The 72,089-nt window shown below is 35.4% G+C and overlaps 1 protein-coding gene across 1 annotated transcript; it reads right to left on the minus strand.

Annotated features, from left to right (window-relative positions):
- Positions 1-25,431: 25,431 nt before the first annotated feature.
- Positions 25,432-37,541, minus strand: LOC129241945 (uncharacterized). Its single transcript, XM_054878495.1, has 3 exons — positions 37,418-37,541; positions 33,183-33,721; positions 25,432-25,626 (listed from the first exon to the last, which is right to left on the minus strand). Exons 1-3 carry the CDS (start codon positions 37,503-37,505, stop codon positions 25,432-25,434), a joined length of 822 nt encoding a protein of 273 aa, XP_054734470.1. The 5' UTR covers positions 37,506-37,541.
- Positions 37,542-72,089: the final 34,548 nt, after the last annotated feature.

A 72,089-nucleotide genomic window follows, 5' to 3' on the forward strand; every position in this document is an offset into this window, starting at 1 on the left:
CAAAGGAGAAACAGTTTCAAGATATAATTGTTTGAATTCATCGGGGCCAGTAATATTTTTTTGATGATGCATTAAATTATTTATGGCTAAGTAGCTTGGTACGATCCATTCTGGATGAGACGGTTTTTCGACGAGAATTGGTGATATGAGTATGTTCAGTTCTTTGGCTTGATTTAAAATTTCTGAGATCGTTGATTTTCGGCCATTTTTACTTGTATTGTGTTGACATGAAGAAACGCATTCAAACAAAAGCTTGTTTCTGCAATATAGAACTCGAGGGATACACATCAGCGTGTTATTTGATACCCTTTCCACAAGGGTAGGTAGACCAGCTTCCGCTAATATGGCATAAATGGGAGAAGTAGGAAAGGCTCTAATGCTCCTTCTAGCTGCTGCGTGATAAGGCGCTTCTAGGCGTTTCAGATGGGTGTATGCGCAATGTCCGTAAATAGCTAATCCGAAGTCTATCTTAGATAACATCAAAGCTCTAGTTATATTTACCAACGTTTGTGTATGAACTAGACAGTGTTTTGAAAACAAGTATTTAATTACATTTAGTCTTGATAATAAGCTTATTCTAATATGTTCACAATGATGCTTATAAGTTAATTTTTTATCAAATATAATTCCGAGTATTTTTAGTGTGTTAGTGTGAGGAAGAGTGACGTTAGAAAAGGATATTGAGGGGAAAGTACACTTATGTTTACGACAAATGTGAAAAGTGGAGCTTTTGTTAATAGACATAGTTGCTCCTGATGATTTCGACCAAAGCTCGAGTTTAGAGAGGATGTCAGTGAATGAGTTTTTGACCGTTGTTAAATCGGAAGTTTTGGAGAAAATCAGCACGTCGTCTGCATAAGCAAAGTGTTCGATATTTGAGTTTAAGGATATGATAGAGCTGACTTCTTTGAACGCTATTATGAACAAGATTACAGAAAGAGGAGACCCTTGGGGTATTCCGTTGAAAAGTGGGAGAATGTTAGAATCATTGTTGTTTACACGCACGAAGAATTTGCGATTGCATAGGTATGATCTTATGACTTTGTATATTTTTTCTCCGACTTTCCAGCGACTAAGCTCTTCCAAGACAACGTGCGAGCCAATTCTATCATACGCCTTTTCAAAGTCTATACTAAGTACTGAAACATGGTTTCTGTTTGCTAAGGCTGTTGAGGCAAAGTTTTCAAAGATAAGCAGTGGATCTATAACGCCTAAGTTTTTCTGGAATGCAAACTGATTTGGACTTAGGAGGTTATTTTGCTGGGCAAACCATGCAAGACGTCGAGCAATGATCTTCTCCAAAACTTTTGAGATGCAAGGCAACAGGGATATAGGCCTGAAATTGGAAATGAGGGAGTTTGGTTTGGGAATCGGGATAATTGCAGCAATTTTCCATGATTGTGGAAATGTTCCTTGTTCTAATATCGAATTGTACAAATTAACAACGCGCGATTTTAAGGCGAATGGCAAATTTTTTAAGATATTGTACGTTATTCTATCAGAACCTGGTGTTTTGCCTGACAACGAAGAAAGAGTTAAGTTAAATTCTTCTAATGTTATGCGAGAATCTAAACAGAGAGCTTCGTAAGAGGGTGAGGAATTGTGATAACATTTTGGTACTATATTTGACTTTTTACAGCTAAAATCTGGATGAAAGTTTGAACTATGTGAATAGTTTGACCAAGTTATTGCAAATTTGTCGGCGATTTCCTTGGGGGAATATATTGGGCCTTCTGGCGAGTGTATAAAAGAGATGTGGTTACGCTGATAGGAAGAAGTAAGATATTTTATATCTGACCAGATCTTTTTTGGGCTAGAGGAGGGTGTTATGCTGGCGGTAAGAGTTTCTAGAGCTTGCCTTTTCGACGCTTTTAATTACAAGATTCTCGTTAGACCTAGTTCGCTTGTACTCCGCCCAAGAAGATTGTTTAGTTCTCCTCAGAATGGAGAGCAAGTTTGACCAATGTGGAAGTTTCGCAGAGAACTTTTTGGTGCAAGTCTGTGGGATAGAAATATTCGCCGCTGAACGTATGAGGGACTTGATAGTAAAAGCTTCTTTGTTTACATTATGTGATTCAGGTTTTTTACTTGATAGGTGTATTATGTTAGTACAGAAAGTTTCCCAATCAGCTCTTTCTGTTATAAATTTAGGTTTAGGCTTAACTCTGTAAAATTGTGGCATGGAGAGAGATGTAACAATAGGGTAGTGATCACTATTGTGAAGATCACTCAACGTTTTAGATTCTAGTTTTGGGGCTATAGAGGAAGAGGAAATAGAAATATCTGGATGTGAAAAGCTCCTATGTGTCGAAAAATGTGTAGGGAAACCATCGTTAAGAACAACTAAATTTTTTGCAAGGATGACATCCTCGATTATTTTGCCTCTGTTATTTGTTGTAGGTGACCCCCAAAGAGGACTCCACCCATTAAAGTCACCTAGAAGGATGATAGGATCCAAAAAGGGATTTATTAAATTTAGGATTTCTGTACTACTAAATGGTTGCTCAGGTGGAATGTAACATGTAATAATTGTAATTTTAAAACCTATATCTACTTCTACAGCAACAGACTGAATATTAGAAGCTATTGGGATAAATTTATGGCTGAGGGATTTTTTTACAAACATAGCCACACCTTGTTTGCATGTTTTGTTGTTGGGGTTATTGCTAAAGTAACTAAGGTATTTGTTTGGAGCGTGAGCTGTTTTACTATGTGGAATGTGTGTTTCTTGTAGGCAAACTATTTCAGGCGAGTACTCATGTAAAATTAAATCAAGGTCAACATAGTTGTTGAGAAGACCATTAATATTCCATTGTACTATCTTCATGATTTAATTCTCCTTAAGAGTGTTTGTTTCTGAGGTAGTAGCTTGAGAGTCAGGATTAAGAGCGAAATTTGAAGAGTCAGGATTAAGAGAGAGATTTGAAGAGTTTGTTGGAAGAGAAGAAAGAGAAGAGGTGATTTCGTGTGGAATAGAAATCATTTGGGCGAGAAAGTTATCGATTAGCATTCTTTGTTGTGTTTGATTATCATCTGAGTTCATTTCAAGTGAGTTGTTGCCTGAAGCGATAGTGCTTGGGCTATTTGTTGATATTTTGTTGTTTGTTGTGGGAGTATTAGAATTATTTGTTGGATTTTCGTTATTGTTATTGTTAATTTGATTTGGTTTTGAGAAATTAGTTTGGTTTGAAATAATGTTTTGTTGTTGGTTGGGTGCGGATTGTTTTATTATATTGGAGAAAGGAGTTGAGTTATCATTTAATTGGGGTGGAATTTGTTGTTTGTGTAGAGCTATGGCTTCGCGCATAGTGCATTTTTTATCAGTTTTAATTGAGATGATTTGCTTCATTTGGATGAATTTTGGGCAATCTCTGCTTGAGGATGAGTGATCACCCGAGCAGTTAGCACAAAAGGTGCGGGAGCATGACAAATCGCCGTGAGGGGGAAGTGAGCAATTTGCACATACAGGCGTTTTTTTGCATCGTTTGAGTGTGTGGCCAAGTAGTTGACAACTCTTGCACCGCATGGGATTAGGATAGAACTGTTTTACTTTTGTTGTATACCATGACACTTCAATTTTCTCAGGCAAGTGGTAGAGATCAAAGGTCAATAGAATGACTCCAGAAGGTGCGGATTTGCCGTCAACGAATTTTAGGAACTTGTATACAGAAGTAACTCCTTGATCCTTTAGATTGTCAACTATTTCATTTTCAGAGACGTTATTTAAACACGGTGCAAATATAGTGCCTTTAGTAGAGTTAAGGTTGTTATGAAGTTCAAACTTAACTGGGCAGATGCCAAGAAGGGCTTTAGTTTGCAGAAATTTGTTAGCTATATTCATATTTTTAACAAACAGAAGTAAATTTCCGTCTCTTAGCTCTGAAATATTTAAAATGTCGGTACTTACATTTTTAAGTGCCTTGTGAACAGCAAAGCAAGAGTATTTGCTAAGGGGTTTGGATGTATCAAGTGCACTTGCAATTAAGTATTTGGGATTCTCTTTTAACACTGCCGGCAGTGCTGGGAACAACTCCTTAGTAATTGTTTGTGCTTTCTTTCTTTTGCGTTGAGGGCTTGCCGAAAGCAAGGCAAACCGGTTATCCCCGAGAGGGGGAGGCATTATTTCTTACCGAAGTCCGCAAGGTGAGAAGCAATATAAGGTCGTAAACAAATAAACAAACCGGTGCACGAAAAAAGATGAATAATTAGAGAATAGAAGAAATAAAAACACTGCGATGAACTCAGATTGTAATCACTAGACTGCGAGAAGAGGAAACACAACCGAACGCCAAGAGTGCTAGTCGATGACTGTGCACTAAAAAATTAATTTGCGATAAGTACGTATTTCTTAAATTTACGCGTATGAGTTGGCAAAGAAGCAATGTATGGTAACCTTTTAGGTTAGTTAATAAACCGCCAATATAATGATGGGAAATTAGGAAAAATCAGCAGCTACATGATCACTGAATCATTACCGAATGAAACGTTATGGCCAACCAGATTCGAACCCAACACAAATTTATGGATACAAAGCGAAACTAACAATATGAATGCAATTTACCTCTGAAATTTCACTTTAAAAGGTAATCTTTATGTATATAACTATAATAGGCGCCTACATCATTTTAGGGTGTTTGACCGAGCTCCTTCTGCTATATGCGGTGTGCCTCTTCATATTGTTCCACAAATGGAGGGACTTACAGTTCTAATCCGACTCCGAATGGCAGATTTTTATCATTAGGTTTTACATTGCCTGACAAAGCGCGACTACTACTAGCACTACTAATGGTAGCCATGCACCAACACATCCAGCTACACCGGCCGCCAAGGGAATCTTTGCTGAGTTCATTATTCTACATTTGTCAATTCTATTTCGTATATAGATACATATTATCTCAGATCTTTATTTATTTTTAAATATAAATTACACGTAAAACACTACTATCCTCAACCATGCCAATGAGGTTGCCCACATTTTGTATTGCGGTCTATTGCCTAATTTTGTGTAGCCATGAAAATTGTTTCCCGAAAATAATTCGTCACTTTGGCTAAGAATGGACGGAAACTTATTCCCATACCAATACTAAGTCTTCTTTCTATTTTTCCTTGGCTAATCTTCTAAGTCTTCTTTCTCTTTATGGTTCTCAACAGCCCTCGATCACAATTCATTTTTGTAGAGATTCATTATTCGTTGCGCGACATTTTTAGAACCCGTCGATATGTCCACAATTGAAGAGTTCCAAGCTGGATGATGTCTGCCATTTTTTTGAATTTTGCGCCAGTTAAAATCTTCAGTTCGGTGGGTAAAATTTAATTTAATATAAAAGTGCGGAGCCAATTTTTTTTCTCATCAAAAAATGTTAATGAAAATTTTTGGAATTTGTATACATATGTATGTATATCTTGCAAGCATTTTGAAACTTTAAATAATATGGCCTTCTTTATAAAGTATATTGGTAATTAAAGTAAAAAGAAAGAAAAATAAATCAAATTGAATTGCTTTGGTTGAAGATTTGCGGCGTTTATATTGTACATAAGTAATTTTAAGACAAAATTATTTGCATTTCCACACCACTGCTTCTCAAATTGTACTCAATAAGTGCCTTATTATTTTTCAATTGGGCAGAGCTTACATCTTACATTCCCTTTGATGCTTTTATACTACGTCAATGTGGCGGCAGAAATTTTTTGCTGACTAAATGTGGCTGGTATTTTAAACGAACTCTGTATGAAAGTGTAGCCAAATTTACAACAAGGTTCAATATACTTAATAATTATAGCACAGGGACTTATTGACATATTTTCGTATAAAATTTTAATAATTTTTTATGAAAACATTCAACTACAAATGAGGGAATAAAAATATTCAAGAAATTTACATCAAAAGTTTAATTAACATAAAAAAATCGACTACGCAGTTTTACAGCTCTTTGAGTTTTGGGTAAATATGTATTACAAAATTCACTTTAATAATGCGTTCATTTTTGCTTTTTTTCTATTGCTGCTAGTCTCGTATGGAAAAAACAGCCAACACCGTCAGCAAACGGAGATAAAATTATTAAAAATCAAAGCAATTTTTGGCCACTCGAAATTTGCGATTTATTGAACTAAAGTTTAATAGTATATACTCCTGTAGAGTTGAAACTTTAAAAAAAAAGTTCCATTTCTTTCTGAAATCGGCTTTCTGAGTCGGCTTAAAACTCTAGGCCCCTCTATTTGTGGAACAACATAAAGACACAAATAGGAGGAGAAGCTCTCGGTCAAATGCCAAACAAAAGTGTAGGTGTCAATTATTTATTTTATTCATCTATATCAGATTTCGTAATTTGCAGATGATTTTTATACTCCATTTTTATAAATTCACCGTTCAATGCTCGTATTTGTGCTTTAGCCAATATTTGCAGTCTGCTAATTTTCTGACAAGTCGGACCGATTTCCAGTTAATTCTACTACTTTTGATGCATCGGGCCCACATTTTACGATCAGGAAGTCAATACTATCCTCTATCAATAAATTGTGTTATAAAATAACGAAACAATCTTTGATCTCACTCTAAATTTATGTACTTTTCCACTTACATTTTAAGCTGACTGAATTTCGAAATATTTTTGTTCATATTTTTTTAGCACTGCGAGACTATTAGCTTTAGTTTCAGCTGCATTTTCTCATAAAAGGATGCATATTACATGCACAAAAGATGCCTAACTTACCAAAAGATGCTGATCGCTAACTGAGCTTGATCTTAAAGGCAAGTTTTGAAATCTGATAAGCAAATACTTAGCATCCACTTAAGTAATTTTTATGCATGCCAACCACATATTTGACTCATAGAGTTGAGCCTGAGCTACGATACACTTTCTAATTATATGACTCAGCGTACATTTCTGGTAGTCTAACGAATTTTCATCAAAGAGCACTAGCAAACTTTGGACAGTTCCACTTGATTTGCTCAATTATATCAATTAATCCCAAAAGGGCCCAGCCAACTAATTTTCCACCCTCTGTTCAATTAGATAGTGCGAGAGTGAATACTAAATTAATGCTATTATTTTAAAGGGTACCAACTCGCAATATTGCGGTTTGGCTATAAAAGCACATGTGCTCATACTTTTGTGGTGCGGCGAAAAGAAATTGATGGGTTGCTTTCCTCCCTGTTCGCATGACTACTTGCCTTACATAAATAGATATGCGTTTATGTATGAGTACTTGTTTGTGCCTATACACCATTTGTTTGTGCGCTTTAAAGATGTAATGCGTTGAAAATCACAGCTCTGAACAACAATAATAACCAATTTAGCTAGTACTGTAGAATCACGCATGCAACACTAATTGCAACTAATCGCTCCAAAGTTAACTAACTGCCAAAAAAAAGTGTGGATTTGGCTATAGGCTACTAGCACATGTACGCAAACGATCAACATTGAAAACATGCAAAAAAGCAGCAACATAAGCTGCTGCCATCATTTTTAACAATTTTTGCTGTAACTCGAAAAATAAATAGCAGAGCCGGCATTCACTAAAAACTATTCACTCAACCTTTAAATACAAATTTATTTTTTTTTTCGCGTATATCTTAGTACTTTCTGAAAAAGGCATTGGAAATGATACCGTTAAATTTTGGTCAAAGGATTCTCTGAATTTTTGGCTACCACTTTTTCCGTTTTTCCATTTTTTAACGCATTGAGGTCATTCACTATTGTCGGCTGTAAATGGGGCTTCGCCTTCAAAGCAATTAACATTTAATTACAGACTCGCCGACTGTGTTGGTTTCTTCTTATAACTGAAGCGTAATTATTGTGCGCATTTTACGCGTCATGTGAATGCTTTACACTGTGTTGAGCAGCAAGTAGAATTCGGCCGTCAAATTAGCTTAATTAATAACCAATTAAATGTTGAGTATACGCCAAGTTGAGCCGGTAGGTTGCAATGTCCATTATATCGCGCTTTACGCTTTGTAGTCATTAAATTGTAGAATATTGCTATTCGACTGTAGGTATATTCGTCGTTATCAAAGACATTCAAAAATTTATTACAGACAAGTTTAAATTTTTTACCAAATTTCGGTAGTTATGCAACCAGCAATGAAAAAAACGTTTGCATTTGTTATATGTAGAAAATACACAATACTTCAAAAGAAAAACGGACTTTAACTCTTTAGGCTCTGAAATGGAGCTCAATCTTGAGGTATTTTCACTATACTGCATCTCTGTCCGTAAGAGTAGTTGTCAAGTCGACACTATATGCACAGACTTTTTAAAAGCTTTTCAGACTGTTTCGCACAATATCCTATTGAGGATATTCAATGCTTAGGTTTCCATTCAACTTTGAGAAAAAAAATCGTTCCATAAGAAAATCGTTTGTACGAATTTAAAACACAAAATGCTACACTTTTGCAGCCTCTTAGAATGTCCCACAGGTGGCACCCTGTCTATTTTCCCCTTTTATTAATGACGAGCAGTCCTTGTTTTAACCACTGCAAGTTTTTACCATAATACTGATGATCTAAAACTGTTTAGTAAAGTAACTTTCATTAGTACAGCAAGATTTAAAACTTTGTCTCTTGAAGTGTCCAAAATAAGCTTTCACTTAATATAAAAAAATGTTTTCATGTTATATTTTCAAAAACTGTGAATGTTATTCATTCCTCTTATACTTTATCAAATGTTATTCTGTCTAAACTCAAAGAATTTTCCGATGTACGTGTGACATTTGATATCCAGATATTGTCGGCAGCTTATACTACAATAATTTAGCATTTCGAAGCCGCTATACTAAGAATTTTGATAACCTTTAATAAATATGCAAAAATGTTATATCACTCTTTAGTTCGTTCTAAGTTCAAATATGCGTCTTAAGTTTGGAATCCAGTTTATTTTTCTCAATCAAATAGAATTGGAAGGATACATCGAAATTGTATTCGATTCGCTCTGCAGCCTCTTCATTTCTCTCATCCATTACCACCCTAGAGAGTTCGGTGCGTGCTAATAATTCTAGGGTCCCATTTTTACAGATGTACTCAACAACGCTTGATGTTTGTTTTTGATGTTATTTGTGGTTATGTTAATTGTGTCGAAATTCTTGAACAGATTGGTTTCAATGTTTCTCACAAAACTTAACGATTTTACTATCCATTTAACGTCCAAACAGTCAAACCAAACTACTATAATTGTGTTCCTATTACGAGGGCTCTTATGGAGTTAAATAGTATCTACAGACTACTCGACCTAGATTTTATTATTTTTTTTAACAACACTTCTTACATATTCTTTAGAATAATCCTAATGAGAAACTATATAGCCAATATAAGAACCACCTAGTACGTGGTTCAGGTAAGACGTCTTGACCTAAATTTTCCGTTTTATTGTGTGGCAGTTCTCCCACGAGTATCTATTGTATCTAAAATACACTAGTACAGCTCGTGTGAAGAAACGGTTTGAGTTCATACTGTATACCAAAAGATATTTAACATTCCAATAGAAACTGATGAACAAAATGGAAAAAAGAAAGAAATAAAAAGTGAATTAGAAATGCATCAAAAATGTAAGTCCACATTGTTGCCACTTTATTGGTCTCAAAAACGTCAAAGGCGATAATTACAAAAACTGCTCTACCTTTTGACGTAACTTTTGGTCCCACACAAAATGAACTTTCAAGGTTTTTATTAATTTAAGTATTAAGCTCTGAGCACTTTTTTGCTTTATTTTGCTGTTGAAATTAACGGGGTTAGCAAAATCCGAATCAAATCAAATATATTACCTTTAATTAGATAACTTACTTCCATTTTGAAAGCAGTTTTAGTAAGTAAGTAAGACAGTTTGAGCTGTCTTTTCATTTTGGAATTAAATCAACTAATAGATGAAAAGAGTTATAGCTTGTAACCTCAGACGGACGCCACCAAGTTTCATTGAAATATATTTATATCTATTATTATTTTTTACAATTTAATTTTTTACAAATTTATGCCCATGCGCATGGCATCGTAATTGTAACTAGAAACAAACGAGCTCTCAAAAAACATTTACGCGCCTAGAATCATTTGCTAGAATGGTAGGACTTGCTGTCAACGACAAAAAAACCGAATATTTCGATAGAACCTCATGCAATGCAATGCGTATTTTACAAATTGGCAGCTATAGCTTTGAAAAAAAAACAATAAATTTAAGTACCTCGGAGATATGCTGAGTGCGCAGAAAAATACGTCAATTGCCTTACAAGGCAGGACAGAAGTTGCAAATAAGTCTAACTTCGCGCATACAAAACTGATGAGGTTGAGACTACTTTCCGGAAACCTGAAGCTTCGAAGCCGGCCGAGAAAGAGATATTGACATTGGAAAGAAAAACTGAAGATCGAGTGACGTGGAGGCGAATTGTAAAAGAAGCAATGGTTCACACCGAACTGTGATGCTATCATGATATTTATATCTATCGCTGTCGGACCTATGTGTGTGTTGTGTGGATTATAAAATTGTCTGTGCCGTTTATAATATGTAAACAAAATTATAATACTCTATTGCATAAGAACACGCAGGTATGAAAATCAGCGTCTGATGAAACCCTCGTCTTATTTAATATATAATAGATCTTGCCTATATCACTTTCACACACCTCTTTTGAAGCTAGTATTGTGCCATCAACTAAACTTTAAATAATGCTTACAAAGGTGTTACTCGTTTGCGGCCAGATCTGCTCTATGCGGTGAAGGTGACACAAAAACTCTTATTGAAGCTCCTGGAGAGGAATGAGAATGACTCGGGTATGTCTCGCCTAACCCACCTGCTGCTTTAAACTGGACAGTCGCTGACGGTTGATGTTAATGTTTAACCCGAATAGAGGATAGAGTACTTTCAATCACACCAACGATACAGCAAAATCATACAGAGAAATAGAAATCGTACAGGCATCTAACAGAAAAGGAAAATCTGCAAAACTTTTTACTTCACCTAATATTTTTAAAGTTTAATTGCAAAATAAGTGTTGAATTAAGTGTTAGTCTTGGGAAAAATTGAACAGTACAAATGAACAGTCATAATTTTAAATACCCTTTACTACACACATAACAATAATAAAAGCAAATTCCATGAGCGCACATGCCGACAGTTGAATGATTGATTATATCTACGATGGAAATGTGAACAGGCTTTGAAAACAGCAACAGCTTAAACATAATAAGCATTGTTGGACCGCCTAATGATGCGGATACTTACAGTTTGAATATTCGCAACAGAATATCAAATTAACACCTACTGAAGTCTTTAGAATCACGCGTAAGTTTGTATTAGATGCCTACTTTTAAATTTCAAAATTGGGAAAAGGCGCCACTCATAATTGAAGAAAGTTCTAAAAAGAAAAATCCGCCGCCGCTGGCAAAACATGTCAAAATAAGATATGGAAAAATGCCCCTTGGCTTTGCATTAAGATTTAATGGAAGCAACATATACCATAGCGTACATGCATAAATTCATTAAATGTTAATTTGCTTGCTGATACTTTAAATTACATAGAAAAGTACGTAAAAAGCTTGTATACTTCTGGCAAAAGTAAAAATGATTATGCAATACCAAAATTTCCAAACACACACTGTTCTCTGTTTATGCTTTGAATTTTTATGTGTTTAACTATGTACAGCTTTTCATTATTGCTTCGTTCCATCATGCGATGATTTTATGATTTTGTGACTGCATACCATTAAAATTTATTGCATAAGCTGATTTTGCATGCTGCTTAACGCAACAAAAAAATTATGAAAAACATATTAAATGATGAAGTGAAGAATTAATAAAAGCAAAAATTTTAATTGAGAATTCCTGTTGCTTACGTACATACATACATGCATAAAACAAATATTTGAGTGTTAAGAATACGCTTCTTTGATCTCCAGGAATCAGCCGGTAATGATGGAAAAATTGTGAATATCTGGGAAATATTGCCAAATCGCTACGAGGATGAAAAAGTTTATTCTGGAAACTAATAAATCTGTGTCAGGAAAGATTTTCACATATTCTTGAAATTTAATAAATTTGATGAATTCCTCTGGTGCTGAAACTTCAAACCAAGCACAAATATCACTAAAGTGAATATGCCTAAAAGGATGTCTAGAACTTGCTTTTGCATTTCTGTTACACAAAAAAAAAACGCGAACGATTTTTGCTTTGCTTTATTACCTACTATCATTCTCCAATCGTTTTATATGCACTTCAGACACTTAACACTCTACCTCACCCAGGTGGCAGTAAACTCGTTAGCTAACAAATTGAGAGTTCAGAATCATCTCTGCAAGGTACGAGCGTTGCTGGGTCATCTGCCTTACAATTTCCGTTTATGACACAATAACCTAGAACTTAAGGGATTTATTTTTTGCTTTTATTACCCATCTCACGAAGTTTAAAACATATATATCAGGTGGCGCAAAATGAATCACCCTTTTGGAACATTTATAAATAGCGTCCTACGTCAATCATATTTGACACTTTTGAACTAGGCAGCTGCAGTATACCAACAGTATAGCCATAAAGCGCACAAAGGTCAAAGTAAAGTTATCCATCATTCAAAAGTAGTTTTTTTTATTTGTTAAAAAAGTAATTCAAAAACAAAGTAATTAATTTTGCGCCCCTTGTAACTGCCCAGAAGATTCATAGTAACTGCGGTCTGAAAAACACTAGGGCCGTTGCCGAATGGGTAGGCTTAAGACTACCATTCGCAAGTGCATAGGTTCGAATCTCCGTGCATAAAAAATTATTTTTTCCAATAGTGGTCGTCCCTTGATAGGCAATGGCAAACCTCCGATTGTACCTATTTCTACTTCTGTCATCAAAAAACTCTTCATAAAAAATATCTCCCATTCGGAGTCGTCTTAAGCCTTTTGGTCTGTCCATTTGTGGAACACCATCACACCACAAATAGAAGGAGAAGCTCGGCCAAACAAACAAAGAGGGTGTAAGCCCTCATTTTATACAATTAAACCCTAATTGTATACATGAATGAAACAGAGTTAGATTGAATATAACACAAATATTTATTTTATTTCTCAAAAAATTTTATTCCCACAATCTCTGTCAGAAAAAAAAATATTTTAGTTTCATGCAACCTGTATCTTATTAATTGACATTATAGTTCTTAGCTTTTCACGATAAATATGAAAATATTTACAATATATTTTAATTCCAAGCTTTTAGCTGCATTTCACACATACGTTTTAGGTATTTACGCACACATACATATGTTTATAATCTGTTAGCAACTTTACATGAATAAATTCCTTGAATGCACAAATGCTTTTACGAAGGCAATTAAGTTAACAAAACTTGGCTTTGGACTAATTTAATGGGCTCCAAATATGTCTTTTTTTTGTAAGCTCAAGTCAAAAGTCAATTATTTACCATTGAATTCGAGAACTTTAATGATTAGTTGTAAAATAAAATCCACAATTTTTCCCCCATAAAGTAATATATTGTCCTACTTAATTTCGAGTAAAATTACCAAAAAATTGTAAAGCGAAAATTAAATTTGAGATATTTATATAACAAAAACTTTTACAGTATTTCTATTAAAATATAGCCTTTTCTTAACACTTTGAAGAAAAATTTATTGTTCATAAATTATGGTATTTGTATTTTCCTTGAAAAAAGAGCGTAAGCTTTTCTTGCGATTTTTGTTAGAAATTCACCATTTATCAGATATCACTGACATTCTCGGGCAGAGGACATGCAATTTTTAATGCAAATTTATACTAAAGTATGTTGCAAGCTTTTAGGCGTAGAATGTTTTTATTAAAGATGATATATGAACAATTTATTACCAATTGATTTAGACGAATGGACTGTGTAACGAAATCAGAACAAAAAATAATACAATATAAAAATATATAAACAAAAAAAACACAGTCAATTGAATTTATATTTAAATGGTGTAAAGCAGGCGCCTGAAAAAAATCTTTAACCACTAGTTGAGCGCATACAGCTTGCCAATCGTTGCTTGTCCTTTGTTATTTTTGATTTTTAAACAATATAAACTTTTTAAAAACAAAATTATAAAACCTATTGTTTTTGGTTACATTTTTGTGCAAACAACCCGAGCGCCAAGTGGTTAATTATTATATCATTGTCACCGCGCCAAGCCCCTTTTTAAAAACTTCAATACAGCCCTAAAACAACATCGGATGTTAACCCAAATATCACATTTTTCTTTCTTTCTTAGTTTTAATTGCAGAAAAGTACTTTTTTTGTGTTTTTTTATTAGTGTCGCTATGTTTAATGCCCTTTATAAAACACCTTTTTTTATCTTACTTTTTACGCTTAAATTAAAAAATGTGTTTAGCAATTTTTACTACATGTAGAGAAGTATCCCTGGGGAGTGATTGGTTTCAACTATTGGAATTTTTCTTAACTAACCTATTTTGTTGCACACAATATTTCATAATCATTGGAACTCTATTTTCATTTTTTGGCAAAAAATTTTCCACTGTGGGTGTATGCTGACCAAGCACATCCAAGAGTTTCTGAAGATGACTTCCTTTAAATGAGACAAATAATATCGGCAAAGAAATAAATCAAATAAATTGTAGCAATAATTTAATTTGTGATTTTATTGTTAAATCGACTTTAAACTCACAAAATAAAATTACGAAAATTTCATGATTTGTTCATAGACTCATTCGAGAACATATTTATATTGTGTACATGTACACATATAAGTAAATATTTGCATTTTAGTCCCCAACTGCATGTTTCAAAGGTTAATACTTTCTTATAGAAAAAAGTTTAAGCTCTTCTGGAAACTGAATTGATAAGAAAACTTGTCTAAAATTACACCTAATTCCCTTTAAACAAAATTATACAAGCACAGATTTTAAAATTTATTAAAATATATTTACTTAAAGAAATTTAAACCAATATTATTTTTCATTCAATTGTTACATATTACCTTCGTCAAAAAGTTCCAGGAACAACCGCCAGATGACGCTCTAAGTCAACTGATTTGAGTCCTTTTTTTCTTCTGTTAGGTTCCCACATCAGGGATTAACATTTCTATCGAATTTGTATGACCAATGCTTAACATTTGTTAAAATTACACCATTTTGAGTAAATCTACCTTTATACGTGTTATTTACAATCTTATAAAGTATTTGAATTTGTGTTAAATGTTGTAATAAAAGTGTATTAAAAATGTTGTACATATTACAACGAGTTTGTATTTAATTTTGCATTAAAAATGGATTCAATGATGCGCAAAACTTAGAAATGTTGCAAAACTATTTGGAAACGATACTCTAAAGCAGACTGCCGTTTACGAGTTGCTTGAATGCTTCGGAAGAGATCGTGAGTACAGCGAGGATGACCTAGCAGTCGACATCAAAGACTGAAGAAAACATCAACAAAATGAGAAATAAATTGATCACTAACCGCAAATTATTTAATTACCATCAGAGAGCTGGTAGAGGACATGAATATTGCTTATGGATACATTCAGAACATTGTAGTTACGATTTGGGTTTGCGCCGTGTTGTTACAAAATTGGTTCCAAAGGATCCGCATTTCAAGCAAAAAGAAGGCGCGGTGACATGGCCAAAGACAAAACTGCCAAGGCTGAATTCGACCTAACATTCATCCAACGCATCATTACTGGAAGCGATACATGGATTTATTAGTACGGCATGCAACGAGATATAAAGCGAATGAGTGGAGAGTTCCGCATGCCTTAAGACCAAAAAAACCACGTCGTTTTTAGTCAAAAAAAAAAAAAACGATGCTCACGGTTTTTATGGATTAACACGAAATTTTGACAGAAGATCAAACAGTTAATCAGTGCTATGGTTTGGACGTTATGAGACATTTATATTACTTTACACAATTGGCTAAAAAAAGAGGATTAGTGGGAAAATACAATAGCTTGTGGATTTTGTAAATGAATTCCTAAATTATCCGTACCACAGTGCTATCCGCGAATTTTTGACCAAGAATGAAACGAATACCATTCAATGATCGAGTCTAAAAACCACTACGGAGAGCACGTTTTAACAGCCGAAAGGAAATATTGGAAAAATCGAAGGCAATTCTGAACGCTACGCCGAGAATAGAGTTCCAAAAATGTTTCGAAAGCTGAATGAAACGCAGACATGAGTGCGTTGCAGTTTCTGGGTAATACTTTGAAAGCAATAATATCACTTTTGATGAGTAAACTTGCATCGGAAACCCTTTGATCACGGTGGTGTAGCAGTATAGCCTTCCCCCGTAGGGGAATGGGTTAGTGTCGCCTCTAGGCAAGTAATAGCAAATCGCCGACTGCCCTGCAAAAGATATTTATAAAAAGCCATGTGCCATTCGGTGACGGCACAGAAAACCATAAAAACTCGTACTACAAGTAGGAGGAGACGCTCGGCCAAAATACCCAACAAAAAGGTCGTAAGGATTAATTATATATATATATAACTATATAAGTATTAGAAAATATGTTAAAAACATTAGAAACAATACTTAATATATTCTAAAAACTGTATTACTTGTTTAATTGTAGGAAAATATTTGTATGAATTATTTTTTATGTAGGTCTCGCACTGCCACCGCTCGAGGCACTGATTACTTTAGCCAAACGTTTTTTGAGTTATTTATGTGACAATATGAGATAAATTAACAAAAGATATAAAACATTTGAAAAGTTGGAAAAGCTGTACTCTGTACCGCATAGAAATAAATAAAAGTTTTCCCATTTGACTTGCTTCACTCTTTCCTTTGACAAATGCCACTCCCATTACAAAAATGCACCAGGAGTTAAAAACAAAAACGCGAGACACACAAATACATTAACACCAAATAAAAGAGCTGAGTAGGAAGAAGAGTTCTTTGATGGATATGATAAACATTGACTGCCTGCCACAGCAATTGAGTGCAAAAGTCAAACAAGCAATTAGATGAATATCGCGAAACAACAAAATGTGACACGCACGCACGCGGTGTACTTAGTCGCATATACACACGGTACGCAAATAAACGCATAGAATTTCAAGTGTACAAAGATACGAAGGTACTTTCAAGCCGCGCGAAAGACTCCAACAGCGTGGCAGGGATTTGAAATGAAGTTGGGGAAACACTTGTTGGGCTCGGAAGTTCATTTGGGGATTATTTTGTTTTTGTTTACGCCTGATTGCGAGATGTAGCACGTTTTGTGGATAATCCTTTGTTTTTGTTTACCGGAGCCACACATAGTATACTTGCACTTATGTACAGGGTTGGCCATCTTAAACTGACCCATGTGATTATTAAAAAAATATGGAAAAAGAAACATTTTTTTGTGTTTCATTGTGAAAAACATTTAATTTAGTTCAAGGAGATTCGTTTACATCACTTTTTGAACATGATATCGCGCAAGTGGTCGCCCTTAGCACGTATTTGGATATGTACAGGGTTGGCCATCTTAAACTGACCCATGTGATTATTAAAAAAATATGGAAAAAGAAACATTTTTTTGTGTTTCATTGTGAAAAACATTTAATTTAGTTCAAGGAGATTCGTTTACATCACTTTTTGAATATGATATCGCGCAAGTGGTCGCCCTTAGCTCGTATAGCGTAATGTGCCCGTTTTTCGGCGTTTTCCATAGTTTTGGCCAGCGTCTCGGCCTATATGGCGGCTATTTCCCGTCGGATATTGGCCTTAAGTGCGCCTAGTGTCTTTGGCTTGTTGACGTAAACCTTAGATTTCAAATTACAGTAAAAAGTTATAGGGTTACTCAATGGGTCAGTTTAATATGGCCAACCCTGTATTTAATTTTGATACTCTTAAATTGTTTTCTACATATTACAAAAAAATTCTATGTTTCTATTTTGTAAACAAGAGCGCACGCTTGCAAAGGCTTGTGGTGAGTTACATCGTTGTACTAATTACAGTTAATTAAAAACAAAGTTCTTCATTGTTGCCTCATATTAATAATACTAACACTTCTCTAGTTACACGCACACTGCTTTAATTAACTAATGATGTATGTCAGCGGTGAAAAAATTGATTAATTAACTTGAAATGCATAAATTAGACGATGAGACCTGTCAGACAAATACGGTTTCATAATTAGAAAAAAAGTTTCTATTGAAAATAGCTTGACACGAAAATAAGATTTTCGATATTTTCAAAAGGGCATAAAGGCGTTTTAAAATTGTTAAACATTTTCATTCATTTCATTATTTTCCTTCTTTATTTTTTTTATATTATTTATTTATTACTAATTGCTTTTATTTATTTATTTGCGTGAGAAACAATTATAAACGACTTCATTACACAATTAAGGCACTGCTAGTTGCTATCGGCCTTCAAAAACACTTTCAATTTTCCTATTTTCAAGACTTGTTCGGATTTTACTTATATTAAACTTACATTTTTTCCAGATACCTAAAATGACTTGATTTTTACAACGGCAACATTAACTAAACATAAATTCATATTTATATTTAAAATTTTTTTTTAATTCTTCGACTTAGCAGTGCATTGATTTATTCCCTATGCGAGAGTTAATTTCTATTAGTTGCACAATCCAGTTGCTCCCATCTATATAACTAAAAATAGAAATATTTCCCAAACTAACTTTAAATTTTAAACTACTAAACATTTCCACGAATTACAGGTTGCTAGAAAAATATTCAAGGCCTGCAGCAAATCTGAAAAATTTTACAATTGCACTTTCTACTGATTCTCTTGCCTTGAGTTTTTCTTAAATTTTTCCTCTTTTCAATCTATATCTATCTACCATATCTTTTTTATTAGGAGGCTTATCGTTTAGCCGCTTTCGATGACGTGCTTGACATCGCACCGGTTGTAAGAACAGGTGCAAGTCTTTGAATCTTGTACATCTTAATATTTACACCCTTCTCAATGACGTCCCACCACACTGCAATCCCACAGGAGAGAATAGACCTAACTACCGTTGTATTGAACCAATGTATTATTCTAAGTTCCATGCCCCATTTTTGACCAATTCTACAAATCTTGCCTTCAGCAGGAGTGCAACGCCGTCATTGCTTTGGGTACTCTATCTGCAACTGTGAGTCACAGTTTAGCCTTGGAAAAATGGTATTGGCTTAAGAATAGGTATTTTATGTCTCCCACTAGAGGCTAGCGCACTGCTTACCCCAATCTCCGTAAGCGATGTTGTTGAGCTTGCGAGATCGTTCTAGACTTCCGAATAATATGCGACATCTTACTTAAGCATAAAAAAGCAGAGACACCAATTTTTTTATTGAAGGGAAAACTGCCTTCAGTTTGAACTTTAATTTTATTAAGAATGAAGTTTTTTTCCGCATTGTATATAGGAAAAAGGTAAACAAATATTTTACCTAGTTGAAATGTTTTTTTTTTAAGTAGTTACAAATTTTTTAAAGAGGTATTTGAAAAGCTATTAGCAAAATAGACATATTATATCAAAAAATTCTGGAATACTATTTGTAGAAAATATTTTAAGCCACTTTAAAAAAATTTCCTAATTAATTTTGTATATGGAAATTCTTTTTAAACAATTTTTTTAGACATATTTTGTTAAATTTTCTAGTCTGAAGTAAGTTAAAATATTTTTATTTTTTTAATTACTTGTACCTATAAGATTTATTATATTCTACTTAATAGATTTTCTAGTCCAGAAGCAAGCTAAATATGTAACTATGCTAATTTTGCTTTTATGCTAATAAAATTTGTTTTAATTTTTGTTTTATTTGTTTGTTAATTAGAAATGTAATTATGATTAATTATAATGAAGGGTGTTTAAATTTCAAGGGCCGATATTGAATGTGAACCACACCTAAACGTCTGCATTTCATTTGACAATTTCAGACTAACTCAATTTGAACCATGGACAGATACACAATTGAGCAACGCGTTAAAGTTATTCAGGCTTATTATGAAAACGGGCGTTCAAATCAAAATGCTTATCGCGCACTTCGTGATTTTTTCGGTCAATTTAATAGTCCAAATGTGCGTACAATCGGAAAAATTGTGCAAAAGTTTGAGCAAACCGGGTCTGTACGAGATGTGAAAACACCAGTGCACGCTCGTACAGCTCGTTCTGCAGAAAACATCGCTGCTGTTCGCGATAGTGCGGTTTGAAGAGCCGTCCACCTCAACTCGTCGTCGTGCCCAACAATTGCACCTCTCACGCTCGTCGTTGATGAACATTATGCATAAAGACTTGCAAGACACGCTTACAAGGTGCAATTGACTCAAGAACTAAAGCCTCTTGACCATTTCAAGCGTCGTCAATGGTCAGAGTGGTGGCAGGAAATGGCAACAGTGAATGACCAATTTTCGAGGAAAATCATCTTCAGTGATGACACACATTTTCACCTCAGTGCATTCGTCAATAAGCAGAATTGCCGCATTTGGGCGAATGATAATCCAAGAGCGATTGCCGGAAAACCAATGCACCCACAAAGAGTGACTGTTTGGTGCGGTTTATGGGCCGGCGGCATCATTGGGCCGTATTTTTTTCCAAAATGAGGCCGGTCAGGCAGTTACTGTGAATAGTGTTCGCTATCGTGAAATGATAATGAACTTTTTATGGCCCGAATTGGAAGATAAGAATGTGGACGATATGTGGTTTCAGTAGGACGGTGCCAGTTGTCACACAGCTAACGAAACAATGGCTCTTTTCAGCGAAAAATTTGATGGCCGAATAATCTCACGTCGCGGCGATGTCAATTGGCCGATAAGATCATGTGGCCGGGGCGGCCATTCGGCCGATATTTTATTCTATACGTAATTGAGTCATACCAATATTATCATAATAAGAAGAAATGACAATAATTTCTTAAAAAAATTATATTTTATTCAAAATCAATACCGGCCCTTGAAACTTAACCACCCTTTACATTACGAAAGGCTTTAGCTAGGACTAGGACTATCGAACTTTTTTTTAAATAATTTGTGTATATGAAAAAATACTTTTAAAAACTAGGGCTAGATTTTCTAGCCTAGAAATACAAAGAAATAATTGGCGCGTTATGTTAGGTATGTGGACGAGCTTCTCCTCAAAATCTTATTAGAAATATGAATTATATCAACAAATTCTGAGGTACTATTATATTTGTAAAAAATATTGTAAACTTTAAAAAATTTCCTATAAAGCATTTTAGTTTTTTAATTTCATATTTGGAAATTATTTTTAACCTCTTTTTAGACTTACTAGTCCAAAAGGGAAATAAAGGTATTTTGTTAATTTTTCTAGGGTTAGATTTTCCGACCTTTATGTATTATATGTTATGTATTTGGCCGAGCTACCCCTTCTATTTGTGGTGTGCGTCTAGAGGTTGTTCCTACAGTTTTAAACTGATTCCGAACAGCAAATGGTTTTTACAAGGACTTTTTCATGGTAGAAATACACTCGGAGGCTTGCCATTGTCTGCCGAAGCGCAGACGCTATTATAAAAAACTGTTTCTATCATTTTGGAACAAGCTGAATTAAATTTTGTTTAAATTATTTTGTTCTGTTGTTAATTCAAGTTATTATTATCGGAATAAAAAAAATTCTAGTAAAACTTATTTGGCGATTTTCTAGTATATGCTGAATCTTAAATTTTTTAAATGTATTTCCTAAAGGTTAATTTTATTTTATATTAAAAAAATTCTGGTGAAACGTATTTAGAAACCCCTTTTTAAATAAAATTAAATGCATCTAAAAATATTCTTAAACAATATTTTTTAAGTTTTCTAATTTAAACCTAAGCTAAATTAGAACTTTTCAAAACACTTTTTTTAGTTTAAAAACTATAGTCAAATAACACTGTGCGACAGTGAAATTATACTTTTATGGAGACCTACGGTGCAGTACACATCGGAACTGGTTCCAAACATGAAAAATACAATGGAAACGGCCCTTTGGAGTTTAGTATGATACGGTACATTTGTCATTCTCTTCATCAGTTTTGAATACTTCTCTGTAAGAAATTCGATCATCATCATTCATCTGAAGTCGTCGTCAACTAAATTCCATTGTTTAAATCGAGAAGCGAGCGTTTCAGATTGTCTACCCGATAAAGGTAAATCACGAGAAAGATCGGGAATATTTAAAACAAAATATAACAATTTTGAAATAAGCGGTCAGCACGCAGACGACATTCAGAGAGCATCGAAAAAATAGTCTACTAGGGGATGATAGTTTCAGTACGCAAAACAAAATGTCGATGCTGGGGGAATCTTTTGCAATTATGAGTACGATAAATTTCGTACCGAAAAAAATTTCTGCGGGATTGGCAGCATCCTGAAAGACTCTCTAATTCTTATCATATGGCATGCTTACTTGGAGCACACAATGCTGAGGCCTAATAACGGATGCAGCATTCCTTTCAACAGAGCGGAAGCTAAAATAATTCATTTTATTTAAAAAGTGTTTTGGATTTACAAAAGACTTTTATTAAAAAACGTTTCCACTCTAATGGCATCATTTATTCTAGCAGAAACTAAACAGCGGTTGCGCATGGGTTATATGCATATTTCATCGCGTGTTGTATTGGTAGACACTTTTTAAAAATACACTGTTTTATTATGATTGCATATTTCTAGGCGCATAATAGCATGCAAGCAAATTTTTGCAAAACACAAAATCCTTTTAATAAGCATTTCATAACTACCGGCTTTCCATTCACTTCACATCACTGCACTTCACTTCATTTTGTTTTGTTTTGTTATTACATCAAACCACTTCTTTGTTACATATTTTTTTGCTATATCTTTGTTTGTGTGGTTAATTAGCAACAAGCACGCCACACGCATGCCACGCTTTCGCTCAACACTTTCCTCCTATGCGCTACGTGTAGGTATGTGGGTACATACACACATTCACACTTATGTAGCGAACTGCTCGGCACTTGCGCTTGGTTTGTTGCTCATACACCTGCTCGCACATATTTGCATGCCATTACTTGGCGTGTGTGCAAATATTTGCGCGCGGACAATGTATACAATTTGTATAACCACTACATGCATATGCATAATGTTATGTACACACAAATTTACAAAATCCTGATCAGCAGTCCGGCGATCGCACGCAACATACGCGAGCTGGTTTTGGAGGATACAGACAGAGGATACAGCGAAATTTTCTACGACACCGATTTTTTATAATTTATTTATTTTTTCTGTTTTTGCTTTTTCAACCCCGTTACTTGATTATTTTTCACTTTATTTTGATTATGTTGTTATTTATAGGGAACGCCGTCGTGTTTGCATTAATGCTTGAAATGCGATTACTTACGATTAACACTCACATTTACTTGTATATGTATGTGTATGCGTTGTGTAGTATGCATCGTTGGCTGTTGTCTACTGCTCCAGCTGCTGCTATGGCTGCGGTTAGTGGAAGCGAAGTGGCACCTTTGCCACTTGAATGCATAATTTAACATGCATTTTTCATTTCGTACATATGGCACCGCTTTTTATTTATTATTGTTCGCTGTTGTGTTGTACTTTGTAGTTGCTTTTTTTGTTTGCCTTTTAATGCTTAATTAATTTTTGAGCAGAGTAGTGTATTATTTATAATTGCAAGTGAATTGAATTGCATTGGAAGTTTTTATAATTGCGGGTATTATTATTGCTATCTTTACATGCATATGTTTACGTATTTTTACACATGCGTTAGTGTGTAGATGCACATGGTGTGCGGGTATTTGATGCCGCTTGCAGCTATGCAATTTTTAACGGTAATTGCGCCAGTGATTACAGAAATATTTGACTTTTTTGACTCCTATGCAAGGCGTTCAGACCTTCGAGCAAGCGAGCAGGTTGCAGCCAATTTGTCTGCGCTTGTCGTTAATTTTCCAGCGCAATGATTTTTGAACTCATTTCGATTACTTACTTAATTGCACACGTTCGCGAGGTTTCATTTGCTTTTCTTGTGATTTATTTTTACAATTTCTTTTAGCATTTATTCTACCTGCTCTTTTTCACTTTTACTTCAGAAACCTAGAACTTTGAGTTCATTACAACCGCACTACCTGCCGTATACTTAAACGACAAGGTTTATCAAACGTTTGCGCTTAAATGCTGCAGCGTGTAACTTTTCGCGTAAATTTAAAACTTTTTCCGGCATATTTTTTCGACTTTTTTTTGGTGTGTGCAGGGCTGAGTAGTCGTTCGAGTGGGCTATAGAAGTTCAATATGCTACATTTATGGACGCATGTTTTTGTAGCTAATTATGCATGTGTGTTGGGTGAAGGAAGTCAATAAAAATCCACTTAAATACTGAAGCAATATGTGGATACCACAAATTCTTGGCAACAATAATAGGCTTAGTAGACACTTGCTTTCATCTTTCATTTATTTTTTTTTTCTCTTGTATTCAAGGTAATAATCATAATTATATTTTCTACATACACTTGTGTAGTGCTTTTCCAGCACTTCAACAGCATCTAAGTGCTTTCAATGCCCACATCGCCAAACATATATTTTCTAAGAAACGCGCACATCACCACACAAATACACCCACAACTGCTAATTCACCTTTGCCACTATATTTGTGCTCATATTTAGCATAAGTATTGCACACGCATGTACGTACGTGTGCGTTGAAAATACAAATCTGTAACATACGAGCCAATGAGTGGACCAATTTGAAGCGAAACTCGACACAACGAACGCAACACTTGACCGTTACATTAATTCGACGATATTCTCCCGTTTAGCACATCTGAACCGGCTACAGCACCTAACACGACTGAGGTAAACGCACTTAAGGAACATAACTTTTTAGAAAAAAGCACATGCACACACCCACGCACACATATTCGAAATCACATTCATAGCTCACTTCAGCAAATGACAATTGCACTCGTCGTACTCAGCGCAATAGCCAAGCCGAAATGATGCGAAACTGCGAGCAAGGTGCAAAGGTACACTTTATTGAATCTTGCCAACTTAAATCTGGCTCTTACACCATTCGCTCGTATGCCGAATGCGTTGCTCGCATGCGATTCGTGCCGAACTCCACGGAGAGGATACAAACAAATAGCAAGGAAAGTAAAAATTAGCTCAAAAGCAAATAGCCGCAGAAAGCCGTCTAAATGGCAGCGAGGACTACGAATAGTGCAAAGCGCTGAAAGTCGGCGTTGAGCGTGCAGTTTACGAATGCACGAGACAAGTTAGTAAATGATGCTCTGAAGTGCAGGAATTTTTGCTGCGCTCATTCAGCACACCAATTCAGCGAAGTGATTTGGACAACCCCTAAAAGAGTGTCTAAGGTCTGATTGAAGAGTGAAAGAGTGTAGATACCGAGTTCCACTCACACCTCAACAAAACAAACACTTTCATTTGAGTGTCCTATAGATAATTCACTCAAAACCTCTAATACTGCGCATAGTCCTTTTAACGCCATCTAGCGGCTGCAAACAATACGCTCGGAAATTGTGTGTTTGGTAAATATGCACGTATATATTTGTGGTTACATTGTAACATGTTTACAAGCTCACCCTTAGAAGCGTGGTGCACCACCCTCAGTGTCGCCCTCTCTTTCTACCCCACTCGCACTCAACGTGAAAACCAGTATTTTCTGGCATGTAACTTCGCATTGTATGGCTTTTGTCGGTGTACGTTTCTTTGGCGCTGCTGTTATTATGAGTAAATAGCTTTGTTCTTTCGTGCGGAAGCGCCAGTGGTGAAAAGCTAGCTAAGGAGATGGAAATCGCATACCATTTCTGTACGATTTTCGAAATCACATAAGTTTGGAATTTTTTTACAAAACCAAAACCATTAAAATGTTTTCTAAAGTCTTAAATGTTGAACTTTTTTAACTACTTATACATCACAAACTTGATATTATGGCTGGAATTTTTATTTTCTTTCATTATTGCACAAAACGTATGAAAACATAGATCCCTAACTTCGAAAATAACATAAGTGTAAAACGAAATCTTTACACAAGCCTAATCTTTGCAGTATTTGTGGGTAGTTTTAATTTAGTCTTACTACGGTTCAAAATAAACTATAGACTCGTCTCTAACTGCATTAAGCTTAATTCACTTAATAGTGAATTTGATGTCATCATTCGGGCTGTTGGGCGAAAATATGATGCATACCTTGATTTTCCATTTTATAAAGGCAATCAAAGCGAGTTTCAGTGTACACGAATGTACAAGTAACATAAAAATGTTTGGAATAAAATGTTTAAGTAACCCAGCATGCTTAGCTTCAGATTATTATTTGACCCAACATTATTGCTACTCTCACCCAAATTTGTAGGAAATATAGAATTGTATGCAACATCGAAAAGAAAGGAAATAACGAGTAATTTTTTATATATTCCCTTTTTAACCAGTTGGTTTAAACAGCTGGCACACGTTTCGTGTTTTGTTTCACTGTCAAACATCTTCAGTTTGGTCTATAATTTAACCATGAATCGTCTTACAACGGAACAACGCTTGCAAATCATTGAATTTTATTATAAAAATGCGTGTTCTGTTAAGAAAGTTTATCGCGCGCTTCTTCCATTTTATGGCCAGTTTAATCGACCCACTGAAGCGGCTATTCGAGCTATTGTGACTAAATTTAGAACCAAATTTACATTATTGGACATCAAACCACCAACACGCTTACGTAGAGTGCGAACTGAAGAAAATATCGCAGCTGTATCGGCCAGTGTTAATGATGACCATCAATTATCGATTCGTCGCAGTTCGCAGCAATTGGGCCTCTATTACTCAACAACGTGGAAAATTTTGCGAAAGGATTTAGGTGTGAAGTCTTTCAAAATACATCTGGTGCAAGAATTGAAGCCGAACGACCTACCGCAACGCAGAATTTTTGGTGAATGGGCTCTTGGAAAGTTGGCCGAAGGTCCACTTTTTTATCGAAAATTTGTGTTTAGCGACGAAGCTCATTTTTGGATCAATGGGTACGTAAATAAGAAGAATTGTCGATTTTGGAGTGAAAATGAGAAGAAGAATGGCAAGAGCTACCAATGTATCCAGAAAAGGTCACAGTTTGCTGCGGTTTATGGGCTGGAGGTATCATTGGACCGTACTTCTTCAAAGATGCTGCGAATCGTAACGTAACTGTGAATGGTGAGCGCTACCGTGAAATGATATCCAACTTTTTTTTGCCCAAAATGCAAGAGCTTGACTTGCATGATATGAGGTTTCAGCAAGACGGTGCCACATGCCACACAGCACGCGTAACAATGGACTTGTTGAGAGGCGAGATCGCTGAACATTTTATTTCACGTTCGGGACCTGTCAATTGGCCACCCAGATCGTGCGATATAACGCCTTTAGATTATTTTTTGTTGGGCTATGTTAAAGCTTATGTCTATTCAGACAAGCCTGCTTCAATTAACGCATTGGAAGAAAACATTAAAGTATTTATATGTGAGATACCGGCCCAAACAATGGAAAGAGTATGCCAAAATTGGACTAAGCGGATGGACCATTTGAAGAGCAGTCGCGGTGAACATTTACATGAAATAATCTTCATACATTAAATTATATGGACTGTACTATCGATTTAAATAAAAATGTCATGCATATTTCTGAATTTCACGTGTGTTTTTTGCAAAACTTTCCTTTAATTGAAGTTGAGCTAATGGAAAATAGGGTTTCTATAAAATTCTGCATGCACAAAAAGAAAAATCTGTGAACCTCGCTGAACTTTACTATAAAAGCAACATAGACGGCGTTAAGCAACTGTAGCACTAAGACTTGTTGACAAGTTTTTAAATTTGCTTGTGCATATAAATCCATGTTTCGTACTCTATGTAAATTTAAAAAAATTTAATAAATTCTTCTCAATATTTCACACTTTTTAACCAGAATTTTTAGAAACATGTCTTGTTTGCAGCGCTTTTTTTTCATATGACGAGTGCCTAACAAAGCAGCAAAATCATCAATTCGATTTTTTAACGCTTCAAACTCTCACTTTTTTACACTAAAATCTATAGAAAAATTGCGTAATTCAGTTTTTTGCACGTGCACATTGTAATACAATTTTTATTACGTTATTTCATTTAAATTTTATTAAAAATTATTTACTTTAAAAAATTACTTACGTTGCATGTGCTTTGAGGCTCATATTTTTTATAGTGATGATTAAGAAGGAGATTTTGAGGAATTTCAGGCGGAATTAAATCATTGGTAGAAAAAACAAAAATAATAATAAAATAATTTGCGGTACAAACTCCGAGGCAAGGCCGAAAAGTCACTGAAAGTACCGAAAACATACGCAGCTGAAGACATATAAGTTATTAAATATTCTAGCAACTCCTCCTATAACAACCTGCGAGAGTGAAGGAAAAGTTGTACGAGAATGAAAAACAATTTGAAAATAAAGTTTCATTTCTTCATGCAATTAAAGCGAATTGGTCCATGAATTTCTTAAACTAGCTTAAGGCCACAGTAGCCATAGCTTTTTTTTTTTTGTATTTTATAGTGAACTATAAATACAATTGTCAATAAAAAAAAAAATAAAAAAAATTCTTAAACTACGAAGCACTACTAAATCGCTTTCCTGAAGTAATAGAAATGAATGATTGTCATACACATCATTAAATAAAGCAAATAACAGCTTGCAATCCAAACGTCGCTTTGCCTTCAAATTGCCTGGCGAAGCAAATAGCTTTTGGCTTTCAACAATTAACGAGTGAAGACTATTTTTTAGAAAATCACTTTTCTTAGAATACAATTGAATTATTTAAAAAAAAAGTGGCAACTCTGATAAGAAATTTGACACAAAAAACTAATGGAAAATTTGTAAACATATTCAATGGAGAGGGAGTATATGTGAGAAATACTTTGTCACAAGAGAGGTTGGCATCACATTTGTACCATATATCTGCAGAAACTGACACTCCCACGGTGGTACGAATTTAAGACAAATTTGCTGAAAACAAGTGACGAATCGAAATTAAATTATAGTTTTTTTACATGCGACTAAATGAATTTATTTGTTCTATTGTGGTTTGGATTTAATTTGTTTTCATTGAAAAATGTTTTCTTTTTATTTTGTTATTATTTTATTAGAACATTGAAAAGACTTTGTGCAAAACACATACACATATAAAAACATAGACGAACTAAAAAAATTGGTAGTATCTCCCACTGTTAAGGCAGATGAAGCCATTAATACTTTACATATTAGAATAAAGTAGGCTGTACAAAATTCTGCACGATTTTATTCACAAATCGTTTCAAATGCACATTTCTATTAATTCTTCTACTGCTGCAACACATTAATAATTGCGACAACCGCAATTGCAAATGGTTTCCACAACTAAAGCTATTATATTTCATCAACTTTAACACAGAGTTTGAACACGTAATAATAGTGAAGTGACCACCACTAGAGCGGTTTCGAAATTCCAATAGCTGCAGAGTAAAAAGAGCGGCACATTGCTACTTGAATGCTTCATATCTCTACCCAACGAGCTCACGATTTACAAGCAAAAGAAATGTTTCTAAAATGTATCTATGACGACCAAGCTGGTAAGTATTTTACCGTATTCTTTGAATAATGCAATAAGTGATTTAAGAGCAAAGTCGGACAGAAGAAATTCTTGTAGCTACTATTTCACAAGGAAAATGCATAAATTGTTCTCCACTAAAGCTTTTTACGTAGTTCTGATGTCAAAGCAACACTTTTGTTTTATTATTATCACTAACCCTATGACGATGGGTCGTTTTTGTCTAGCAAATTCGTTGAGAAATCATGAACTTTTTATGAAACTGCACGATGCATGTTTCATACCATTTGTTTATGATAAAATATTCTAAAATAAAAAACAAATTAAAAGATCTCTTGGGATATGTTTAGTTAAAACTTAGAAGGTGCCTTATGCATTCTTTATAATTTGCTCTTGTAGTTATATTTATATGATAGTAGAAATAAGCGCCGGACGCGAAAGACCCATTGACATTGAATTTAGGTGCCAAATGGAGCGACATGGGGTTAGAGTTATTTACCAGCATTTAGGGGATGGGTCGTACAAAAATAATCCTCATACAGGCCAGCAACCGGATTGCAGCATTCGCTATCGCTAAAACTCTAAAAGTCTTAAACATTTTATACTAAATACTTAAAACTATCCGAACGTTGCATTAATCTTAAAATTGGTAAAATATTACAAATATGGTGATTGCAGTTCCGTGCTGGTCGTTTGTAAACACCCAACCTTCCAAAATTTCCTAACGACAACTTTTGTTTCTATTCAACTAACCCCACTTTACACATTTTGTTTCCATTTCATTCGCTCGCTTCATAGTCTCACAATATTCTTTTCGACCATAGCTAATGACAAAACCTGGTAAATCTATCATCCCTGGATAAAGTAACGCATGCCGGGTGTTCGCAAGTCAGTATATTTCTTTATAATAGACACGTACATCCATTTTTGGGCATTTGGCCGAGGTCGTTCTCCAATTTATGGTATGTGTCTGGGTTTTATTCTACAAATGGAGAGTCCTACAATGGTTCTATCATTTGGTATTTTATGTCGACAAAGAGTTTCAAATTCTAGCCCTACTAAATATTAGGCATATAGTACTATTTTAAAGATTTATAGAATTTTATTAACATTACTTTCCTACTCAATTTATTTCAGGCTGAAAATAAATAAAATAAAATTACCCTCAAGCGCCAGAGCAATTCTAACAAACATCATAGTACAATTGGTATATTAGGAAGAATATTTTTAAAATATAAAATATCTAATACAACTATATTTTCCAATAGCATGCGCCCCTCGGCAGGCAATGGCAAATCTCGGAGTGTATTTCTGCCATGAAAAAGCTCCTCATAAAAATGTCTGCCGTTCGGAGTCGGGTTGAAACTGTAGACCCCTACATTTGTGGAACAACATCACAAATAGGAGGAAGAGCTCGGCCAAACACAAAATTGAAGCGGATTTAAGCGTCAATTATACGAGTATATATCTAATAAAAGTATAATGATGCCGTATGCGTTGAATTTGAGATATGTTCAAAATATTGGGCGTTTTCACAAGCTTTTTTATTTTTGACTCTGTTTTGTCGCAAAAAAACATAGATTTCGAGTTTCTATGTTTTTTTCTTTTGGCACTAAAAGTTATATAAAAATTAAATAATTAAAAGTGTATGGTAAACAGTATATTGCGGTGTAACTACTACCAGAAAATTTTTCAAGCTCGCCAGCACGATGCTTTATTAACCCTTTTAAGCCCATTTTTTCTTTTTTTATTTTGCTTTGGCTTTAAGGTTTTTCAAATTTAAGTATTATATATAAGGTAGCGCAAAATTAATCATCGAATTTTTTTTATAACTTATTTACTAAATAAAAAATTGAGTGATAGAAATCTATAATTTGACATTTGCGCACTCCGTAGCCTTGCCTGATGTATGCTGCAGCTGTTTGTTCATAACTGACAAATATAATTGATGTACGATGCCATTTACAAATTTACAAAAACTATAAATTGTCCAGTGATGAATTTTGCGCCATCTAGTGTTATGTTTTTATGGTATCATAAAGGATTACGACGTGTAACATGATGGTGGATCGCAAGATATGATACTGTTAACCGAATGCGCAGATCGAGTAACAAGTTTCCCCAAAAACAGGAAACCTCGATGGAAGCACCTGGATCTAAAGAACGGAGGTGAGTCCCCCGAAAGGGACTGGCATTAGGTTGGTGCCCTAATATCAGTTTAAAAAATAATTCTCACGAACCCTACATAGCTCGGATAGGAAACAACAATCAACAATATCGACCCTCGCAACGTTTAAAAGATTAATCAATCACAGAATACAGGCAGCCAACAAAGCATACTCGTATAATGCTAATCTAAAATTGCTCAGAAATATTATCGCGTGAGCAAAAATTTAGAATGTTTAAAGCACTGACACGACCTGTGCTTACATAAGGCTGTGAACTATGAACGCTGAAAGCTAACGAGGCAAAAGCAGCTAATGTGCTTTGAAAGAAAAGTGCTCCGAAAAATCTATGGTCCGCTTAGACTGGTAGATGGCACTTATCGCAATAGGCACAATGCCGAACTGGAAGGCATAGTTAGGAAAGAAACCATAATAAAATGTATTCGGTCTCAACGACTTAGTCGGCTGGGACATATGGCTAGAATGCTAAGGGAGCGATCAACGAGAAAGAAACTAGATCTTCACCCAATTGGAGAAAGAAAAAGGGGACGCTCGAGGAAAAGGTGGCTAGAAGATGTGGAAGCTAATCTTAGGAAAATGCGTGTGCAATGTTGGAAGGAAGTGGCTGTAAATCGAGATCGATAGCAAGAAGCTGAAAGGAAGTAATGGTTCAGCAAGGACTGTGACGCTAAGAAGAAGAAGTGTTATGTTTACTCCAGAAGTGTCTTGGCAAAATTTCAAGTCAACACGTCCATTCGTTTGGCTGTAATAAAAAGTTACATATAAAATGTTTGATAAATGACGGTATACATTTTGCACGAAATAATATTTTTTTAAATGATTTTCTAATTTAGCGATTGCCGAAAACTTTTTCATTTACGGATTCATCATTTTTGTTATAATTAATGAACAGATTTTGTATTTCGAAACATTTTGCTGAATTCTGAAACAAAATATCAAGAGTTCTTTTAAAAATAACTTTGCTATATTAATTATAAATTAGTCATTACTTTACCACACCTTGTACAAAAATTTACATATGTATGTGTGACTACCGTTATCATACGGTTCATTAAAAAAAAAACAAGAAGAAACCTGCGGGTGAGCCTAGAAACATGCGAAGTTTCTTTCAGGCAACGTTAGTATCGAATGGGTTAAACTGTAAGTCATTAGAAAGAAAATTTAGCAAGAAGAATATTTATGTGGGGATTTTTGCTTAAAAGAGTTTTTTGGTCACTGCGGATTTAAGTGGTAATTTTAATCAACTTTTAATTATACATAATTTTTTATCTTTTTAATCAGCCAGAACTTTGAATTCACTGCCTAAATAAAAAACAATAAAAAGTAAAATTCAATGGCTTCTTATGAAAAATCATATGTACTAATTTTTTGTGAATATGAGTTTGCTAGCATCCCTTTGATTATCCATTTCTCGGCAACGCAGCAATTAGGCTAAGTGGTTAAAAAATATGTGCATGTACGCAATCCGTTGCATATTAAGAAATAATTCGAAATTTCAAATTCGCTCTCCAACATGTGTACTTTCCCAGAAGGCATTTCAATTAAATTTACAATGGCAAATAATAAATCTCAACCAAAATCACTTACCTCGAAGTGCCCGGTGAGTATGAGACCTGCTTGTGCTAAATATAAAGTTGATGCAGAATCGAAGACCAACTCCTGTGGTTCTCTTACCACCGATGTTGTTTTATTCAATTCGCAATCGTAGTAGAAGAGCACCTTGTCGCCGAGTACCTGAAAAGAAAGTGTTGTCCACTCCTTGCCCCTGTAAGGCAATTGATAGCTGACTAATTTCCGACTGATAGAATTTTGATCCGATTGGGTGTAGAGCAGTGAAACATTCCACACATTTTTAATCACTGGCGATAGATGTAAGCCCAATTGTACGACAGTGTCCAGAGGATTGACTACACTAAAGAGGTATCCACCTTTGGGACTATTTGGAAGAAATTTGACAAGTATCGCAAATTCGTAGAGTTTTTCCGGCAGTAAGACTCGATATGATGATTTAACATCTGATGTGGAGAAAAACTTATACGAGGGAAAGCCATCATCCGCCTCCTCATATTCGATACCTTGCGATTGTACGCTGATCATGTCCGTCAGTGAGAACTCGCCAAAGGCATCTACGGAGAGAAGTGGAAACAGTTACAAACAACAAAAGTTACTGATTCATAAAAAGGATATTGTAGTAAAACATTTTAAAATTGTTAAAAATAATCACTGTGTCAAAAAACTTCGAAAACATTCCACTTGAGAGAGGCAAAAAATACAAAGTTAACATTTTATTGCAAACAAATTGAATGATGTGCCTCGTACTATGTTACAGTTACTAAAAAATTTGGAAGTGTAAAAAAATTTGCAAGTGTAAAAAATTTGGGCAAAAAGTTAGCATTTTCATTGAACGTTGTAAAAATTGAGTTGTAACAATCGATTGATCAATTTTGAAATAACAATTATTTGTACAGCTGTTTTTAGCATGTGTTTTAAGCCATTTACATTATTTTTTTATTTTTTATTAATTAAGTGCTTTTGTTGCTTCGTGCAAAATGTACATTGATTGCAATATACTTTGTGCAAACAAAATGAAGCGCCTAAAATTATGCAGCACGTTATATTTGTGGCAATTATACCATTGTCGATTTCCACAGTGGTGGCTAACTATATTAGCCCATGAAAGAAATGTGCGAAATTCTTAACAGATTTTGTACACATTTGAATCATTAAAAGTATTAAGCTGGGTGATTTTCTTGATAAATGATATGAAAAACAAGCAGAAAAAACACAACAACATACTTAAATTATAATTTTTCAGATGTGGACCTTCAGCGAGTGTTTCATTACAAATCTAAGTGGTATAAAAACTTTCCCAGACTACTCCATTCTAAAACGACAAAATAGTTCATTTTTTTTTTTTTGTGACAATAATTCGATTTTAGGAATAATAAAGCAAGACTCTTGTTAATCGAATATTCGGTTGCCTCATAAAAAAACGAATTCACTTGCCAGTACTTTCGACTATTTCACCCAAACGTTCATAATCGACCAATTGTTTGCATTTGGATATCTGAATATATTCGGCTTTTCAATTAAGTATTTTACTTTGAATATTCTTTATATTTTATTTTTTAAGGGCTCATTCTGAGCTATAATTTGCTTGATAAAAGCGGTTTTTTCGAAATTGAAGAGTTTTATCTTCACAGTTATCTGTTGAAGAATATTATAAGCAAACGATGTAAGTACGTTCTGGTGGCAGAATTTGGTTGTAAAAAATGTCTCTTAACATGCCCCATCACATAAATTTTACGGACTTCGGATTCAAACTAAAAATGGGTAAGAATGCAGTAAGCTTACATACCTGGTTAGTTGGCTCAGTCGAATTCCCTTTACGATTTGTAATATCTGCTTGATTTCAATATTTGAATACTGAAATACTGAGATGAAAAATGTATGAGTACTCGGCTATCAACATATTCGATTGGTCGATTAGTAGCAAGAGCTCTATAAACCCAATGTTGCTTTGCTTATGGAGTTTAATCTTTTGTACATTCGTATATTGATTTAATGTGTGATATGCTGATTTTTAATAAGAATTAAAATTTTAAAAAATTCTTCAATGAACTCTGAACTTTCGATGTCGTAGTAAAAAATTGGGTAGTAAAAATATTTCAAAATTAACCCTTCCCTTCTAAGCCGACTTAGACACGTAAAAAATCTTTTTTTGATATTGGAGTGTCAGGTGAATTCGTCAATATCATGGTAAAAAGAACTCACAAATGGTGGCCAAGATCAGACCCACGACAGTCGATTCTACGTAACCGCAACGACCCGGATTTACCCGGACTGTCACTTAAGCAGCATTCGCCGTATATGCATGGGGAATGTTTATGCTGCTACAATAACAACATCAGTGAATCTGAGAGAATCAGCTGATTGGCTGATGCCATCGGGGCCATGGCAGCGATTTGCTTGCGAAAAAAGTAAGATTGTGCTATGTGAGAAAAAGAACACAGCGATTACTTCGTTGCCGTGCGTTACGTGCGAAATCAACAGATATAATTCGGCTTCCGAATGCCCGGTGATGTGATACCCAATTTTTGTTGGTTTGATCCAAAATTTTGTTGAAAACTGTATTGAAACAGTTTTATTTGAAACCATTTTCCAATCACAATAAACTGAGAAACCCATAATTTAACATAAAATACCAACGTTATAAGAAAAGAACGCAAAAACAGCCTTGACAAAAGTCAGCATACAGTACAAAAATATCTTACTTTAGTGTGATTAATTTTCTCTAATTTTGCGTTCCAAAACTCTGCATAAATATTCATAATTTTAAACCTTGCGCCTTGCGGTGATGTGTTTAAGTGGCTTAGTGTACAAATAAGATCCAGTCCTCAACAATGTGTACTGTGTGCCTTGGATTATTATCCTATTGAAGGATCAAGGCTGCTCCAAACCGCAAATTATCCATCGAAGGTTTGAATAGCAACAGCTCTCCAAACCAAGATAGTGTCGCGAGCATGGTTGATAGTTGATACTAGTTTCTTCGGATTGAGTGCAGTATTTGTTCTCCTCCAAATTTTTTCCCATACATCGATGCCAAGTATATTCAACTTTGACTTATCTGTGAATAAAACTTTTTGCCAAAATTCCTTCCCATTATCTTTATGTGCTTGCGAGCTCCAATCGTTTTTTGCAGAAATTATAGGTTTTTTGCGTTTTTTGAGATTTTTTAAGTTCTTCGAATTGCTTTCATATTTGCTTGCTACATTTTTGGCTAATTTTGAAGCAATAACTTTTGGATTTTGTACTCAAAACGTTTGTGTGAATCAAACGGATTTCTTTGCGAGATACTTTCCTTGTTGGTATACTGCGTGGCTTATCTTCACTAATTGGCCAACTCATGTTAAAACTTTTTTTGAAATATCACCATACGACATTTTTCGTATGCTGTATAACCAAATTACAACTGATATTTCTTTTCGCGGTACCATTTTTGATGCTTACGTGATCAAATCAATATAAGAAAAGCAGCAAACATAGTAAAATGAAAGAAAAATAAAAACCTACGGAATTTATCTGATCACAACACGACATACCAGTGTACATTCTTGGAACTTTATTCGGTATGTGAACTTTTGTCCACGCTGGTTTTAGGTTTTTCCCCCATAACCTTTTTGATTCCATGTTAAACAATAGGTTTTTTCAGTTTATTGTGATTAGAAAGAGGATTCAAATAAAACTGTATCAAAAAAGTTTTTAATAAACTTCTTGGACTTTCAAACAACGAAAATACGGGTTTATGTAGACTTTTGACTGTATACAAAAATCGTGTATTGTGCACTTTGATGTGCTAGGAAAAATATCACAACTCTTGCGCAAAAAAAAGTACAAAAAGTGCTTTAAAATAAATGTAATGTAATAAAAAAAAAATACTTACAATAATTTGTGTGCATAAATTGTACAACGAAAAGAATTATTTAATTATTGTTTTAATAAATACTAGAAATAATTATAAATTTAAGTTCAAACTAAAAATCATTGAATATTAATCATTTCTGTGCAAAAAAACCAAATACCCTCTAAGATAATAAACAGTGACTATGAAAATAAAGTGTATCGACAAAGTGTATGATATATACCACATTCAATTTTTATTCTTAATTTTTTATTCTACTATGATTAGTATCCCACGTAATAATACAGTAGATTCTGTTTTTATGCTGTTTTTTTTATGCTGTTTCTTGCGGAACGTATATACCGCTTAAAAACAGAATCTACTGTACTTAAAAATTTCCAAAATCGTTCGCGCAACTTACCCTTAATAGATTGACCCTGCAACCCATCAAAACATAAAACTGCCGGTAATAGTCCAACGCAAAGAAATATCACAATAGAGGGTAACATTTTGCGTCCGCTACTGTTGCTCGCTTGCCGATAGTGTTCGTTACTGTTTTTATTGTTCTTGTAAATGTTGCAGCTGCAAAAAGGGTGAATTGAAAATAAAATTTTGTTATTGTCATAAATTGTACCAGCACAAAAATTTATATAAAAGTAGCAATAAAAAGGGCATTTCATACAACTACGCATACACATACATATGTATGTATGTGCGTTATTCATATTGCTTGCATGATATGTGTAAAAAAAACCCTCTGTAGTAGCACTAAATCTTCCGCTTATACTTGCATATGTACATACATATAAAAAGCTCTCAAACATGCATGGATTGATTGCCACAAACGAAAATGCAGAAGAAAAAAATAAAATGCAAGCTTGTGTGTTGCATATATAACCCAGTAGAGAAGATATGAACGAAAGAAAGAGACTTCTGGCTAGGAAAAGCAACGAACCCAGGAGCTTCTGTGTGTAGACACTACGTCTGTAAAAACTGTTGCTTATTATTATTCAGTTACTGAAGCCAAGTCACCATGGCAGGTCACACGTGATAAGACTATGAAAGATTTGAGGTTATAGTTTTCTCTCGCGAAGGTGACATGAATTGGCCAACAAATTCACACAGCTTAACCCCAAAAAGCTTTTTCATGGGATTTTTTGAAGATACAATCGACCGATGCTCTAAAAATCAACATAAGTCAGGTCATCGCTTAGATACAACCGGATTTATGCAGCATGTTAATTTAATCGTGAAGCCATGTTCTGGATACAGTAGTAGGATAAACTCCTACTACGGTTAAACTCCTATTCACATGCCCCATGTAAACCACACACCTAACACTCCTCTCCCTCTGATCCCAGCCTGTTGAAGCACCACGTTTTCTGGGCCTAGTTAGACGATGACGATCGGTGACTAGACCACACTTGCAGTGTTTAGTAAACTGCTAATACAACAAAAACAACAAGCGCCAAGCCACCACGGAGGAAATATGTCATCTTTTATGCAAAATTACATAAATATTATGTTTCAACATCGAACCGCCCTCATTGGAAACCCCATATACGAGGTATGTTCAAAAAGTAGGATGGGTAGGTAGGTATAGGGGTTGCCAATTGACACTATTGAGCTAGGGCAGCTCTAGGCCCATTGTAATACCACCAGTGCTGTCCCCTCTCCTCACTTAACACTGTCCTCATTGAAGCAACCTGTGACTTAATCTAACAATTCTTGTTAGTTTGAAATTGGGTACTTCTGCCAAATTATTCCAAAAAATTTTTCCTGTAATATTGAACCTTCTTCTACCCAGAGCCATGCACCTACATAGAGAGTGTTCTATAGTATCTTCTTCTTCAATGTCGTTACAGCTTCTGCAGTAGTCGATATAGGGTGCTCCCAGTCTGTTGGCATGCCTGCTTATAAGACAGTGCCCTTTTAGAACCCTAAAAAATTTCTCACGTCCTTCCTGCTTAGTTTAAACAGTCGGTTTGTGCGGCCCATGTTCCATTTTGGCCACGTCATCTTTCTTATTGCACATATCAGGGGCTGAGTCCATAGCACGTTGGCAGATTTTATGGTGTGTTTGTTTATTAGTAGCATATACAGAAGTTGCTAGAGGTATAGGTATGTTCGGTTTATCTTTATCAAAAAGTAAGGTCACTTTATTTTTCTCGTAAAACATTTATTCATCTATTTTTATTTTCTCCCCCTCTGGCCAGAAGGGGCTTTGGTATAGCCTGAGCTCTTCCCACGATGTGGACTTTATCCCCACAATTGTAGCAAATTTCCGTCGCTTCATAGATATTTTCTGTTTTGGAAACAAATAAAAAAATTACAAGAGACCAAATTCGGTGAGTAAGCTGGTTGCGGCAAGATTATGGCATTATTTTTGACAAAAAAAATTCTGATTTTTCGACCAAAGCAAAAGCAAACCAAATATGGCATATTTTCGAGAAATGTATTCCACAAATGGAGCGTAAGACCACCGAATCGAAGACGGCAATTGACATTCTGCCACCGAAGTTTTTTCACAAGGGAAAATATTATTTTTTATGCCTTCTTTTGTAATTAAATTGCTGATTTATTAAAACTTGTTTTTACTCTAATTTAGTATCATTATTTGTGGTGTTTGAATGTATCATTTTTACAATCACTTTCCTTTCCGTTTAATTTTAGATGACTTTACTCTCACTGATATTATTGTTTTTGTGACTCAGTTGATGACGAATTTCTTTAAATTCTACACCCAGTCGCTTAATTACAAACGGGCAATAATCTTACTTATATTTTTTATTGTGTCTTAGAGGAAATATTTTTGCATGCACTGTTTGCGCAAGTGATGAGACACCAGTCATGATAATAAGCAACAAAACCAACACCATTTGTATTAGGCAGCAAGAAAATGAAACTGTTACAAAATTATAAACGTGATTTGGGGACTATTTTAAAATATTCTTTATTTACTATCCCGAGTTATGTGTGGTATTTCCATTTCTTCAAAAACTGCCAAGATCCTGTTCGACATTGAATCAAATAACTTTTGCTAAGTAGTTGCGTGTTAAGGGAGTTCCATTATTGCTTTTTTCTCCACCAAGATCTACCTCAAGAAGATGAAGTCATGAATGCATTTAGGCTAAATTAAATGGATCGCTGGAAAGAAAAAAACGTATGGTCATGCCAGTATATTATTGCGACAAGCTCAGTACACCTCGGAGAGCACTGACTACATCGTCGACGGTAACATTCAATAGGATTTCTGCCACTCTCTTTCCATCTGAGGAGGAATGGAGTAATGAATTCTCACTAAACAACCTCGACGCTTCTGTCTATACAGATGGCTCTAAAATGGATGGTGGTGATAGAGCAGGTATATATGGTATTCTCACAGACTTACTAGTTGAAAAATATATATAATACTTCTTCCTAATGCCTTCAGTATCTTTCAGGCCGAAGTACTGGTAATTGGGGATGCTTGTAGATTACTAATCGCAGAGTTTTCATTTAAGGACAATATCACTATTCTTTCGGATAGCCACGCTGCAATCCAGGTACTGGGTTCGGCTAGAACAACCTCTAAAAAGGTGAAACAAAGTAGGAATAGACTTACCACCTTGACTGAAAACCATAAAGTTACCTTAACCAGGGTCCCGGGACAGCGGAATATTGAAGGTAATGAAGAAGCAGATGAACTGGCAAGAGGGGGATCTGCAATGGATAACGCTCTTGCAGAATCGGTATTCACACCATTAGGCGCAGTCAAGAGTACAATTTCCCTAAAATACCTCCGAACCGCAGATTGTAGATGGAAAGATCAGACGAAATGCAAAATTAGCAGAACTTTATGGTCCATATGCAACCTCAAGCCATCGTCGACATTGATAAACATGAAACGACGGTACGACGGAGAATCACGGTAGTCATAACTGGCTTTTGAACTGTTGGGGAACAAGCAGGCAAAAAGGGCATCCCCCACATCACACACTGTCACAGTTGTACGAGTACATCCAGAGAATGTCCTGCCCCAAGGCAGGACAGAACGTTAACCCTGGGCAAATCGCTCTTCGCGAGTCTCAAACAACTGTCTGGGTTAGTCGTTATTAACCTTATAAGGTTCTTAAACTACACAGACTGGATATAATCACGCTGTAAATAACCGTTAAACAAGTTGGTAGCGAGGATGTGGCAACAAAATGCTGTAGAAGCGCTAGTAGGATTCTGGATAAATCACCACTTTGACCAACAAACTGCTCGAACTAATGCACCCCACACATTCGCCATGATATTGAGATCTAGAGAAATTGATGGCCATTCAAGAAAGCGGATACACTATTCAGGAAACCAATTCAAAGTGCGATGAGATGACGGGCAGACCTCATAATCTTGCTGGAATACAAGATTTTCGCCAGAATGCACATAGAAAAATGGCAGCAATGTATTCGAAAGTAAGCTTATGTGCTCTTCGGAATTCATACATGTTGATTAGAAGTGGATATAGATCTTTCCAAGTATACTCTTAGCTCCCTACACCATCAGCGATCCAGCAGCAAAGTTTATTTCTGAAAAATATCTTAACGCTGAATCGAATACAACGCGAAAAACTGCAGGATCCCTTAAATTTTGACAGAATCGTTGTGTGTGTGTGACGTAGCACTTGTGAAATTTATTCCTGTGTAAGTTCTTCTTGTTCTTGCATTTTCGTTCGCATTTTCACATCTCTCTCATGCAACTACACCAATATGACGACACGCTCTCTCTGATGGGCGCAATCTTATTTCTATCGTTCTTAGACACTAGGTAAGGTTTGTTAGCGAAAACCGAAGTGGTCCTCTTTCTAAGAAGAGCTTGCTGATGCGATAAGATTTCACATTCATCATTTCTGTAGTAAGCACTCAGTCCACGCCTTAAGCTTACCATTCCATAAGTCATTTAAGAGATCCAGCGACCTGCCGTCAAAAAGAGAGATAAACCAAATGCAAATTCGTGCGTACTTACAGGCGGGAATGAATTTAAACAGGTTAGTTAATGGGTTGACTCGATTAACCTTTAGATATTCTTTGTAAAACCCCAGAACAGCTTACATACAAGGCAATCACAAATACATTTTAATATCAGAAACCAAACCTTCTAATTTTAAGAGAGCAATAAATTTTCAGACTTAGTTTTTCAACATTTTTATTTTTACGCATTCATATTTCAGGCATAAGAGGGACGATATGTAAAGGGAAATTGTAAGAATACTTTCTTAACATTTAAGAAAATTTTCTTGTCATTGAGAATAAATTTTGTGGAACTAAGAACAATTTTTGTCCATGAAACTGTTAAATAGTCTTACTCATTGCATTTGATAAATCTAGTAAAGAAGCAATAAAAAAAATAAAAATTATTTCAATACACCAAAACAAAAAACAATTTTTAGCTCTTGTTAAAATACTTTCTGAGCAAACTGTATATTCAAATGACAAATATCGAACTTTGAGTGGTTATAAATTCATGAGATGCGATCCAGTAAAATTCTCTGCAAGCATATACAACACGTACACATAGTTATATATACTCGTATATATGCAGCTGAATTAGTGCTGGTGTAAACTTGCAGTAGAAGCGCAATTAATTGCCCATAACGCTCGTAGCATACAAAGTATAAAACCACAATTGAGTATAGCAGGCACACGCTAGAATATGCAGCACCCCCTCACCGGCTGCCACAACAATAGCAACAGCAACAACAAGTACTCCCGCTGGTGAAACCCCAAAATGCATAGGCGCATATTCTATGTATACTCACACATGCATACATACGAGTATAAAGTGTAAATTTCCGACTCAGTCAATTGCCCACACAAACACCCAGCCCATTCGTCCCTTTGTCGCTTGCTGCCGCGTCAAGTAACTAAACCCATTTAGTCGTTTCGGATTTGGAGAATACATTCTGTCTATCGCTCACTACCAAATGTACCAGAATGTGGTATGCTAGTCAATGGTAGTTGACTATCCGTTTGTGGTGTTACAAATTGACTTCAGCGTTTTGGTACCCCAAAAATATGTAGTATACGAGTATGGGTGTGTATTGAAGTGTATTTCGTGTTTGTTATTGTTGGTTGGTTGGTTGGCTGGCAGTTGGTGGTCGATGGTCGGTCAGTTGGTTGTTATTTGAAACTACCCGCATTGTACATAGCTCAAGTCACAGACAATTTATGCCAGACAAGTGCAAGTGTGTGTACTTGTGTTACAACAAAAACTATCAGTAATTACAAGAAAAACACTCATTCACATTGATTTGTTGCATTCGAAACCACAACTATGACCAACACCAAATGGGTTTTCCGACATCTACTTGAATTTCATCTGAAGCTCTCAAGGGGGGTGAAGAGCAGTCATAAGTTAAGAATATCAATTCACTTTGCAAAAATTCAATACAAATACACTTATGTGCTTAGAAGGACAAAAATTGATATATGATGCCCAATGTAAGTATTGAAAAAGTACAAATATGCAACTGCAATTAGACGCACGCTCGTCGGAGGACTTCTCTCCGGCTTTGTACTTAACTGAACTGCTCTGCATACTTTTTTCAATGAGTAAATTTTCTTTCATTTGCTTGTGCACAACTACGAGTAAAAGTGTACACTGAGAGAATGTGTTGGTTCAAGTAAAATATTGGGAGAATACAAAAACTTCTCAACTTCAATAAATGAAACACAAAAGATTTTGAATGATGGAAATCTTTATTTTGACCTTTACGCGCTCCATTGCTTTTCTGTTTGCATACTGCAGCTGTATATGTTAGTTGTTTACGTCGCATGTGTCAAATATGACTGATGGGCGACGCCATTTGTAAAAATTATAAATCTTACGATACGATGACTAATTTTGAACCATTTTTCGTGTGTAGCTTACAACAAATAGCTCATTTCTTAGGGTACTGTGTTTCCCTTCAAGTTTTTTTTTTGTGCTAGAAAGATACACAGAATATTTAAGGTTAAATCTACCGAAGTCAACACCCTGTGTATATTTATTTATTATCAGTAATTCAACTGATTAGACCTGGAAAGTCTACCATCGACCAAATATTCACAATACGCCAAATCTTGGAAAAGACCTGTGAGAGGAGAATCGACACACACCATCTTTTTCTCGACTCTCAAAGCTGCATTCGACAGTACGAAAAGGAGTTTTATGTATGCCGCGATGTCTGAATTTGGTATCCCCGCAAAATTAATACGGCTATGCCAGTTGACGTTGCTCAACACCAGCAGCGCCGTCAGAATTGGGAAGGACCTCTCCGAGCCGTTTGATACCAAACGAGGTTTCAGACAGGGTCACTCGCTGTCGTGTGACTTCTTTAACCTGATGTTGGAGAGCATCGTACGAGCCGCAGAACTTATCGCCCAGGCACAATATTTTATAAGAGCATACAATTGTTGGCGTATGCCGATGATATTAACATTATCGGCCTTAACAACCGCGCTGTTAGTTCTGCCTTCTCCAAACTGAATAACGAGGCAAAGCGAACGTCGTTTGGTGGTGAACGAGGACAAAACGAAGTACCTCCTGTCTTCAAACAAACAGTCGGTGCACTCGCGTATCGGCACCCACGTCACTGTTTACAGTTATAATTTTGAGGTTGTAAAAGACTTCGGGTATTTAGGAACCAGCATTAACACCGATAACAATATCAGCCTTAAAATCCAACGCAGAATCTCTCATGCCAACAAGTGCTACTTTGGACTAAGTAGGCAACTGAGCAGTAAAGTCCTCTTTCGACGAACAAAACTAACACTCTAAAAGGCTCTCATCATGCCCATCCTAAGGTATGGCTCAGAAGCTTGGACGATGACAACATCCGATGAAGCGACGCTTGAAGTGTTCGAGAGAAAGATTCTGCGTTTTTTGGATTTTTCGACCTTTGCACGTTGGCAGCGGCGAATATCGCATGCGATGGAACGATGAGCTGTATGAGCTTTACGACGACATAGACATAGCGCAGCGAATAAAGATCCAGCGACTACGCTGGCTGGGTCATGTCAGGTGGAGAAGGTCTTGGCTTCACCTGGTGTGTCCAACTGGCGCCGATTAGCACGAGAAAGAAACGACTCTATTTTTTACGATGAATGCTATTTTCAAATTTCGAAATTTTAAAAAGTATAGGGAAGATGGGATGGTGGTTGTTAAATTACATCAAACTACAGTTCATAATTTTGTATTTATACTCGTGCCACAAATGACGCCTTGAATGCAGTGGCAAGGTATTAACTGAATGGTGAATAGTGATTTTTCTATTTTAACTATAGTGATAATTAAAAGACAGTCACACAGACAATTTAGTAGAAAAACCAGTATAGTTTTTAATATGCACACTTTTTTATGTCAAATTATGTCTCGGGTGATGATGCGTTTCCTTACCTTTCATCTGAGATATCTTCATTTCCAAATTTTGGCAATTTGCACATTTACTCTGTTGACATTTTCAAGGCGATGCTTTCTCTCACACCTTCGTCACATACAGATGCTGAAGGTATTTCAGTTATTTTTCTCAATAATCGTGTAGAGTTAGCAATTCCTATTGAGATTATACATTTTTATTCCTTTTTTATTAAAATTTTAACAAATGTTTATCTACGGGCACTTTCTCAAATGAATGGACATTTACTATTATCACACTTTTTTAAAAGCGGAAGAAAAAATTATGTTTGTTATTATGGCCGATATCTAATCAGAATATTCTGGCCAAACACCGTCAGTAACGACGCACTATGGAGATTACCGAACGAGGAACCCATTCTTAGGCGAATCAAATGCAGAAAGTGGCGATGGATAGGTCACACACTGAGAAAACCACCCGATAGCATCACGAGGATGGCACTTGAGTGGAACCTGCAAGGGAGCAGTCGACCAAAAAACACTTGGAAAAGATCGATGCTGCGCGAACTAGCAGATACCGACATCTCATGGGACGGCACAAAACCAACAGCACAGAACCGTGTAAAATGGGAGAGTCTTGTCGAGGTCCTATGCTCCCGAGAGGAGTGAACAAAGAATAAAAAAATCTAAGCTATCAAACATCTCTAAACTATTTGAATGAATTGTAAAGTACAAAATTTATTTTGCGGCTAAATCTTTAATTAACCCAAAGCAACATGGTTTTGTAACTGGCCGCTCTACAGCTACTAATCTTGTATTTTTAGTGAATTCCGTACAGCATCGCTCTCCAAAGGACTTTACGTTGATTGCATTCACACTGACTTCTCTTCAGCATTTGACAAACTGTCGACCGGGATTCTAGTTAAGACGCTAGATTCTAGTAAAAAGTTGGCTTGCTTGGGCTTTCACTCCAACTTTCTGCAATAGCTTGGATCAAGTTTGACGGACAGACGATGCGTGGTAAAATCGATGGGGTTTTATAGAACTACTTTGTTGCTACTTCAGGTGTCCCCCAAGGGATCATCTAAGGACATTGTCATTGTCATTTTTATCAATGTCAGATACATTGTTATCAATGAGATAAGCAAATATTTTACCTTATCAAATTTCTTGCTCTTCGCGGATGATTTACAAATTTTCTCCTGAGTAAAGGACTCAGTGCATGCTGAGAAGCTTCAACCCGACTTGAACAATCTTCATCAATGCTGTAAGAGGTCGCGCCTGTTTTTGAATATTAAACAAAATTCATTTAACACTTCCGAGGTGTCAGTTCATTTCTAACACAACCTACACCATTCCCAATAATGTACGACAAAGCGTAACAGAGTTTAAGGATCTTGGAGTTATAGTCGATGCGAATTTTTGCTTCAGTGGTCACATTAATTTTATTCTTTCAAAATCGTACTAGATTCTAGGAGTCATTTGAAGCAATGCATCTGAATTTTCTGATTTGTATACATGAAACTGCTATTTATGGCTCTTATTCGTTCTTATTTAGAGACGCTGTTATCATCTAGAGATGAAAAATATTTCTCATGAAAGTATTACACTTCCTATGATTTGAGGCTCCTGTCCCATCCTATAATTCTTGGCTTAAGCTTATAAATCTAGAATCTCTAGAAAAGAGGAGGGCATTCCTTTCACTTTTGTTTATTTTCAGTGTTGTTAATGGCATCGTCGACTGTAAATATGTTCTAGAGCAGATAAGCTTTAATGCCCCACAAAGAAGTATTCGCAAATTTTACCCTTTTTATGGGGACAGCTTTAAGACTAAATTTACGAGTAATGCAATTGTTTTTCGCGCACTTCGAGACTATAATTCATTATCCAAATCCAGGCTCCATGATTCGCTTTATATAGATATAATTTTGTAAAAAAATTAATATTAAGTTTGTACTGATTGCTAATATTTTAGTTGCCAAATTTGGCTTGGTTTTCTCTATATTTTTGCCCAGTCTGTAAGTTAACTTGTCCTGAAGATTATTAAAATACATAAATATATAATTCGGTAGGATATATGGAGGGGTGTAAAAAGTATTGTTTATTTGTTGTATGCGCCAGTGAGGCATATGCAAGTTAATGTTAAAACTGTAAAATGATTTCTTCTTTCAGTGCATTTTGCAATCTACAATCTTGCATAGAATATCAATAAAGGCAATTTCATCATCAATATGTTTATGTACATATATATTACAGATATGTGTATAGCTATTGTGGTCACTTAAGTCTGAGTGAAAGAGCCGTTAACACAATGTTGTCTCTTTGTATATATTTAATCCGTTGAAGCCACAAACTTTGTTGAATTGTGGCAAAGGTAATATTAACAAAAGGATTCAAAAAGGGAAAGGCTAAGCCATCCAGACGATGAACTGTAACTTGCTGGTGTAAAGAAGCAATTTGTATGACTCTATACATATACACATATGCGTTTGTGCAAAAGCTAATATTAATCGCATTACAACACGAATGGAAGCATTAGCATCATAATGGTTTGAAATTATGATACTGTACAAGGTGGCGCGAAATCAGTCCCCTTACCATTTGTTAGACGACATCAAGATGCACGCTACAAAAAGGATGCACTCGCCAAATATATTTCTATATTTGCCGGAAGATTTATAATTTTTTCAAATGACGTCGTACGGCAATCACATTTGACACTGGTGAAGTAGACAGCTGCCGTATACAAAACAGGCATGCAGTGAAGCGCGTAAAGGTCAACATAAAGATTTTCGTTACTCAAATGCATTTTCTTTTCTTTATTAGTAAAAAAAGGTATTCAAAAAAATAAATTCTATGATTTATTTCGAGCCACCTTGTATAATCTTAGATGAAGGTTAAAGATTTAACCATTTCCGGTAAATGCATTTGGTATTGCATACCGAATGTAATAAAGTAATAAAAGAAGTGTCGATAATATTATATTATGGTTATAATTGAGCGGGATTGTGACTTAAAATTACTCTGGTATGCCTTCCCGGTCATAGAAATATAGAGGGCAATGAGATAGCAGATGAGCTGGAGGCGGTTTGAGTTGCTACCCCATTCAACACAATAAAAACATCCATTATTTCACACTACTATGATTTAGACGAAATAAGGTGGCAGCAATTAACTACAATACATACAATACAACAAGAAAAACATGGCCGTCGTACAAAATCCAAAGGATGATCTATTAGGATGCTTTCGCCCAAGCATCTCACGTAACACTGCAACCCTTACAGGTCACTGGACGGTAGAAAATCGTGCAGCCAGGCTGAACCTTTCTCTCAATCGCATCTGCAGAAGCTGTCAGGTAGAAGGCGCGAAAAAAATCTTTTCTATATTTTTACGAATATTCAGGTCTAGCTTGAGCAAGACTTCGCACTTTCGGTAAGCTTTTGCTATAGCAAATTGATGAAATCTCAGACATAGGGATATAAAGTTTACTTTTGTTTGCTATATTGGATTTTCCGAAACGTGTTCAGTGGTAGTAAAACGGCGCTAGTTGCTAATTAAGACTATTTCAGTAGAAATACTGAACCAATTCAACAACAACCAAAACAACAAAAACATAGTAGGATGAGCATAGGAGCAATTATTGCCAGGGAGCGATTTGGATTTATTGTTTAAGTAATGAAAATTGGCTAAAAATCAATTCTGAACTGTAAGGTTGACCCTAAAAAATGATTCGGATAAAAAATTTTCTGCTTATTTAATGTGAATGGAAGGAGGTCATCCACTATGAGTTAGTCGCATTGCGCGAAACTTAATTCCGATCTGTACTGTCAACAACTGACCATAATTGGCAAATGTGAAGAAGGTGGAAGCAATTAACTACATGCACTACAACGAGAAAAACATGGCCATCAGCACAACACCAGATCACACATATTTCTAACGAAATGCGAAAGCACTGAGATCGTGGATAGGAGGTTGTATCACATACTCTGTATAATCGAGGCCTGACACCAAGCGTTAAACCTCTTTCAGAGCATATCGCACCCTAAATACAAAAGGGTCACAACTCAAAATGTCCCTTCTGCTCAAATATGAACGAGACGTTATCAATAAAACGGTCCGCGGATGACATATGGCAAAAATAAATTTTTTGTTTTTTGGTAGGACTGTTACAAGCTTACATGGCAAATTTCAGCGTGATATGTCACATAGTTTGTTTTCTGTGCTACTGTAAACAATTCAAGCTCGAGTGTGGAAAATTTTGAGTTGTGACCCTTTTGTATTTAGGGTGCGTAATGATAACTTGTCTTAATGGTAAAATACTGTCTTTAAGAGAACAATAGCGACGAGCGCTTCAGTAATGGCGGAATTGTGAAATTACCTTCCAAATAGACATGAATTCTCGAACTAAACAGCGCCGTAGTTTATCTTGGTCGTATTGGTCTGACTATGTTAATTTCATCATCGAAATATATCGAAAAAATGGTCAACATTTCTTCCTTGACATCAAATTAAAAATCGTGCAAAATATTTAATTTAATTAAACTAACTTTAAATAAATTGCAATGCAATACATTTTATTTAAGGGGGTAGTATGGTATTTTTTTTTTCATTTTTTTTTTTTTTTTTTTTTAAATTATTCTATAACATCTTAAGATTATTGTGTGAAAGTTTGAAGTGCATTAGAGTAAAATTGACAAAGACACAAAGGATTAAGTATCTACCTCTCCAACCGGATTTCACGCTGTAAAAATCTTCACAAATCTTTAAACGCGTTTTTCTCACACTTGCCTTTTTTACGGTCGGTGTCCACTGTAGATTCATATTGGTTTTTTTGTTTCTTTACTTTATTCACGAGGTAATGACGTCGAGTTTTTTTTTTTTTTTAAATTTTGCCATATTTTAAAACAACAAAGTTTTCAAGTTTTTTTTATGAAAAATCGGTGTTTTGACTTCAAAGCGCTTTAAAAAATTTAAAAAAAAAAAAAAAAAAAAATCGACGTTGTTACCTGCGAAACTTTATTAGCTGATGAAATCAATTTGGTTTTTTGATTTTAGTTGATCCAGTAATGAGTTCTGAGGGACACCGCAATAAAACTTTTTTATGAGACGTTCGCGAAGATTCGCTGCCACCAACTCATTTCTCTAAAAATCAATGAACATTTCACACAATATTCTTTAAATATGACTTTATAATGAAGTAATTTTAAAATTTTGAATAAATCAACTGTGTCGACAAAAAAAATTTCGAAAAATATGCTTGTTTTACACCGAATTAACCATACTACCCCCTTAAATTCATTACAGCTGACACTTCTTTAATACATCGAAAAACGTTTTGCATCACACTTCGGACCACACGCACGACAAGTGTGTAGCCAATCAGTGCGGCCACCTTTGATGGACTGGCATGCGAAATTTCCATTTTGATGCTAATGACAATGACGTTGATGTGATGTGCGGTTTAGGGCATCAATACATGCACTTCCGCGCACCACACGCTTCACAGCACTCCATATACTAATACATACATATGGAAGGCCTCACATGATATTTTTATCCAAACGAACTGATCCAAATTCTCGGCTACCACTTTGATGCGCTTGTCACCTACTGCTTTTGTTGTTGTACTTATTTTGCTATTTAAGTATGTATCTGGGTATGTACATATGTATCCTTATGTCACATGTATTGAAGTTTATTTACTGCCACCATTTATGCCAAGCGATGTAATTGTTCAAAAGTGGTTGGCGCAACTACAATTAAAACAAACTTACTCGTTCATATCTGCATACGTGTGTATGTATGCATTTATGTTACCATATATGTACATATGTAGGTATATGCACGCATGATATTAGCTCTTAGTGTTTTTGTTTAGCTGGTATAGCCATTGTTGTTGGGCATAATCCCAGATGAGCTGCCACATTTCTACTCTCCACATGAGTTTGTGTGTGTTATGATTTGGCTTATGGCTTCAAACTTTCATACGTATGTAAGTATGTGTATAACTGCGTCTACTTCACATAGATGTTAATCAGTTCCTTTGCGAATTTCCCCGTGTTTGTTGGCGATTTGATTCTAAATTTTTACTTGGTTTGTGCTCAACCTAGTCATTGCGGGGCGGCAAAATAGCAAATATAGATTTGGTACTGTAAATGTTTGGAATTGTGTACTAAAATATCTTAACGAGATCTGCCTAATTGAAAATGTCAGTGGCCAATATTGATTGTTCCAAGCAAGAATAAAATTTAATGCTAGGAGTGCCGAAATTTTTCTAAAATTTCAATACCAAAATACACACACATTGTCTGTGAATAATAGACAAGCCAGCTTAAATTGACTTGGCAATTTCTACTTATTAACCTTCCTTCACCCGGATCTAAGGCAGTAGCGCTTACAGCCACACAAAGTAGGCGGAACCGAATCATTATTTTATAAAACTGTGTTTAATTTGGGAGTTGTTCGCAATTACCAATTATAACAATAAAAATGATGTGGAAATATACACGATTACCGGAAAAGTCGTCCTATTACTATTGAGCTCATTTCTGATTAATTCAGTTATTCGACATGATGTCCAAAACTTAACCTGTTACGAAATATCCGATATTAAAGATTATTTAAAAAATATATTCTTGATCGTACGAGTATATCCATTTTTTTTTAATTTTAATTCAAGGTTTCAATTTTTTTTGTTATTAATTAATAAAAATCATTAATAAGATTTGAACCAAATCTGACAGTTAAAAATGGCTGCTTCGTAAAGCTTTAAATTTTTAAGTTTTAAATTTATTTTTCTCTAAGTCTTTCCTGCACCACATTATCAAATATATATTTCCGTGGAAACTTTTCTGGAAATTCTTTTAAAAACTATTTATTTTCTTTTACCTATTCAACCGACAGAACCACTTAAAGCCAGGGTTAAAGTTAATCGTTGACACCCTGTTTATATGAAACTATTTACTCATATTTTGGCAAGTGGAAGCTAGGTGGACTAATCTGACCACATGCAAAACAGCAAAAGTCATGAGCAGAACTAACAACAAAAAACTGACTCAATTCGTACTTACGCTCTCGCGAAAGGACTGCAGAACTAGAATAGGTATGCTAACAGGTCATAATCTATTGGCTGCACATGCGTACAAGATAGGGATTGCTAACACGGACAAATGCAGGAAATGCAGAGAGGATGTTGAGGAAACTTTAGAACACCTTCTGTGCGTTTGTCCGGCATTATTAAAAACGCGTCTAAAATGCCTGGGAGCCCATTGTTTGAGGGTCTGGAGGACGTCTCGACAGCGGATGTACCAGCTCTGCTTAGATTCGTCATCCTACATGATGTCTACTTTCAGTATTCATAGAGGTCGGTCTCCATCTGGTATCTCTAGGAACCAAAAGGTCTATGCGTGGCTTATTGCCAACCAAGCTAACCTAACCTAACCTACACATATTTTTGAAAGCTCTGTAGTACGATACATATCTCTTCTATGCAACCCTGTTTACTTCGCAGCTACTACTGCATTTCACGGTTATATCAAATTTAAGGGACTAAAATTTAGTTTGCCAAAAAAAATAAGTATGTAAGGTTTCGATTGGTAGGACATAAAACGCTACTAAAAAATACATTCTGGACCAAATACAGTACGTTATTATAAACAAATTGCGTACCCCTCAGAGGAGTTTAACTTTTATATTGAAACCGAAGCAGCCAGTGCGTACGATATTTGAGAACAACTTGAAAAAAAACCTTTTATTACCTTTTTGTTTTAAAAAAAATTTAATGAAACTACACAAATTTTTTACACAACATTAACTTATTGTACACCTATTGATCCTGAGCCTTTCTGTGGACTTACAAAGGGCCACATCAACAAACTTCTCAGGAGGTGGGAGGAGAAGAAATTCGGTGAACACTGGTGAAATTCTATCGTACAGCGTCAAGCGAAACAATTCCTAAGGATTTCCAGAGGAATTGCTGATAAGCTACTTTCACTCAGCAGAATAGACTTAAGACTTCTAACTGGTTACTTTACAGGCCACTGTAGCCTGCGATACCACTTCAACAAAATTGGTCCCACTTAAAAGAACAATTGGTCATTATCTACCGATTATGTGAAATGAACACTGAAAATTTAGAACACATCCTTTGTAAATGTCCTGCACTAGGCAGAAAACGACTACTCCGCCTTGGTGGATTTGCCGTGCACCCATATAAATTACGGAGTAATAAGCTGCAGAATGTGCTAAAATGTTTAAAAAGCCCTAAAACAAAGGGTACCTCAGCAGGCTTTACACAAGAGATCTTTTTTGGTCACAAAAAAGCGTCAATTATTTATATATTTATTTTATGTCTATAAAATCATTTAACGAAATTTTCATTACCTGCAATAACCTAATCGATCCGGGCCCGGAAACAATTATATGCCCAAATCAAATGCTCTTTAATCATATCGACCATGACGGCCTTCAGACAAGAAATGAAAATATAAGGATGCTTATTGATTTCACGCTCTACTACACTTCATACGTAATAACCCAGGGGATTAAGGTCTGGAAGTTAGGCGGCTATAAGATCGGTTATGTTGTCAAGGAAATGTTCGCAAAAGCCCTTATTGATTTTAAAGGGTCCTCGTCAATGGACGCTTCAATAAATTTTGTAGATCAGGTTGTGTCAGAACATTCCGCGTGATTTTTGCGTTTTGCAACAGATTCTGCATCGCCACCTGATGCTTCCATTTCACCCGAATCTTACAAACGAATGAACGAACGCACTTAGAATGAAAAGTTAGAGATTTCTAAATCGGTACGATCTGCACATATAATGACGATTACTGCATCTCTTTTCATTTCTAGATAGATATTTCAATCACTCGCTTTCTACACGTTAGTGTTTGGCGCAAAATTAATTATCCTCTCGGAAGATTTAAAATTTTTGCAAATGGTGTCGCACGTCAATCATATTTGACTCTTATGAATTAGACAGCTACAGTATACAAACAGACAAGCAATGGAGCTCGTAAAGGTCAAAATCAAAATTTCTATCACTCAAAATCATTTAAAATCTCCTACTAGTTTCGATTTAGAATTTTCTATTATATTACAGGGTGCGACACTCGAAGTGTGACCATCTTCAGACCGCTCACGCGGTTGATGCATGGGCATCAGCTGTCTGTTAGTTGGATAAATGACAGTCCAGGGTATTGTTTACAAGTGCGTGGAAGCATTTTGTCGCGAGCAGACGCGAAAAAAGAAAATCAGTAATGGATTTCAAACGGAATAGTATGATTGCAATATATTTGGCTGGAAAATTACAACAAGCGATTGTTCGTGAGCTCGAGTAAATAAAGCTTTTGTTTATCGCACCATTATGTATGACAATGATATTGGTAGCATCGCGAAACGTCATGGGGGTGGTCAGGTAATGGTTTGGGCCGCTGTATCCGGAGATGGGCGCTCTCCAATCATTTTCATCGAGCCTGACGTCAAGGTAAATGCGAAATATTATCGGGAAAGTATTTTGGAGATTGCTTTGAAGCCGTGGGCAGACAAACATTGCAGTGGTAGACCATGGACGTTTCAACAGGACTTGGTACCGTCTTACAAAGCTTGAGTGAACCAAGAATGGCTAAAAAACAACGTTTCGAGCATCATAACGTCCACACAACGGCTCTCAAATTCACCCGACGCGAATCCGATGGTTTATTCTCAAGGTAAAAGGTAGGCATATCTAGCAAAAATAAACTGAGTCTTAATTTTGTATTATTTTTAAAAAATTTTAACTAATTTTCCAAACTAAATTTATGGCATTTTTAATTGGTTACACTTCAGATGCCGGACCCTGTATATCCAAAATTATTGTGGTTGATCCCAATGATTATTACACCTCCGGTTTAACTAAGCTAGCCGCAAGAGTCAATGCCGTCTACTTGCAAACGCGATGACCTACAAAAAAACTGAGCAGATGTTTCAAAATGTATTGGTCCTAGTACAAAAGAGTTTGATGTGCAATAATCTGTTCCTTATATCTTAGTTTTAGGAATCATATAGAAAAGGCTGCAGTTAAACCAACTACAAATTATGTTAGAAAATAATATAATAAAAAGTATCAAAAATTCAATGCCAAGTTGAAATAAATAATTTGATCTTTATATAGCAGGGCTGACATAACACAAAAGTTCGCGAACGGACTGGCAACAAAAATCGAGCGGTTGAGATAATAAATCAAAATATCGAACTTTAGAAATATTAGGAAACTATTTTACTAATGACACTCTAAGGAAAACAGCAGTTTGAGAGTGGCACAAGCGCTTCAGAGGAGATCGTGAGTCCAATGAGGATGACGAATGTAGTGGCAGGTCGTCGACATGAAAAAATGATAAAAACATCCTTAAAGTGAAAGGAAACTTGATCAATAACCGCAGTATTAAGTTAATAAGGACTATTATTTTGGCATTATGAAAGGTTTACGTGAAGCAATTTGACAAAAAAAGAAAAGATTTGTGGGAAAATCATTGTCCATAAATTTTTGAACAAGAACGAAAGAAATACTATCCAACAGCCATCGAATTCACCTGATATGGCTCCCAGCGTTTCTTTTTTCGGTTTGATCGAGCCAAGAGGCTATTATTTAGAACGTGTTTTAACAACCGAAAGGACAGGATCCAGAGGCTGCGCTAGCTAGATCATCTCGCCCAAATGAATGCAAACGCTTCGGCTCTGAAAGTATTCGATTCGATACCAGCTGATGGTAGCAGATGATGAGGAAGGCCTCCTTTGCGTTAGAAAGAATAGGGGAGAGGGACTTATCTTTACTTGGTGTGTCCAACTGGCGATGGTTAGCACGACAGTTGTTTCTCTATCGTTTGCTTTGTTAAACTCGGTCAAAATCGCTTAGGCAATAAAGCAAATAATTTACGAAAATATGAGTAACAATCGGATGGACGATGGTACTATAAAATTTTATTTTGCCTTAAGAGCACAGAGGAGAATAACTGACATGAATAAATATTGCAGAAGATCTCAAGATTTTGCGCTAAGAAGAATCTCAAGGTAAGACAGAATCTCAAATAATTTAAACTTTTTGCAATTTACCCCACTAACATTAGCACCTTTAACCCGGCGAGCGTAAGGTTGGGTGAAATTCACCCAGCCTGTAATAAACCGTTTGATATTTTCTATTCCGTACGTCAAAATAAGTTGTGCGTCTGAGTAGCTGCGCGGGGGGAGGTAGGCATTCGTTGTGTTTCATGCCGCAGTTGACCGCCGACTGGCGAGGTGTTTAGATGTTGTCAAAGTTGCGGCCGGGTAAGTTTCACCCACCTTACGCTTCGTGTTACAAATTCGAGTAAATACTTTTTGTTTTATATTCGTTATATTTTAGTTTTTATTTTTTTTTTTCAGCTAAATAATTAATATGTCATACGAAGAAACCCAAAGAAGATTATTGAGGGTTTTCGAAGCAGCTGATCAGGATGATTCTTGTGATGATTCTGGTAGTGACTTCGAAATTGATAATGTTGGCCAAAGAAGCTCTGAAAGTGATTCGGAACAAGAGGTAGGATTACCGAATGAGGAAGAAAACGAAGCTGAGGGATCTGAAGAACGTGAAAGCAATGATAACAGACCATATTTTACTGGAAAGAATGGTACAAAGTGGTTTAGTGTACCAGAAAGGTCTAACGTGCGTACGAGATCAGAAAACATTATAAGGGAAAGGCAGGGCGTAAAAGATATTGGCAAAAATGCAAAGACAGCTGTTGAATGTTGGAAACTCTTTCTTACTGATGAGATTTTGCAAGAAATATTGTTACATACAAATAGTCAAATAAATCTGAAGAGAACTGCTTGTGAAAATAGTCACGTAAAGAAATATATCATGGCAGACTTGTCATCGTCAGAATTAAAGGCTTTTATCGGTCTCTTGTATCTTGCAGGACAGTTCAAAGCAAATAAGCTGAATTTGAAGGATCTGTGGATAAGTGATGGATCAGGGGTTGAGATTTTTAGGACAACGATGACTTTGAAGAGATTTCAATTTATTCAAAACTGTTTACGGTTTGATGATAAGAATACTCGGAGCGAAAGAAAAGCTACTGATAATTTGGCTGCCATTCGTTCTTTTTTCGAGAAGTTCGTAGCAAATTGCCAAATTGTTTATACACCATCTGAGTATACAACTATAGATGAACAACTTCCATCGTTTCGAGGCCGTTGCAGTTTTCGCCAGTATATGCCCAATAAGCCAAACAAATATGGCTTGAAAATATATGCCTTGGTTGATGGAAAGTCGTTTTACGTCATCAATCTTGACATTTACCCAGGAAAACAACCAACAGGCCCTTACGCTCTCAGTAACAAAGCTTATGATGTTGTGGACAGACTTGTGGCTCCAATTTCCAAAACCAATCGCAATGTCACCTTTGATAACTGGTTTACCAGTTATCCGTTGATGTTACACTTATTGAAAGAACATCGTTTGACAAGCACAGGCACTGTTCGAAAAAATAAGCCCGAGATTCCAAGTCAGATGCTCCAAACGCGTAACCGAGAGATCCCCAGCACAGTGTTTGGATTTCAAAAGGATATATCTTTATTGTCCCATGTGCCAAAAAAAACAAGGTTGTTTTGTTGATGTCAACATTACATCACGATGATAGCGTTGTTGCTGATACTAATGGCACACAAAAACCAGAAATGATTATTTTTTATAATCAGACCAAGGGAGGCGTTGATGTTGTAGATGAGCTGTGCACCAACTACGATGTTTCGCGAAATACAAAGCGCTGGCCAATGGTGATTTTCTATGCAGTTTTGAACATGGCTGGTATAAATAGCATAATAGTTTACAAGTCCAATAATAGTAGCAATTTGTCACGCCGAAATTTTCTTAGAGACCTGGGTATTGGATTGGTTTCAGAACATTTACAAAACAGAAAGGAAAATCAGCATTTACCCCGAGAGCTTCGCAAACGAATTCTGGACCAAGTGGATGAACCCTCACACTCACAACGACCTCCAAATAAAGTTCCTAAGCCTATCAGGAGATGTCAAATATGCCCTACTAAAAAAGATCGCAAGACTAAACACACTTGTTATAAATGCAATCGCTATTTATGTATGGAACATGCTGTTTTCACGTGTCAAGATTGCGCTCAAACTGAAGATGATTACGAGAACTCTGAATAACTATATAGTAAAAGTTTTGATCTCATATGTTTCCTAATTTTATAAGCTAGAAGTAAAAGCTATTCGTTTTGTTTTTTTTTAGTTTCTTTTTTTTATAAAATTATAATACTAAGTGTTACACTTTGTTTAAATGAAAGAAAATATTTTTGTTAATTTCATAAATAAAGATTTAAAAATATTTGTTTGCTTTATTTTTCCTTCCCAATCAGTTCTTGGGTTATTACATAATTGTACTAGTAAATAAAAACATATAAAAATATTATGAACACATTAAAATATCTAGCTCAATATATGGGTTTGTTACACCCAGCTTACGCTCAATGTAATAAATATTAACCTTACGCTCGCCGATAGGATACGTAAAATTTATTTAGGCAAAGCCGACAACCATCGTGCTCGCTGATTATTAGTCGAAACGGAGCATATATGTATGCATGTATTACCTTTTGTGTCACAGCTTTCTTTTCTCAAACTGTAATACTCTGACCACGTGATATTTTCTACCCTCTATGTACAAAAAGTCGGGTGAGAGTTCTTTAGTTGTTTTTTGATTACCTGTGCCCACGAGTTTGCCCAAATAGTTGCACGAAAACGTTAATAGTTATAAAAAATATTTCGTTATATTCAATTTACAATTTTTGGAAATGTTTTATTTTTAATGTTCTGCTCTCATAAGAAGTACGAAGCATTTTCACAGGTAATATAGTATGACAATATTTTCGTAATGTCAACATAAGGTGACATTTTTTTCGAGAAAAGAAGTTACTATTACTTATTTACTGCCGAGTTTGGTTGAGCGAGGCATACAGTCCGAAATCTCGAGCAACGGAAACATCCTAATTGTCAATGGTGCGAATATATTTCTAAATTCCATTTTCGGTACAAAAAAGTTGATCAGAAAGCATCTTTCGTACAAAGACGTAACAAACCTGTGGTGTCTTATATTTATTTGTAATACAGCATATTGAAAAATTAAATGCACGACAGTAGTTTCATCATCTTGGAAGGCTTACGTGGCTATTTCCACCAACCACTGAAGTCATCTTGGTACATTTACTGAATAAATAATCAATGAGTGGAGTGCTTCATCATCCTTGTATCGGAAATTGCGTAAGCGAGAAGTGACCCTGGCGATGGATGCAGGCAATTGCGAGCATTAACATTAAAGCAGCTTATTCTAAATTAACGCTTATCTACTTATTTTGATAATTTTGGGAATTACTGCTTTGTAAAACTTTTGTTCAATAAAAAACTGCAGTGATTTCATTTTACAAATATTTAAATTTAAAGAGATTTAAAATAGCAAAATTAAAAAATTAAAAAAACAAAGCCAGCTCCCTTTACACAAGCACACCCGTAGTGTTTGACTAAAAAGCAAATTTGTGTAGAATGTAATAAATCCTGTTTTAATTGGACTGATTGACATCATCAGATTATGTCATGGAAACAAATATTTTGACAAGTGCCAGTTAAAACAATGAAAAATTTACCACATTACTCATTTTGAATTGGAAGTTCAATATTTGTTGGCCGGAAATTATAAATGCATGACAAATGACTTTAAATATTTATTAGCTCGAATTTTAATTAATCAAAATAATATTGTCACCTCTAACACAAAACACTGTGTAGGGTTTTCGCATAGGTACGGCGGATCGCTGTTAGCACGTTGTGGCGGCCATGTTGGTTTGACGGAATACATAAGAATAAAAAATCAATATGATAAAATTGTATGCGGCACCCCTAAAGTGCAACCAGTTTGGCGGCAAGCAGATAAAATAAACAACTGAAAGCCATTAAAAATAAAGGCATTAAATAAGAAAATACACAAAAGGGCATTCACAGTAGTAATACTGTAATTGTGCATGATAGAGTAGAAGTAGGCCCACTGCATATTTGAAACAACAAAATATTATTTCTATTAGTTTAAAACTATTTTAGCAGCCGGCCGTTGCTACGACTACTGACATCCCAGTCAATTTCGATTATTTCTGTGGTTTTATCGCTATGTTTCACATTATCGATATTTTCTTTAACATCAAAAAACGCCTTAACGGAATCGACGAAACCAAAAATGCACGTAATTAGCTGTCATAATTTCAGCAGCCTGACTTGCATTTTCGTATTTATCAAAGAAAAATTATAAAATGTACCGAATTTTCTCAATATTGGCTTTCATTGTTAACACCCTGTAACTCATAACTGAATGGAACAAACAAAAAGCAGCCAATATTTTTTTTTATTTTAGACCGAAATTTCACCTTGACAACGAGCACAGAGTTTAAATTGTTTGATCCATACTTTACGAGATATCGATCACTAGAGCCATCTACCCAGAAACTAATGGATTTCTTTTCCCCAATCTAATATTTTCCCGTATACACCTCTAAACTTTCACAAGGAAAAAACTGTTTCTCTTTTGAAGATGACAAAAAATAATAGATCCAAAACAATATCAAATGCATGACAAACATTTCAATAGAAGCTTTGCCTAAAATCCTTTCAAAGATGCACCCGACAGTCCATTTGTTGAAATACTTCTTAACTTTCATTAAATTTTTAATACTTTCAGGTCCATAATATAACATAATATAAAATATCCGAAACTTTAACTAGAGTAACTGCTTCGACCCCATTGAACTCACTTCAACACCATTATTATTGCAAAAAGTTACATTTCGGCCTAAAATTTAAAGCTAAATATCAAGCATGCATGTGTATTAGGCCGGGTCGATTTGTGGGGAGGCAAAAAAATCGCCCATTGCTCTGTGAAAATCGTATTCTAGGGATCAAAATAAGAAACTTTGCCGAAGGAACCATGCCTCTAAAACGAATTCTGATGTCCCCCAATTTGGGTCGAACTTTTTAGTTTCTTTTCTATAACTCACTTAAATTAATTTTTTCATTAACATATCGTCCCCTTAGTATAACAATAGCCTATGTGCTCATAGGCTATTATTTTTTTATTGAATTTTTGGATTCTCCATCGTCGATTTTATATGTGGTCAAAATTTTGTCAAATTCTAGTTCCACAAAGTGGGTCAAAACGTCAGTCAAAAAATAATAAATATTTACAGACATAACGAGATTTGAGTGAGAGCTACTTTCGACAAAAAGTTTGAAATTCATTTTCTCAAAACATCAAAAAATTTATAGGCTATTTTAATACTAAGGGAACGATATGTTCTGACTAAATAAATTTAAAAAAATTGATATTATTATAAAGAAATAATAAATATTATTATAAATAAATAAAAATAAAGAAAAAACATAGCCATTTAGCTGGTTTTTTCAAGTAAACGCCAAAAATGGTGATATTTTGAAATTATTGCATGGGGAACCCCCCAGGGAAGTTCCAGGGGGTGTACCACTGCCATGGGTGGATCGGCCATCCAAAGTTAGTGGGGGTCGGTCATAGATTTGGACTCGATTGGGGCACTCTAAATGGGTCAAAGTGGATTTTTTCAAAATTTGCCCCTACCCAAAAGTTCGACCCAAATTGGGGGATATCAGAATTCGTTTTAGAGGCGTGGTTCCTTCGGCAAAGTTTCTTATTTTGATCCCTATAATACGATTTTTACAGAGCAATGAGCGATTTTTAAATCGACCCGCCCTAATATATCTATATATACACATGGGTATGTACATTCGTCGATTGGCAAAATCTTTCCCATTCCACAACTCGTTTGAAGAGATCATTGAATCCGCTCCTGTGTCTTTGCTTCATTATCATCTTCTAATTATTCATTACACTTAGCCGCACTTAGAGCAGTAAAGCTGTATAGTCCAGTCATTTAAGCTTAAATTAGGTAAGAATCTCGGGATTCGAGATACCCAGGTGTAAGTCTGTAAATACTCGTATATTGACACTCTATTTGTATTTATTATCAATATTGTAGAATACAAAATTCTCTACAAATTTTGTTGAAACAAATTTTTTATATGGTGAACCGTTTTCGAGATAGAGGGCGGAGGGCGCGCGGTCACCGGATCACGTCAGGTCGCTCCGGTCGAAAACTATGGCGCGTTTGATTGAGTTGATGAACTATCGATAAATCAATGATTATAAATATTTGTCAATTTTTATTAACTATCATATTATATTTTTTTTGTTTTGCCGTAACTACAATAATTTCTTGGAAAGTATTCTCTATTTGATTTTCCTAACCTACGTAGGCTTAGATCAAGTTAAAGAAGTTTAATGAATGGATAAATATGATTGCGGAAGAAAAGGATGGTATTTTAGTTTGTGTGAGTAATATCCATTTGCGCCTTTTTGGTTGACAAGCTTTATGAGTAGGCGATACTTCCAGTATAATTTCGTTTACTATTAAAATATACTACACATTTTTTTTTGCTATAAGTCCTAGAATGTGGGGTCATCTCAAAGATGGAGATTATGAGTATAAACCAGAAACAATTACGAAAATAATCAATATGAGTAAGCGTTCACGCGAAGAAGAATTCGAAGAATATTATAATAATTATCCTTATAAGTTGTATACCTCCTTAAAAGTTATCAAATGTAAACATTCTATCGGAAAATGTTATAATTTTTTCAAATGGCGTCGTACGTCAATCATATTTGACAGGTGTAGTATACAAATAGACCAGCAATGGAGTGCTATACTCCGCAGGACTATGGATTAATTGTGTAAAATTTTTGGAACAATAAACGGTCGGTGATGTTGGCGCAGCGTAAATATCGACGTAGATTTCCTAATCGTGTCGCGCCAACTCGGCAAACATTACTGCGCTTAACTCCTCGATTCGAACAGACAGGAGCCACATGAGACATTACGGAGTGTGGCACGCAAAGGATTGGTCATTCAGCCGAGAATATCACAGCTGTGGATGCCGATGCCACTCAGAACACAGAACTATCAATAACGCGCAATCGGGCATCACCAAATGGACTCTACAGCGAATTTTAGTGAAAAACATGCACATGTTCCCGAACAAAATGCAAACAGTGCAAGATTTAATGCCTGCTAAGCCATCCTCATTCTCAACCACTAAGAGGACGACTTTTTTGTCGAAAATCATCATGAACGACGACGCACATTTCCACTTAAGCCAATAAGCAAAATCTTCGTTTTTGGAGTACTTGAAATCCGCGTGAAAATGCACAAGGAGCCATTGCATCTACTCGGCGTCACTGTGTGGTGCGGCGTTCACACGAATGGAGTGATTGAGCCATATTTGTAGGTATGAGGTAGTCATCGGCAAATGATGAACGACTTCTCACTGCCGGAATTGAATGAATAGGACTTGGTGGACATGTGTTTTCAATAGCACGATGCACCGCACACCCAGCGCAGGCCACAATGGATAGGGTGAAGGAAGCGTTTCCTGGCGGTGTCATTTCCCATTTTGGCGTTTCTTTCTTTGGAGCTACTTTAAGTCGTTGGTTTATGTCAACAAGCCTCAGATAAACGCAACTCCTAAGGAGAATATTCGACTGAATTGCGTACAGTTATCACCAGAAATATTGCGTAATGTCATGAAAAACGCGATAAAACGCGCACAAATATAAATACTTACATATCAACTCTGTCGCCAGCCACTTGCGGATATCAACTCTTCCACTTAACAGAAAAAGTTATAAAGGTACAAATAAAGACTTTCATCACTCAAAATATATATATATATATATTTTTTTTTTGCATTTAGTAAACAAGTTATTCAAACCCAAAATTGAATGATTATTTTAATTTAAATTTTATTCAATTACAATTTAATTCATTTTTTAAATTGGAATCATAATGTCACTTTAATATTAATTAATTTCAGTATTTTTAGAATGAAATTCACATTTATTATCAAACAATATAATAAACTTTCAATCAGAAACAATCAGCCAATTTAAAACAAAGAAATAGTTTCGCTATCACGATGGTGAATTCAAAACGTTTAAGTTAGGTTCAAGCGTTTGACCACTAAGGGACACACTCAGTCGCATAGGTCATTGGGATGAGTTGGATTGGTCAATAATGTTTACTTTGCATGAAATATTTATAAGCTACTCAAGAAATTATTTATTTATACAAACAAAGCCATCTATTTTAGAAATATTTTCATTTAAATTATTTTACCACAATTTCTTGCTTCAAAAAATTGTATGCTCTTTTAACATATAGTACATATGTGTACGTATACAATTGAAGTTAAATATAATATTTTAATAATGTTCAAGCTCAATTACACGCATGCATCCAGCAGTTTTCCGTCATCTAACAGTTTGAATATTGAATATTTCTTTGATCTTCGACACGAGCAAATATGTTTGCAAATGTTCAAGTGATAGCAGAAGCTACAGCTAAATATCATTTCATTCGATTCATTTGGTTTATAAAACATACATACATATGTATTGTATATATTTGAGGTGGCTGAACAATGTGGAAAACATTATTGTAATAACTTTAAGTATTAATAATACATGAAAAAATTTTACATTGATTCGTTTTTAAAAAGCAAGAATTTTTCGTAATGTTAATATATATAGCAGGAAACAAGAACTATTTTATTTTTTGGAAAACCTGTTTTTTTTTTATTCAAAATAAACCTAATTCAGCCACTTTAATTAGAACCTTTTGTATAGTTTTTACTTTACTGAAGATATGAACGTCACAAGGTACCAAATCGAGCGCAGAAGGAAAGTGGTTATTAATTTAATTACCATATAATCCGGCGTTTAGTCAAAAAGTCCGCATATATTCGGATTTCGATTTTTTTGTGGCGATATGTTGGTACTCATGTCTCTCACTCGTGTCGAGTTCGGCCATTTTGAATGTTCAGTTGTTGACAGCTGCTTTGCTCGCACCTGCTTCGGCTCGTCTTCGATTTTTACTTATTCAAAGAGATGGATCAAAAAACCTGTATCAAATTTTGTGTGAAAAACGAAATTAAGTGCACGGATGCATTCCGAATGTTCACTGTGTCATACGGAGAAGCTACTTTGGACGAAAGCAACGTTTATCGGTGGTACAAAATGTTCTCAGAAGGTCGAGAAGATATGAACGACGAAAAGTGTGCCAGACGCCCGAGCATTTCACAACAGACGAACAAATTGATGATGTGAAGAAAATGACATTGGGCAATCGTCCAATCACCTTTACAGAAGTTGCTGAGGACCTAGACATATCGATTGGCTCGTGTTATTCGATTTTTTTCAATGATTTGGGCATGAGAGGGGTCGCCGCAAAATTCGTACCAAAACTGCTCAATTTCGACCAAAAGCAGCATGGCATGAACATTGCTAATGAGATGTTGGACTCTATCCTCGACAACCCAAATTTGCTCCAGAGGGTCATAACTGATGACGAATCGTGGGTTTATGGTTATGACGTGAAACCCAAAGCTCAATCATCTCAATGGAAGCTGCCGCACGAACCAAGACCGAAAAAGCGCGCCAAGTTCGGTCGAAAGTAAAAGTTTTGCCACAGCCACCGTACTCCCCAGATCTGGCCCCCTGTGTTTTTTTCTTGTTCTTCAGTTTCGGTTCTGAAGAACATGAAAAGACGACGGTACGCTACGACTAACGAGATTAAGACGGCATCGAAGGAAGAGCTGAACAAGATAAAAAAATGATTTTTTGAAGTGCTTCGAAGATCGGAAAAAAACGTTGGCACGGGGATTACTTTGAAGGGGACAAAATAGATATTAATGAATAAATAAAGAATTTTGAAAAAAAACACAAAATTTGCGATACTTTTTTAATACACCCCGTATATTCATTGAGATTACTTATTGAGATGAGATAATTATCATTCAACAAATGCTAACTTCCCTCCACTCTATTGTAAGCCGCGAGCGCTTGGTTGGGGTTCTAGCTTTAAGGCCCTATACAACTTATTTACCCTTTGCGCTTCATAACAACAAATTGCACATTAACGGTACGACCTGATGAACAGCATTGCATCCATCATTGTTACATTCACTTTTGATTTCTTCAAACTGGTCTATTCGGCAAGCGTTAGGATGTCGATAATAAATGAAGCAACTGTTATAAATGAACATATCTTGGCAACGCGGGTATAGATCTGCCTAAAGTTACATTTGTTGGTAAAATAGTGGGTTTTACCAGTTTAATGAGGTATAACTATTCTCGCTAGTGGTGAATCCTGTTCGATAATTTTGTTGTTGCTTTCGCATAAAAATTTTTCATCAAGTTAGTCCAGCAAAGAGAGAAAGATGAAAGAAGCCTAATATTCCGGTTTTGGTTTCCCATTAACCAATTTGCGCGAAAAACGGCGGACAATATTTTCAATAGCCAATTTGTTGTTTGTTCGGTCACAGGGTTACATATTGAATTTTTAGAAATACTCAATTCCAAAAAGCTAAATATTTATAAAGTTTCAGTAAGCATTTTTTAATCGTACATACCACTCATGAGCTCCGGTTAAAAAAAAAATCATGATATCATCATGTCCATTCGGAGTTTGGAACTCCTGATATAAAACACCAAATGACGAAAAAAGTTTTCTCTACTAGCGGTCATCCCTTGACAAATAATTGCAACCCTCCGAGTGTATTTGTGCTATGAAAAAGCTCCTCATAAAATACATCGAGCAGGTAAAACTGCAGGCCACTCCATTTGTAGGGAAACATCAAGACGCACGTCACAAGTAGGAGAAAGAGCTCGGTCAAACACCCAACAAAGAGTGCAAGCGCCAATTATTTTTATTATTATCGTAATCTCTATAAACTTACATTGTCAACTGATATGTTTTGATAAAAAATTGAATCAAGCTTTGTATTGGATGCTCATTTTTGAACCGATAATATAAACGAAGAACCAAACGTCAAATCCTTTTTGTGTCAGCTGTATGGAGGTTGAGTTGGAATAATCTTACCTGTCGCACATTCGTGGGACTAAGATTCCAGTAACTTGGCTCCCATTTCTAAAAAAATAACAAAGTATGCAGTAGGAAACAATAGAATTTTGTTATTTGGAATTTTATTCATTAAAACTGACTTTACGGATATATGAAAAAATGTAATGTAACTAGTAATGATTTCAAATTCATAAGAACCGTACCAGTTCGAAATAAGTGAATTTTGTTGCAAAATGCATAAAAGCAATTTTATCTACATGCGTGAATACTTACTTATTTGTATAGAGATATTGTGAGTGGCTTCTAAATTTGAAGGGCAAGTGCGATCATAAATTGCCGCTGTCAACATATAAATTAAAACTCATTAAACTGAGCAATTAACACTTCCGATAGTGTAAAGAAAAACAGAAAAAACTAAGTAGACAACCCCGAGTAAATTATTACTCCAACTGTTACTGTCGTAAAGTTAATATTTCGAAATGATAAAAATAGTCGCATGTATTTATATTTTCAGTTGTGCGCATCTGACTTTAAATGGTCAGATACCAAAGAAAATGAAAAATAAAAAAATCGCTACCAGTCATTACCAACTGATGTGGTGACGCTTATGTAGTTACTACAACACCACACCAATATTAACGCAAGACAAAACAACTACAAAAAAGTTGGCGTAGAAAATTTGAAGAAGTTGCAACTTGCAAGTACTGCAAGTCGTACATTAGCATATGACCGCGAACCACTATTGATGTCACATTTGAAAGCTATGTGGCTTCTACATACATACACATATACATCTGCATGTAAGTAAGTGTGTGCACTCGTGGTCGCCTGTCTTTCGTGGCATCTGCTCATAGTTTGTCAGTTTCAATTTTTCCGCAGTCTAGTTAGCGGCACACAGTGTGACGTCCCCACATAAACGGCGGTCAAAAATAGTCAACATGCTCCAATTTTAGTAAAACTTCGCGTAAGATATATTTCACTTTTAAAAAGTGGAAAATTAAATATAGTAAAAAAATCAGCTAACTGACACACAGTCACGCTCCCTCACAAAGCAGTTGACAACCTGCATGGTAACCATAAAATGCCGCATACCTCTTAACCTATTGCCTTACAATTAAATCTTGAAGAATAGTACGAGTGCAGACAATTAAATTTAGCGCATATCTATGTAAGTCATCACCATAAAAAAACTTAAATATTCTGTTATTTATTTAAGGGGACCCGATGGTCTAGAAATTTCAAAAAATCGATTTTTTTGGTTTTTTCGATATTTCAAATGTATAGACTCCCAAGAACATACTGTGAAATTTTGACGCGGAAATTTTCAATATTATAGCTTTAACTAGATAGAGAGCGGCCCGCGCGCTCCTGTACCTCAAACTTTAAACTAATTTATCTCGAAACGACGATTTTAAGTTCGGTCATAGACTGATTTCATGAGTTTCGCTTGGAAAAAGAATTGGCCCATCTTCAGGAACGACTTGTGAACTTTGATAAATTCAAATCGCACGTCAGTCAAATAATTTCTGACGGGCAGAATAAGAGGTTGGAAGACCCAAAAAAAACAATTTATTAGTCACAGGCATTATCCAAAATTCATACATGGACTAACATACAGTCACTCAAACCTTGATTGATACAGCTACGATTGTTTTGTAACGTTGCCGCGGGAATGTTTTTTGTGCATTACAATAAAATGAGAGGACACTGCTTTGTGTCTTATATTGACAAATTAAATAAAGCAAAATAAATAAGGTGTTTCTCCATTTTCACAAAATATTTACAAAAAAAAAAACATATCTGTATCAAACAAGGTGTGAGTGACTTTTATCTTAGGCTTTATCTTTTTTTGTGGCCGACTTATAGTTCATAAGTTGTCAATGAATTTGTGAAATGTACAAGATGTGGGTTCAAATTCAACAAATACTAAATTTCTTGGTATTTCATTTTTGTATGATTTTGCTATTCACAATTGTTTATCAAACTACGAGCTTTTGGATTTAGGATATCCATCTTTCTAAAATCTGAAAAACATCATAGCAAATCGGGGAAACATAGTAACTAGGTAAGTGGAGTATATACGAGTAGATGCCAATCACAACCATTACCAATATACATATATATATATATATATATAATTGGCGCGTACACCCTTTTTTGTGTGTTTGACCGAAGCTCCTCCTTCTATTTGTGTTGTGCGTCTTTTTGTTGTTCCACAAATGGAGGGACCTACAGTTTCAAGCCGATTCCGAATGGCCGATATTTTTATGAGGAGCCTTTTCATGGCAGAAATACACTCGGAGGTTTGCCATTGCCTGCTGAGGGGCGACCGCTATTAGAAAAAACTTTTCCTGCATTTTGGTTTACCGAGATTCGAACCAACGTTCTCTCTCTAAAATCCGAATGGTAGTCACGCACTAACCCATTCGGCCACGGCGGCTGCCGACAAATTTGCGGTAATAGCTAAGTTAAAAATAAAAATAATTAATTAGCACTCATAAACTAACATATAATTATTATTTTGACTTACATCGACCTTTTTTAAATTTTTTACTATCTTTTCAGAAAGGTATTACATTTAAGCCATTTTCCCTCCCTTACTTCCAAATTGCATCAGTGGATTAAATAGCATCCGAAATCATTTGCCAAACTTTACAGAGCCTTTTTTTAGTGAATCATAATATCGTGGCATTTGCTCATCGATTCGTCAACTAAAATGACACAAAATGTGTAGTGTGTGATAGACAGAAACAAAATAAAATGCAAAAGTGTTACTTGAAACTGTATATTTGGTGATACATAATGAACTAATTGAACATATTTAATAAAATTTTGAGATTTTCCTAATATCCTTTTCCTTTCAATCCACATAAAAAACTTTTCCACGGCAGCACTTTTGTGTTTACTAATTATGACCGCATTCGCCACACTGTGTTGCGTTTTGTCGATTTGACACACTCCGGATCGTTATTTGCATTGAACATGCGTACATACAACCATACATCCATACATACCAGTGCATTTGTTGTTTAAGAATTTTATGTCACTTTCTGACTTTTCCATTTCAATGCGAATTACAAGTTAAACACTAATTAATTCGTATTAGTTTCTAATCGTTTTGTTTTTGTGTCAGTATGTTGATAAAATATGCGTTTATATGTATGTAAGTATGTACAAATGTGCGTCCACAGATGCTGCCGCTTTTAGCGCTTCTTCGCGCGGTTTTCGTGTTTGGTAACTTTAATTGTAACTGACGCGTATAACTAAATATTTAATGAACTTTTCGATATAATGTTATTTACGAATCATATTCTGTTGTGAAATTCCTAAACGGTGTGTGTGTGTGCGTGTACGTATGACTTTCATTAATTGCCATTATAATAAACTTATCACCTAATTGTAAATTTGTGAAAATTTCAAAATCAAACATTTGGTGTATTAAGAGATTTAAGAATTACATGATAAATGTCTTGTGGTGGCATTTTAATGCGCTATATATCTCCGTTATGAGTGTATTCTTGGCCAACGTGGTACTGCAAAAGCGGAAATCTGGCCAAATTAGATGCAACTTATTATATCGTTTAGTGATGAAGCCCGCTACTTAGGACTAATATTGGACAGAAAACTCCGATGGATGTCTAATGTCCAGGATAGAATTAGAAGAGCGACAAGAGCACTCTACCCTTGAAAAATATTAATCGGATTAAATTGAGGTATTTCCCTTTTTATTGTACACTGGCGGCCTCCGTAGCCTGGCGTATGTGCACTAGCCTGCCATTCCAGAGATTGTGGGTTCGAATCCAACGTAAGGCACGGTCCTCACACTTCTCCAAATTTCCCTGTTTCTAAAAAAAAAAAACAAAAAAAAATCAAAAAAAAAAAAGCACATCATTCCTCCGCACAATAGTCAGCGCATTATTTGCATTGGCGTCAGCAAGAGTAAGCGTGCAACCAAGGTAATAGTGCAGATACACCAAATTTAGCGAAGTCCTCAATCATCTGTGCGATGCTTCTGGCAGAAAAATGTGAAACATAGATGGCGCTCCAAGCAGTAAGAAGGCGTTGTTCCTAAGCAACTATAGGTGGGCACTCCACCACTTAGGACTGGTAGCGGCGGGCTAATCATCTACCCAGTCAAAAATCAAATAGATTAACGAAACCAACTCAATACAAGTCTTGTCGAGGCCCTATGCTCCCGAGTGGAGTGAACAAGGAAAAAAACACAAAAAAATTGTACACTGGCTTTAAACTGCGATAGTACTAACAGCAAATTCTAACCTACGGTATACTAGTATGTCGTTCGGCTCTAGACAATTAATTTTAGATAAGAAATATATTCAAAAAGACTATGAAGTATGCAGAAAGAAGGGTCAGTCTTTGCATCTGCGAGGCCCTTAGTACTACAGAGGCACTAAATATTTTGCTCAACCTATTGCCTATAGGGCAATTCGGCAAATATAATAAATAAAATATCAATCCTACAGAAGGAACTCGTCAATTGTAGAGAAATTGTCCTCAGTTAGTACTAACCTTAAAAAGACAGCTGTTAAAATATCATTTTCTATTCATTAGTTCGAGAGTTGTTGTGCTAAGAGTGACGCTACTTTTGTTATTTTCAAAACAACTGATCAAAAAGAATTTCGTGTTTCAACCAATGGTTTGATAAGTGTTAAGGAGACTCCGCTCTATCAGAAACAATAATAA

This window comes from Anastrepha obliqua, chromosome 3 (genome assembly GCF_027943255.1).
Source record: "Anastrepha obliqua isolate idAnaObli1 chromosome 3, idAnaObli1_1.0, whole genome shotgun sequence".
Classification (NCBI taxonomy): Eukaryota; Metazoa; Arthropoda; class Insecta; order Diptera; family Tephritidae; genus Anastrepha; species Anastrepha obliqua.

What these genes read in the sequence shown, in the direction of transcription:
- LOC129241945 (XM_054878495.1), bottom strand. Translation starts at nt 37,505, where the DNA reads ATGTTACCCTCTATTGTGATATTTCTTTGCGTTGGACTATTACCGGCA. An exon ending in GCAGGGTCAATCTATTAAGG is followed by an intron (nt 33,722 to 37,417) that starts GTAAGTTGCGCG and finishes TTCTCTCCGTAG; the next exon opens with ATGCCTTTGGCGAGTTCTCA. An exon ending in TACTCACCGGGCACTTCGAG is followed by an intron (nt 25,627 to 33,182) that starts GTAAGTGATTTT and finishes CCATCTCCTTAG; the next exon opens with CTAGCTTTTCACCACTGGCG.